At 46.0% G+C, this 72,089-nt stretch overlaps 1 protein-coding gene across 1 annotated transcript; it reads right to left on the bottom strand.

Moving 5' to 3' along the window:
- Positions 1–14,326: 14,326 nt before the first annotated feature.
- Positions 14,327–43,325, bottom strand: C1QL4 (complement C1q like 4). Its single transcript, XM_033142534.1, has 2 exons — positions 42,386–43,325; positions 14,327–14,692 (listed from the first exon to the last, which is right to left on the bottom strand). Exons 1-2 carry the CDS (start codon positions 42,947–42,949, stop codon positions 14,513–14,515), a joined length of 744 nt encoding a protein of 247 aa, XP_032998425.1. The 5' UTR covers positions 42,950–43,325; the 3' UTR covers positions 14,327–14,512.
- Positions 43,326–72,089: the final 28,764 nt, after the last annotated feature.

Below are 72,089 nucleotides of genomic sequence, written 5' to 3'. Positions count from 1 at the left end.
AAGCACACCCTTTCGGAAATTACCCCCTGGACGGCGATTCCACCTTTTAAATCCTGGTAATGTCCGGGAAAATCAGGACATTATGGCAGCCCTCTTTAGGATTGTGTGCACACAGCAGCCTAAAATGTAGTTAAGTGTCTTCTGGGTTTACAAAGGTCCCCACCTCCTCAGGGGCAAAGGCGTAGCCTCCTACCCCATAAGTCTACTTTCTGGGACAGAGGGGATGCTGCATTTAAAAAATGATGCCTGGCTCCCTTCTATTGCAGCTGTCATGCCCAATGGGTAGTGATGAATGAGGCAGCAGCCTCTGTTCCATTCAGCTACACCCACCTTGTTTCATCTAAGCTAAATGAGAATTAATGACTCTCTTTCTCCTCCTCCCTGTAACCGTTGCAAAGAGATCGAGCTTTTTAACCGCCACCTTCCCACACAGGACTCCAGCTCTTAACTTTCTTCAGCAGAGTGAAGCATCTCTCTCTTGAGGTTCTTCCAAGGTCACTGCTTGGAACCTGGGCAGATACAAGTCAGTGGTTTCCTTAAAAAAAGCTCAACAATTCGAACCTCAGAGCATGGGAAGTCAATCAAAGACTTATAATTTGGCATAAAATTTGCATATTGTAATTTGGAATGTTTTTAATGTGCCTTTTTTAATATAAATAATCTTTATTTCAAAATATTTTTTTAAAAAATACACCCACACACAAATATACAACAAAGAAAAATGCAAATCATACAATACAAACACAATCACAAAAGAAAAAAAAAGTAACCAACCCCGCCAAAACAGCAAAAAAAATAAAAATAAAAATAAAAACAACGACTCCCCGTCATTTGTATATCATTTCCCTCTACGGTTTAACATTTCTTACTTTTCCTCACCATACAATACAACCATCTAGCAAAATGCACCAATCTGTCATATAATATACTATCCATCTATATATTCCCTTATGTATCTCATTCTAGACAAATCACCAATTCCGTTTTTATACCTTATTTAATCAAGCAATCCTCCACATATTTCCACTCGCTTTTGATTTTTAGTTTTGGGACATTTCTAATTGCTGCTGTCATCTTTGCTAAATTCATATATTCTACTAATTCAATCTGCCAATCCTCAATTGTTGGGAGTTCTCTCTCAACAATTCTGGGGTCTTCCTAAAACAACATTCAGGGTTTCCTGGCTTTTACTATGGCAACCCTGCCCCAAGTGACAAGACTGCAAAGCAGGGGTGGGGGTGGGGAACCTGTAGTCTTCCCCATGTTGCTGGATTACAACTCCCATCACCCCTGACCCCCTCAGCCATGATTGCAGGGGCTGATGGGAGTTGGGCTGGTTTTTTGGCCTACCTGGAAATGCAGCATTTGCACTGCCAAATGTTGTAGGGGGCATTTTGCAGGCCTGGCGAGGACACAGGCCTGGCCAGGACGGTCTTCCTGTTATATACTCTGGGCTTCATGAGGAATCTGACCCTCACCTGAGACTACTTCAGGTGAGGCATCACACACCTGCTTCCCAAGCTACCGAGCTCCACCTGGGCTATTTCACTATTCAGGTCAACTTTACAAGGTTTCCTTTCCGAGAGCTCATTTTTTGGCCTACCTGGAAACACGGCATTTGGGAGGATGTTGTGGTATTTTTAGGGATGTGGGGCGGGGCGGTGGGATGCCTGCGGTTTTCCTTTCTTCTTTTGTATTTACCAATTGTGTGTTTTCTCCTTCACTTCCCAGGCTGAGCATGCGCTGGATTCTGGGTTTGGCGTCACGTAAGTACACCAATGTTCTGCCCAGGAAATTGCACTGCCTTTGCTAAGTTTTCACATTTTAAGAGGATGATAGTGAATTAATCTATGCTCGCCATAATGACACACTGCTTTTTGAAAGCACTTTGTGCCTCGAAGCCACTTCCCTCTCTGTTTCCTTTTCATTGCTGTAGCTTTGAATTTTTTTTTTTTTAAAGCAACGCTTAAGACAAAAATGAAAGCCATTGACTTGCCTGATCCACGCTTGAGGTTCGAATTAGTGCAGAAGCGGCAATGTCTGCAAATGTTCCTTTAAAAAAAATTGCTTTAAATATTTAAATGTAAAATGGCCATTGAGTGTACGATGGCAGATGAAATTTGGAGTCTGGGCACAAATATCCATGTCGTAGGGGCATGTAATCTTCAGACACTCTTTGAAGATGAGGTTAGAGACAGTATGCATGAAATAAATGTTGGCTACAGACAGGGAACTTAGCAGCATAATGACTTTATATCTCAGCGAATAGAAGCCACAGCAGGGTTGGTTAACCTAACAATCTACCTTCCAACAGAGGTAGCACCTTTTGCAGGGGGTGAGGAACCTCCAGATGTTGCTTGGTTATGTTTGCTGCAACTACTGGTCCAACTGGTCACATTGTTCAGATGCCTGATTATTATCTTCCAAAGCAAGTACACTATTCAGAACATAAAAATGGAAAGCGTAATGTGGGTGGTCAACGAAAGAGGTTCTAAGACTCTCTCAAGGCAAATCTAAAAAAATTGTAGTATAAACACCGAAAACTGGGAAACACTGGCCTGCAAGCACTCCAGTTGGGGAATAGCCTTGACCAAAGGTGTCATGGACTTTGAAGATGCTTGAACTCAGAACACAAGGGAGAAACGTGCTAAGAGGAAGGCACACTTGGCAAACCCTCACCGTGATCAACTCCCGCCCGGAAACCTATGTCCCCACTGTGGAAGGACATGTGGATTCATAATTGGCATCCACAGTCACAGAATGTGTTCATGGAAGACCATCTTGCTCTGCTATAAGTGATCGCCAAAGACGAAGAATGTGGCTTAGCAACATCCTTGGGACCAAAAGTTCCCCAGATCACATGTGAGCTATGGAAATTCTTTTTTCTTCCTAAGTGCATAGAATTTATGGGGAAATCTGGTACTGTCTAGATGTTGCCGGACTCCAACTTCCATCAACCCTAGGTGGCATGGTGAGCAATGATGGGAGTTGTAGTCTAATAGGGCTGCCAAGAGTCCCGATTTTCCTGGACGTTACTGGGATATCAAAGGTAGAAAGGAATTTCCGAAAGGTGGCGCTCTGTCCTGGATCTTGGGCAAGTCAATTGAAAAATCGCGGTGTTTCAGCTCAACAACTTACAAAAGCTCAGCAACTGGTTTTTACTTTTTGAAAAACGGAACATCCGCCTGACAACATCTGGTGGCACCCCAGGTTCCCCGTCCCTGGCATATGAAAATTTATACCGGTAGCTATAGCTTATGCATGTTTCCCACCACCCTCCTGAAACAAGCTGAGTTCATTGGGATTTATTCCCAGGTTAAAGGGGTACATTGGCAGCCTTAAAATACCACCAAGTTACTTCATGGCCTGTTCTAAACTTTTATTCAGAATTGAAGTGGATTTTGTATCTGTCCCCTTCTAAGGTGTGCATTTAATAGTCTCCTTTTTGTAGGCGCAGGAAGATTAACTTGGGAAAGAGAGACAGCGAGAGTGCTGTATTCTGTCCTTTTATTGCTAATGTACTCCTCAGACCAGACATGTTGGAGTTAAGGCATCTTATCCCGTTACGGCTGTATATTCCTTGACCTTGGCAACTGCCATTAAAAAAAAGGGCGGAGGGAAGCATTTTTATGAGACCGGTCTGTGGTAAGCATGCATGGTGTACAGCGCTTGTTAATATGTTGTAAAACCCCTACAAGCTATTTATCTGTAGGTTATTAGGCTGAAGACAGGCGATTGGAAGGGCATCAGCGATGAACCTGAGACCTTCTGTATTTCCAGTAAAACAAAACTAAAAGGCCCAGAAAACCGTTTGCTATGGAAGGATGGATTGCAGTTTCGTATGATCAATATACGCCCCCCCTCCCCCCGCAGATAGCTGAAAGTGGTATGAATTAGATATTGCTGCTCGTGGCATAAATGTGTGTATTTGTGTGTCCACTCATGTCACTGCTTGTAAACTCATGTCACTGCCAGTGTCATAAGAAAAAAGACCTGCTCCTTTTCCCCAAGAGCCTGTATAGAGTCCTTAAGTAGATTCCCTATCGGTAGGAGAAAATAACAGAGGCCAACCAGAGAATATTGAGAAGCAAAGCGGCTAGTAAGCCTGATCTTTATTAAACTGTTGCGACAGGGTCCCCACTCGCCACACGCAGGAGGGAGGAGAACCCTAAACAGTGGTGCACAAGCCCTTATATAGACTCTTGAAATTGCCCACCCTGTAGCCCAAGACCACCACCCTGAAACATCATACATACATCACAGAAGGAGGCGGTCTACAGCAGAGGAGGCAGTGTACAGCAGAAATCCTGTCTGCCAGGTTACCTGATAATGGTCACTGATTGCATTACCTGGGCAGCCTAGCCATTCTTTTGTGATGGTTAATACTTTCGTTCCTGAATGCAGGTCACAGGCTCACCCTATTCATACACAAATGCGCCCTTAAGACAGGATTTGTAAGCAAAAGACAACGGGAAGGAATTCCCCATTTCCTTTCTCCTTGTAGAGAAATATTTGAGGTCAATTTGGGAGAGTCAAAATGGCTTCGGGATTGCTTTCCTGTACCATTTCAGGACTGTACTATATTGGTTTATATACTTGCATATGTGTTTGCCTTGTACATTTATGAACATTTAATTTATATTTGAGACCTTAGAATTCTTACAACACCAGAATTGCCATATTCCCAAAAGTATAAATCCAGGCAAATCAATTTGTCGAGCTTTTTTGGGGGGAATGTCATCCCTCCTCCCCCTCCCCCGGACTTTTACGGCCAATTCAGCAAAAATCCTCCCAGATGCCATTTTTTGCAGCCCTATTCCCGGAAGTCTGGCAGCCCTAAGTAATTTCTGGCTTCTATCCTATGCCCACTTACCTGAGTTCAATAGGGCCGGTAGTGACATTTTCAATCAGAAGAACCAAAGTCACAGAAGTTCTACTGAGTGTTTGCAGGGCAGGCCTATATATATATTTGCTCAGTAGTAAAGTCGTGTGAGTTCAGTGGAGCTTATTCCCAGGGAAGTGTGTGTAGGGTTGGAGCCTCGACCTGTGAATATTGGAAAAAGTATGGCGCAGGGATCAGCTCCTCTGCTAATGAAGAAATAAATCCCATGCTAATATTTGCAGGGGAACCAAGGTCTCTGGGCGTATACCGTATGTGTGGAGTTTTCCCTTTTCATGCAGTGCATTGTGAATCATGGAACCTCGGTCTACTGAGGTGGTATACCCAGTGCTTATTATTATTATTTTTTAAAGCAAAAAAGATGCCGGTACACACCATGAAGTTGTTACAGTAAGTGTCACATTTTTAACATAAAAAGGTACTGGTGTTGCATACCCTTCAAGTACCCCCAGAAAAAGCACTGTGTATACCTATGAGCAGGGCTTTCAGACCCTCCAAGTGTCCCTATTTTCCAGGGACATCTGCGATTTAGAGAAGTCGTCCTGGTTTGATTTGATCCCGGAATGTCGGGCTATTCCTTAGGACGTCCCTATTTCCATGGGAGAAAAGTCGGAGGGTATGGAGTTATCCGACCCTCGAGCTGTCCGAAGGCAATCCTCTATAGGGAATTTTTTTTTAAAAAAAGTTTAGTGTTCTCTTATGTTCCTCTATAAGAATAGCCAGTGTGGTGTTGTGGTTAAGAGCAGTAGACTCGTAATCTGGTGAATTGGGTTCGTGTCTCCACTCCTCCACATGCAGCTGCTGCGTGACCTGGGGCTAGTCACACTTCTTTGAAGTCTCTCAGCCCCACTCACTTCACAGAGTGTTTGTTGTGGGGGAGGAAGGGAAAGGAGATTGTTAGCCGCTTTGAGACTCCTTTGGGTAGTGATAAAGTGGGATATCAAATCCAAACGAACTCCTCCACCACCTCCTCCTCCTCCTCCTCCTCCTCCTCCTCCTCCTCCTCCTCCTCCTCCTCCTCCTCCTCCTCCTCCTTCTTCTTCTTCTTCTTCTTCTTCTTCTTCTTCTTCTTCTTCTTCTTCTTCTTCTTCTTTATATGTTGGAAGCTGCCAGGAGTGGCTGGGGCAACCCAGTCAGATGTGTAGGGTATAAATAGTAAACTTATCATTATGGAATGGGACGTACCTATTTTCATCGGAAAAATGTTGGGAGGGTATGGGCTTTTTCAGGGGGAACTCACAGGAACTCAGTTCTGGCACCTCTCAAGTACCTCTCAGGTGGGCACCTTTGCCATCCTAAAAGAATGGTGGAGGTGTTCATTTTGACTTCCAGTACCTCTTTTTCTAGAAAAATAGCACTGCCTGTGAGTATTAGAATGGCTTGGTAATTCAAACTACAACTTTTGGTGGGCCAATATTTTCTTGTGGAATAGAGGGTCCCCACCTCTGGTATACATATATTAAGAAAGAAACAATGGGAGTGAAAGAGAACATATAAATATTAAATGTGCAAGAGCCCTGTTTTCTTTTGCATCTGGCTATTTTAACACACACACAGTTTGTGCAACTAAATGTTGAGCATGTGTGCTTATGCACTGCCTTTTGTGCTTGTGTGTTGCCACAGACGCGCATAACCCTTGTTTCCTTTGTTATAAGAATTCTAAGGGCTCAAAAATAAAATAAATTTTCATAAACATACAAGGCAAACACACACATAAGTATATAAACCATGTGTCTGAAATAGTATGGGAGAGCAATCCTGAAGCCATTTTGACTCTCCCTAATTGACCTCAAATATTCCTCTGCAGTAAGGGAGGAAATGGGGAAAGCCTTACCACTGCCTTTTTACTTACAAATCCTGTCTTAAGGGCGTATTTGTGTATGAATAGGGTGAGCCTGTGACCTGGACTCAGGAATGAAAGTATTTGTTGTTGTTGTTCAGTCGTTCAGTCGTGTCCGACTCTTTGTGACCCCATGGACCAGAGCACGCCAGGCACCCCTATCTTTCACTGCCTCCTGCAGTTTGGCCAAACTTATGCCAGTCGCTTCGAGAACACTTTCCAACCATCTCATCCTCTGTCGTCCCCTTCTCCTTGTGCCCTCCATCTTTCCCAACATCAGGGTCTTTCCCAGGGAGTCTTCTCTTCCCATGAGGTGGCCAATGAAAGTATTAGCCATCACAAAAAAATGGCCAGGCTGCCTAGGTAATGCAATCAGTGACCATTATCAGGTATCCTGGCAGGCAGGATTTCTGCTGTACACCGCCTCCTTCTGCAATGTATGTATGGTGTTTTTTTGGGGGGGTGGTCTTGGGCTACAGGGTGGGCGTTTTCAAAAGTCTGTATAAGGGCTTGCGCACCATTGTTGTGGGTTCCTCGTCCCTCCTGCGTGTGGTGAGTGGGGACCCTGTTGCAACAGTTTAATAAAGGTCAGGCTTACTAGCTGCTTTGCTTCTCAATATTCTCTGGTTGGCCTCTGTTATTTTCTCCTACCGATAGGGAACCCACTCAAGGACGCTATAAGGGAAAAGGAGCAGTTGTTTTTTTCTTCAACACCTTTTTCGGTCCTCCATATGACCTGTCCATATAACCTGTGTGCACAAATGCTCCTGAAAGCCCATCTTTCACTTCTTCAGCCTCTTGTCATTTGCAGCTCCCTCTTTTTCGGCTGGTTTGTCTATTGCAAATTCTGGCCATGAGGTGGGAATCAGCTAGTGGGGGGGGGGGGTGGCGGAGGCAAGATGATGTGATGAGTGGGGAGGGGGGTATAGGTCAGGACTGGAGGGAATTCTCTCCTACCTTCCCCCCCTCTTTCCCTCGTATTGATGAGTTCTGCTGAATTATTCGTCCCAGAAGGCACCACATGATTCCCTGGCCCTTGGCTCCTTCTCATCGCTGCCGTTTCACCAATCTGATCCGTCAGGAAGTTTTAAATCCCCAGCTTCCCACCTCAGCAGGGCTGGGGAGCTCATTACGGCAAAAGCGCCTCTCATCAGCTGTCAGCGTGGTGACAGGGGCCAGCGTGGAGCAGCGCCAAAGAGCCATTGGTTGCATCAGATATGGAGCATGGGGGGTGGGTGGGATGCAGGAGCGGGGGGGGGGGGAGAGAGAACGGACTTCGCACAGATGGGTCCAGGGAAGAACCGCATCCGCTGGGCGCAGATGCCTTCCCGCACATGGCTCCAGCCACACGTAGGAAACGGCGCAGCAGTGAGAGCGGAAGGCGTCTCAGCACCATTGCTGCAACATGCGTGCGTGCGCAAGTGCCGGCATGCCACACACAACTGCATGCGCAAAAAAAAAATGTGTTCCGCCCCCAGGTGTGTGAATATCGCCATGTGCATTTGTAGTGCTCTGATGCCAAAAATGTGGGAGCAGACGTTGCTTGGAGCATGCACCTTGATGCGTTGAAATACGCGTGGTCCAGCACATGCGATCCATGCAGAATAAAATGTGTGAGCTCTTACCCCACCCGGCGCAGGTCTTGTGTGTTGCATGTTCAGTCGTCCCGCCGCCTTGGGCGATGGGTGGGACGATACACGCGTTTGTATCGGACCTTCGCACAAAGTCACTCGCATGAATTCCTTTAAGCAATATTGATAGCTTCTGGGCGGGGTGGATGGAGGGTTTTTTTTTTGGGGGGGGAGTGGGAAGCGAAGGGAGAGAGGAGAGCAAGTGTGGATGAAATTCAGGGGAAAGCTCAGGGTATGCACTCTGTCAGGAGAAGATGTGAGCCGAGGATGCTAAGCTTCCCCAGGGGCGTTTGTTAATATAGGGTAGGGTGATGTGATGATATGAGCCAGGAAAGAACTGAGAGAAAGCGGGGTGGGGGGTGGGGGGGCTTTTCCAGGGTATTGACTGCAACCTACATGCTTTCAGCTATTGATTCATACCTTCTCAATGAACACATGCACCTCCATACATAGGGGATCACTTTATGCATCTGACAAAATGGGCACTGGTCTGTTCAAATCCAGACCACATACATTATGTTTCCAAGCCTTTAAGGCCGGGGTGACTAGGGTCGCCATATTTCAAAAAGCAAAAACCACTTCACCCCCGAAGTTGTTGAGCTTTTACAGAAAAAATGCCAAAGAACCGTGATTTTTGCCTAAGATCCAAGACAAAACGCCGCCTTTTGGAAATTCCGCCTGGGTGTCATTTCCGCCTTTGAAATCCCGGACGTATGTCAGCCCTGGAGGTGATCAAACTGTGCTCCTGCAGATGTCGCTGAACTACAGCTTCCATCAGCATGGTCAGTGGTCAGGGATGATGGGAGTTGTAGTTCAGCGACATTTGGAGGGCCATAAGTTAGCCACCCCTGCTTCAATGCAACAACACAGCTGCTCTTCTGGAACCTGAGACTGAGTTTTGTCTTTCCCTTCTACTTGGTGCCCCAAACACTTGAGGCCCCATGTACCTGGCTTAACAAGCAGAAGGAAAGAAAGAGTGCATCTGGGAGAAAGAGGTTTTAAGTGCACCTCTCCGTCACACACAAACACAAACCTCTCGGAGGAGAGGGCTGGGGTAGAGCATGTCTCCCTGCTGTGCCGGGTCCCCCTCCCTGACCCAGGTTTTGTTTAAGAGGGAGTATTAAAACCCCACATTCCTCCACCGCCAGCTACAGTTTGAAGCGGTACAGTCCCCTTCGCCACTTTGTTCTACTTCTTTAGGATCATACCTGAGAGAGGAAGCCCCGGTGTGTGTGGATTGTTGACGAAGGTAATAAGAAATATGTGTACACATCTGCTTTGAAGGGGGGAGAGACTCAAAGGCATTTATTTTATCTTGATATCACTCTTGAAATGCCTAGCAGCAAACTTGTGGGGTGTAGTAGTAGTAGTACAGTAGTAGTAGTTGTTGTTAAGATATCAAGGAACCGAATCCCAAACCCAGTAATAAAATCCTGTGCATTTTCTGAGCTTGTTTTTATTTGAGGGTTCTGTGGTGGTGTAAATAGGCTGAAGAGGTTTATCATAAAGGAGCATTCTGTAGCCTGGAGGAAAAAAACACAAGTGTGTGCAGATATATATATATATATACACACACACACACACACACACACACACACACACGTACTGTATGTGTTTTCTACATAGGGGTTTTTTTTTTTTTTTTTTGCTCCTGTGGATGGGCATCTCCATGCATGCAAATGCTTCTGGGACTGTGTATGTGCATGTAAATGAACGCTTTAGTACTTGCTAAAAGTAAATATTTGCATTCAGCTAATGCGATTGAACGGACACCAGCAAAAGACAAGATGTGCGTCAAAAACCAGAGTATCTTTATTAACAGATAAAACACAGATTCTGATCATTTAAAGACACAGAGTTGAGTGGTCCCAGAGGCATTCACGTTCCCGGCAGCAAAACCATCCTGATGCTGAGTTCACAGCCATGCCCTGGGGCCTCTCTGGCAGGTTTCTGTCTATAGTATGTACGAGGCACTGTCCAGATCCCTCCACGGATTTGAAAAATTGCTAATGAAAGGGCATACATGCAGTGGGGGGGGGGACTGTGCAAAATAGCAAGGCTGCAGACCAGGGGTCCGGCCTGCAGCCACCAGCAACAGAAGCCGAGGATTTCTTTTTCTGTCCCTGGAAGGACAAGGAATGAAAGAGGCAGGGGGGAGTCGGAAGAAGGACGGGGTAAAATAGCCGAGGAGCGGATATGGATTTCAGTAATATAAATGTACAGATAAATCATGCACGGCATGTTTGCGCACTAATACATGCGCACTCACATGTTTGTGTGTGTGTGTATATATATATTCGTAAGTTATAATTTTATATACATTTTAGATGCTATCAATAATAATGTACACAGTTGTGCACAAGTAAATTTGCGCACATGGTTGTTGCTTTCTTTTACCACGTGTATGTTTTGATGTGCAATTTGTGGAGGTTCACATATGGCCTCGGTTTCACAGATTCCCCTCTGTTTCACTACAAGCTTTCCACCGGGAGCTGTGCGCCCTCAAATTGAAATGCGCGCGCGCACACACAAATGCAGACAATGGCATGCAGAGATGGCAGGCATTTGTGAGCGCCAATACATGCAGGCACACCTCTGCGTATTTAATAGGGCTGGAAAAAATATCGGAGAAGCCACTGGTTATTTATTTCAGGGATACAAAATTTAAAGAATAAATACAAGATTCTGGCCTGGCCTGACGTTGGCTCTGAGAATTCTTCTCTCTTTCTGTCTCCTGGCTCCGAAACCCTGCACATGTAAACTTACATCCATTCTGGCATTCACATGGATGTCAATGGCAGGGCTGGGGATGCCAGACACCAGAGCTTGATTTGGCAATCCTAATAGATGTACAGGCCAGCAAATGCATGTAGACATAAGAGGTGAAAAGGCATTGGTGCGCATCTCAATGCCCGAGCACAGTTTCATGTGCAAATGTTCACATACATGGAAAAGAAGTTTGCAGAGCTGCATAAGGTGGGCAGGATGGAAAGGTCCTTCTTTTGTCTTTAGGAGATGGGACCTGTTGCTAAGCAAACCTATAGAGGGAGCTCGTGTCATCTGCCTGCCTGCCTTCCTTCCTCATCTGAACCTGGATGCATGAGAAAGGCAAGACCTTTAAGTGTGATTTGGATGCATATATCTTTATGCAATGATTTTTGTTTTAATCTTCTATCTCCTTTTGTTATATTTGTGTGTGGGTTGTTTTTTTGGGGGGGAAAACATGTTATTTTATGGTTGATTTGAATGGCTACCCTGACTGATGTGTAGGCACCAGAAGGGCAGGAAGTATTTTTTTTTTTTTGTTTAAATTAAAAGTGTGTGTGCAAGTTGAGGGATTAGGCATGCACCAGTGGGCATGTGTTGGAGAAAAGATGTGGGGTGTGTGTGTTTGTGTTTGTGTGAGTGTATTTGTGGGTGTTTGTGTTTTAAACGTTATTTTATGGTTCATTTGAATTGCAATCCTGAGTGGTGTGTAGGCACCAGAAGGGCAGGAAGTAAAAAAAATTTATTAAAAAAAATTAAAAGTGTGTGTGCAAGTTGAGGGATTAGGAATGCACCAGTGGGCATGTGTTGCAGAAAAGATGGTGTGTGTGTATGTGTTTGTGTGTTTGTGTGTGTGTGTATTTCTGTGTGTTTGTGTTTTAAACGTTATTTTATGGTTCATTTGAATTGCAATCCTGAGTGGTGTGTAGGCACCAGAAGGGCAGGAAGTAAATTTATACAGTGGGGTCTTCAGTTTTTGAACGTCTTGGAAGTCGAACGTTTCGGCTTTCGAACGCCGAAAACCCGGAAGTAAATGCTTCCGTTTTCAAATGCTTTTCGGAAGCCAAACATGCCACGTGGCTTCTGTATTGAGTTTTCCAGACGTAATTGCTTCCAGAATTGCGTGCTTTGGTTTTCAAGCGTTTTGGAAGTCGAACGGTGTTCTGGAACAGATTACGTTCGAAAACCGAGGTTCTACTGTATTTTTTTTAAAAAAAACATTTAAAATTGTGTGTGCAAGCCAAGGGATTAGGCATGCACAAGTGGGTATGTTTTGGAGAAAAGATGTGGTTGCATTCATTTTTGATTGGTGGCAATGTTTATTTTTTAATAGATTAAGCTCTGCGGAAGTTAGGTTTTAGAGCTCCCTGAAGGAGAGTCAAAACAGTGGTATTCTCCCACAAACAATATGGATGCCCATTCTTGCACCCATCTCCCTGCACCCCTGACCTTCATGGTGCCAAATGAATCACTCTGCTTATGTGTGGCAGAGCTGGCCCTGTCAGGTTGCATGGCTGTTTGATGCGGCATCTGTTGTGTTCACACCGATGCACTTGGAGCGCGATCCAGAGAGTTTTGAAAGTAGGGCAGAGTCAGGCACCGCAATTTCCCCGCAGCGCTGGCGCACTGTTGGGAGTGTGGGTGAATTTTGTGGGTAAATAGCACACACTCAAAAACCTGATTATGACAATGCATGTTTTAGCGGTGTACAATCTTGCGGGGAGATGTGGTTTTACGTGGCAGGTATTGCAACGGCAGGTCATGAATGGGAAAACGCAATATATTCTGGTCACCTATCTTGCTTGCAGTGGTTTATGCATCTCTGGGTGTCTGCGGTGGTTGGTGTTTTGGCACGCAACAGATCCTGCCACCCATCAAACCCCTTAATAGCCTCTGGTAGCAATGTTGAGCCAGGAACCGTCTCTGGGACATGCTGCCAGTCATTTCAGCATGTCCCCGCGCTGTTGCGGTGTGCATGTGGGAATCATCATTTGCAGCACAAAGTTTTATGATGACACAGACTGTTGCAGTCGCCGCCGTCCCCAGTTCTGGGTAGCTGCGGTGAGATATTTTCATACAAAGGTGCAGAGACCCCCATTTGTCCCAGCTTAAGGTCTATATTAACATGGATAATACCTATATATCTTCATGCAGGTCAACAAAAGATCGTCATATGGGCAGCTGCCCAGACAGACCTGTGGGTTTAATGTACAAAGTTGGGAGGAATCGGGGCTTGACCCCCTCCCCCATTTGTACATCAAGAGTCTTGAGGGCACCTGTTTGATATAGAAGGGGGTTGGAGATTTTATTAGGATGCTTTTGTCTCCCATTTCTTAAACGGAGCAGGCTTAAAAGAGTGAACCTTGCACAACACACACTTAAAAGAAAAAAAGCCTAACCCTTTCTTGCTACTGGCATGCAACATCACCAGAGCAAAAAATGTATCCCCCTCTGTATATATTCATGGTCTTGCTGGCGTGTTGGGGGAACACTGCTATGGAGAACGGGGAAATTAAATCTTAACTGCTCTGCCCCCTGTTCCCGTAGAAGACCTCCCCATTCTTTCTCCCCCCCCCATTGGATACATTATGATTTATACAGATAATGAATCCCACCTCCATAATTGACATTTATATATGTCATATATATATGGGGATGGCATCTTGAGTCAGCAGCGGGTGTAATAAGGTGTTTGGACCAAGATAGGAGAAACCCGGGTTCAAATCCCCACTTGACCACAAAGTTCACTGGGTGGGCCGTGGGACAGGCTCTGGGCCCAGTCCCTCGCAAGGTTGTTGTGAGTGCAAAATGAGGGAAAGGATAATCGTGTGAGCCTGTCCCGAGCTCATTGGAAGAAGGGCGAGAATACAAATGCAATCAATAAAACATTTCCTGTGAAAAGTTGATGAGGGGACCGGAACGCACTAATGAAACCACCCCTCTTCAAATATTTGTACCTTACATCTAAAGGGATGGTAAGGAAATGGACTTACGGAGCCAATCTGCAGCAGGTCTGGGCCTCGTTCCCCATCCGTCGCCTTCCCTTCATACCGGTCCGATCCTGGACGTGGCCACCACTGGCCAGGGCCCACCCACCATGACATTATCTTACTCTGTATCCACCCCCTCCCTGATCTCCCCATGCACCAAAAACCCCTTAATCCTCCCACCCCTTTTCATGTTGTATGAACCCACGGGAGAAGGGCCTCCTCCCCCAAAGTTTCCGTTTCAGTCCTTATTGGCCGGACCTTGCTGGAAGGACCTTCTGGGTCCAGGGAGTTGGTAAAGCCAAGGGGGAATAAAAGCTGACCCAGAGTGGGGAAAGGGTTTGGGTAGGCAAAAAAAAGGAGGAGGGGAAACAGGAGCCGGCGGGGCTCAGTCTGGGTAGATGATGAAGCCAGAGAAGGTGCTGTACTTGTTGGTGTTTCCCCCGTGCACCTTCCCTCCGTCCAGCTTGATGAAAACTTCGTCGCCCACATCCAGGTGTAGAATCACGCTGTTGCTGGCGTAATCATAGTTCTGGTCAGCATCCTGAGCTATGGCACTGGCCCGGACCTGGGAGGGAGAAGAGAGGGGTGAGCAGTGCAGAGCGATATGGTGCTGTCCTCAAATGTTCTGAAATGGTACAAGGTAGCCAGTGCTCGCTTCTTTTGGAGCTTATCTCCTCATCCATACAGGCTCTTAAAAAACAACAACAACACGCACACAACCCAAACATTAAGACAGACACATTTGAGATGCTGAATTCGGTTCCAGGTGTGGTGCGATCACAGACCCATGTAACAAATGCAGCTCTGAGCATACCAAACAGCTATTAAACAAGGAGAAGCAGCGAATAATTGTAGGCTTTCGATGGGTAGCAGCAATTCACCGATACGAGCTGGGGCTAGTTCAGGCATCTGCCTGTACATCCTAAATGGCCATTATTTCAAAACCCTATCCCAGGTACGCAAAAGGCATTCGAGAAATACGGCCCTGAGATCTTTCACCTAATGTCCTTTTGTCTCAGTAGCCTGCAAATCTAAGGAAGCTTTTTTTGTATGTGTGCATCTTCACATCAGTGGAATATGATTGCAGGGGGCCAGATTAACTATTAATTCTGGCCAATGCATGTTCCAATTGGTTTAAGCAAAAACTGAACAACTGCCCAACCGCCTTGCTTCAATGCATGCAAACACCTGTGCATCTAGAAGCCTACTCACCCGAATGGGACTTGCTTCTGAGTTAAGCATCCAAACAATCAAGCTATTTGTGTGTCTGTTAAGGCATCTGCTTCAGGGCTGCTTGTTTTACTATTTTATTTTCTTACGTTTATACCCACTGCTCCTTCCATTGTGGAACCCAGGAATGGCATCCATTCATTTTCCAGGGAGTCACCTATCCAAGCACAGATCAGAGCCAGACCTGCTTAGTTTGAGCAAGGTGATGACCTCACCTACCTTCAAACCATGTCCTGGGGAAGACAGATGAGGCAAGCTTTAAACTCATGGCTTGAAGAATATTGTTTTGGGATCCGTTTTGGGAAGGCATATTTAGCCAAAGCACATCTGGCCAACAGCATCAGGGGCCCGAGGGTTGTTAACTTTCTAACCCTTTCCTAAATCCTCTTTCTGTGCTACCTTAATGTTTAAAAGTGATGCGCTGCCGATTTGCAGCTTTCTTCGCACACACGAAGCCTTCATTCAGCAGCTAGCGGTTGTGAGCAGTTGTCCCCCTGGCTCATGTGAGCTGGCCTGCCAGATTCCGAGAATCAATCTGACTTATAAATAAAGCATGAAGAAAGATTAAAATGACCAGGGCTGTTTACTTAAGTGAAAAGGCAATTAAGAGGAGACTTGTTCAAAGTCCATAAAATTTTGCGCCAGGAAGGAAACGTTGCTTTGAGGCTCCTTATATTCCACAAAAACAGGCAAGAAGGAAGAAACCCAGTGAGGTTTTAACTCTATCCTTCCCAGGCATTGGTTCTTTTACCCTGAATTCCAGGAAAACCTCAGGTGTCTTGTGTTTTTCAGACATGGATGTTATTCTTGTCACTGTTGAGTGAATGCTGAATGAGCAATAGCCTTTTGTATTATGGCTAGGAAGTCATCTCAGTGATAGACCAACCTTACTGTACGCTTGTGAAACATGGACCACTTATAAACACCATCTCCAACCCCTCAAAAGATTCCATCAATGGTGTCTCCGAAAAATTCTAAATATCACTTGGGAAGACAGGCGAACTAATGCCAGTGTACTGGAAGAAGCAAAGATCGTCAGTGTTGAAGCAACGATTCTTCAACATCAACTTCGTTGGACCGGTCATGTTGTGCAGATGCCCGATTATCGTCTTCCAAAGCAACTACTCTATTCCGAACTTAAAAATGGAAAGCGTAATGCTAGTGGTCAGCAAAAGAGGTTTAAAGACTCTCTTAAGGCAAATCTTAAAAAAATGTAGTATAAACACTGACAACTGGGAAACACTGCCCTGCGAACACTCCAGTTGGAGAACAGCCTTTACCAAAGGTGTCATGAGGTTTGAAGACGCTCAAACTCAGGACGAAAGGGAGAAACGTGCTAAGAGGAAGGCACACTTGGCAAACCCTCACCGTGATCAACTCCCACCCGGAAACCTATGTCCCCCACTGTGGAAGGACGTGTGAATCCAGAACTGGCCTCCACAGTCGCTTACGGACTCACTTTTAAAACTGTGTTCATGGAAGACAATCTTACTCAGCTACAAGTGATTGCTGAAGAAGAAGAAGAAGAGATTCCATGCAAAAGGTCCTGGGTTCAATGACTGGCAGGTAGCACTGGGAGACCCCTACCTGAAATTCTGGAGAGCTGGTGTCAATCCTTATTGACCAGGGGTGGGGAACCTTCAAGCCGTAGGCCAATCTTGGCCTTCTAGTTGGTTCCAGTTGGCCTGCAAGGCCACTTCCCTCATACCACACCCACAGTGATACCCATTTATGGACAGTGCAATGGGGTTCAGTTCTGCATTGGCTGCACAGGTCCCCTGCATTAGTTGGCATATGCCGCCAATACAACAGGATCTAACCCCCGCTTAAGAGCTGAGGAGCACCAGGCTAAGTCCTCCTGCATTTGGCAGGGTTCAATGCAAATCTCTTCCTGAAACATGAAAGCGGGGTGGGGGGAATACCTTCATCTCAGCAGCATCTTAATTGCACGAGGTGCTATAAAGCCCTGACCTCAAAATGCCAAATCACATGGTGCCGTTGTGGCACCAGCTGATTGACAAGGAGAGGTTCCCCAACTCTAGTGCAGACAATACAGAGTTAGACTTGGTACCAGGGGAATGCAGAGCAGGGCACAGTTAAGGTGGCATGTGTTTGTGGGTTTGCCAGCTGCCGGCAAAGAAATGGCATGTTGCAGCCTTGAGCTTCAGAAACTGCTTACAGGTTTATATGCACAACAAAGTGGGATATAGTAAAACTTGTTAAATTAAATAGCTGAACGTGTTTCAACAACCTGTTCACGAACTGGTGGCGGGAAATGAAACTCCACCAACTTTGAAAGCAAGATAACGGCTGCAGAATGTTAGACCCTCCAAGTGTCCCTATTTTTCGGGGACAGTCCCGGATTTAAAGAAGCATACCCTCCAACATTTTCCAGGTGAAAATAGGGTTGTTCTAAGGGAAAGCGGGACATTCTGGGATCCAATCAGAAACTGGGACGGCTTCTGTAATTCTGGAACCATCCTTGGAAAATAGGAACAATTGGAGGGTCTGGAGCCCTTAATTCATTCCACAATAAACTTCCACCCAGTGAAGGTTCCTGTTACTTTCCTTTCTGCTGACTTTCTACATACAGCTTAACATTCCCTCCCTCCCACCAGCTTCTCTTTGAAAACTGAACTCGGCTGTTTTCTGGCTGTTTTGCTGGGCTGCTCTCATTTTCTTTTTCAATTTTTTTTGGGTGTGTGTGTTTGGTTTTAATGAGTATTCTTTTTAATTGTATTTTAAGCTTTGCAAAGTTACAAAATCTCAAAACTTTTACACAATTTTGTAAGCTGTTTGGTGCAGTCTCTGCATACCCTCCAACATTTCTCCTATGAAAATAGGGATGCCCCATTCCATAATGATACTTTTACTATTTATACCCCCCCACACACATCTGACTGGGTTGGCCCAGCCACTCTGGGCAGCTTCCAACATATATAAAAACATAACAAAACATAATCAATCCTATACAGGATTGCCTTCAGACAGCTCGGGGGTCGGATAACTCCATACCCTCCAACATATCTCCAATGAAAATAAGGACATCCTAAGGAAAAGTGGGACATTCCGGGATCAAATCAGAAATCAGGACGGCTTCTCTAAATCAGGGACGTCCCTGGAAAATAGGGACACTTGGAGGGTATGGTTTCTGAACAGTGGTATACAAAGTACTTCAAATAAATAATCAAATTAGCAAATAGAGAAGACAATTAGATGGGAACAGCGCAGGAGTGGCAGGAATTGGGGAGGGTTACAAACACCTCGGGTTACAAACACCTCAGGTTACAAACACTTCGGGTTACAGACTCCGCTAACCCGGAAGTAGTACCTCAGGTTAAGAACTTTACCTCAGGGTGAGAACAGAAATCGCGTGCTGGCGGCGTGGCGGCAGCGGGAGGTCCCATTAGCTAAAGTGGTACCTCAGGTTAAGAACAGTTTCAGGTTAAGAACGGACCTCCGGAACGAATTATGTTCTTAACCAGAGGTACCACTGTATGTGCAGAAGTGCTGTGAGGGTGATGCAAGGACATAGCAATACAAGAGTCACGTGGGAAGGAGGACAAAAGTATAAGGTATAGCCATAGAACTGTAGAGTTGAAATGGACCACGAGGATCATCTAGCCCAACCCTCTGCAATGCTGGTATCTTTATGCCCAACGTGGAGCTCGAACCCACAACCCTGGGGGTGGAGGAGAGGATGAATGACCCAAATTCTTTATTGCATAGTTAAACCATGTTAGTCGTACGCAACGTTACGGGCCCGATTCTCTTGACTGTGACCCCTCCACCGTGACACACCTAACAGACTCTCAAAACTGGTTTAATTCAGACAACCAAAGAACAATCTGAAGCTTGTGTTTCCCCTCCCCTCCCACAAAAGGTCAAGAAGATAAACTTGAAGAAATCTGATAGGTCTGGGCGGGAAAATACAGCGCAGGCAGCATCAGCAATTTTTCTTCGTTGAAATGTAATTAACACATGTTGTATTAATTTTGTTTAATTAAATTTGCATTATTAATCAATTCGCTAACAGAGCATATGCTGCTTAACCCCCCTCCCCCCCCCCAATTCAGTTGAATTCTGCTTTGCTAACCAGATACACACAGTGCTGGATTTAAGTATAAGCTAAACAAGCTATAGCTTAGGACCCCACTCTCTTGGGCCCCCCCAAAATTTAAAGGTAAAAAACCCTAGATGTACATTTCCAAAATATAAGATAAAAAACAAATAAAAGAAAACCTACATACAGCAACAGTGTTTTGTGTTGTGTAGGCTCCTATGATGTAAGCAATGGGCCACGCCTGCTAGACTGCTCCCTAAAATATCACTGGTTTGCTCATTTCTCTATTTAGGGTGCCTATATTCTGTATAACGCGGGTGGTGCTGTGGATTAAACCACAGAGCCTAGGGCTTGCTGATCAGAAGGTCGGTGGTTCAAATCCCCACAACGGGATGAGCTCCTGTTGTTCGGTCCCTGCTCCTGCCAACCTAGCAGTTCGAAAGCGCATCAAAGTGCAAGTAGATAAATAGGTACCGCTCCGGCGGGAAGGTAAACGGCATTTCCGTGCGCTGCTCTGGTTCGCCAGAAGCAGCTTAGTCATGCTGACCACATCACACAGAAGCTGTACGCCGGCTCCCTCGGCCAGTAAAGCGAGATGATTGTTGCAACCCCAGAGTCGTCCATGACTGGACCTAACTGTCAGGCATCCCTTTACCTTTACCTTTACTTATATTTTGCATGGACTGGTTGCATGGCAAACATGTGCAAATGGCTTAGATACCTATTAGGTCCATAAATTGCCATATAGCTTATATTCAACACAAAAAAACAGCGACAATTTGTTGTTGACAAAGGACAGCTGGACATATAAAGGGCCCCATTACCTTCAGTAGCTTAGGACTTCATCAAACCTAAATCTAGCCCTCACATCTGCATTCAAGCACAGACCGGGACATGCACAGACCTTGAATGCCCACCCAAATTCTCAGCCTTCTGAGCATATGTGCACATGTGCAGCTACATGCCCCTTATTCCCATCCAGAGCAGTCATCCCCATAAGACAGCAAGAGGATTTATTTCTTATTCACCTGGATATCTCCTTCTTGCTTCCAGCTGATCACCATCAGCCTCCTGTCCTGATCCCACTTGCATACAAACATTGATAGTGCAAATTTGTGAAAGGTCAAACCCATGTTTTTGCTCTGGGGGAAATGATAATACAAGCGAATGGAGGAAGCCAAACCTACCCTTGGTCCCTGAGCACCCACAAAATTCCCCATGAAGGGACCGGGCACCCACAGATTTCAGTGCCAGGGCTATGCGCACTGCATGGCACCCACAGCTCCTGGTATTCACGGTTGCAGGGCCAAGTTGGCACTCCTGACTCTGTAGCAGCTTTTATGCTTTGTGTTATAAGTTTGCAGTGATGTCTAAAAGTCATAATGCTGGCCTCAACCTACACCTGATAGCATTTTTAAAAAACCCAAGGTGGAGGCTGTTGTGGTAGTTTTTAACCTTTCTTTGGGCTTATCCTCATCCAAAAATACAACAACCTTGGGCTGGAGTTCGTTGAAAAATGGAATGGAATAGACAGACACGGAAACGGATTAGTCACCTGTGAAGGGCGGAAAGTAGAATCCAGAGGGGATAGGAATCGCTACATAAATAAAAGAATGAACACGTTGCTCCGTGTGCACGACTGCTAGGATTCTGTTGATCTCCTACTGCATGCCGACATTCGCATCTGTGATCAAGGGCATGTTGGATTGATTTAAATCGAGGTGATTTTAAATCACAATGAAATGAATTTTCCCTGTTGCGTGATCCATGTATTTTCCTGAATTTAGATGTGGATGCAAGGGTGTTGTGTGACAATCAAAACATAACAGGTTTGCAGTAGAGCCTTTATGGAAACTAGGAGCGTAATCCAAAACCTTTGGACAGTAGCCATGCACCTTTTTTTTTGCACTGCACAGTTTTCTGCTTAGAGACAAAGTAGACAGGTGTAAAGGTAAGGAATTTCTGTTTGGTTTTCTGTGTGCTTATGCAAAGGCACTAAACAAGACCATTTAACATTTACTGGCTAAATTCACAGTACCATCCAGAATCAAGAATATTGGGTTAGAATAGTGTTTCTTCAGCAGCTGGTAGAGTAAAACATCAGCCTAATACTTCAACATTGAAGTCAATAGAACATAACATTGCTTAATTTCCAATCCAATTATGCCGGTTTATTCAGAAGTAAGTTCTCTTGATTTCAATACGAGTCACATCCCACTGTGTTTAGGACAGCAGTTGATTATTCCCTAAATGTCTCTGCTGCTCAGATGAGTCATAAATATCCATAATTTGCCAAAACGGCCTATTGTGTGTCTAATTTTTATAACGTTTCACCTCAAAAGTCACCCCCCGCCTTTTACATAGAAACGTATGATTCATTAAATCAATGTTTTCTGGAGGATTATAAATGCAGGGTGGGGTTGTTGTTTTTAAAGTTGCATATAGACTGAAACATGGTGGTTTATATTTTAAGTCAGATTCCATATTAAACCACGCTTTTTAAGGGCACTTAACATAACAACAAACACTTCAGACTTAAATTATATTTTAAAACATAATTTTTAAAACTGTGTTATTTCTGAAATCATTGATTTCCCCCCTTCCACTCCAGCAAAAGAAAAACAGTGGCTTTGATTCCCTAGACACCCAGCATGCCCGCTACTTTAAATCACCACCCCCTTCTCCTCCGGCCCCCAACCCCCGAAGCCCCCATGTCTGATCCCTACTGTTTCCCCTGGAAATGGGGTCACGGTTATTAGAAAACAAAGAAGGTTCTTTTTGTTTGAGGCAGCCACTGAAGTGAGGAAGATGCAAATTGCTTGTGTCCAGAGTTAGCAAGGGCTAATCGGCAGTTTTCATCTATCCGTCCAGCCCAAGGGACAATTAGGCTGGGCAGAGAGAGTCTGGTAGACTGTGTTGACCACCAGATGTAGCATAATATAACTTGGCCACCGGATTATAATATAACATAATATAATTTGCACAAGCCCTACATGCCTGGTTAAACTAGCCTCCTCTTTTTGGCGCGAGATAATCATCTCAACACCAAACAAGCTGCACAATCTGTGTCCCAATCATTTTAGTTCTATATACCACATAGATAATTGTGCTCAAAGTGATTTTCATCACGCAAACGGACATTGTGGGGAAGCTCTTGCAGTGCAAAAAAGTTCCAGATTATTTGGGCAACTGAACCAAGCTTGGCAGGGAAGGAGAAGGCAAATATTGTCAAATCAAGATGCCACTTCTCCTTTCCCAAAATGCATTGGCACCGTACGAAGTCGGGGTGCTTTTCAGAGTACCTTTCACACTTAATGATTCAGGGTGCTGATCCCACGAGTTGATAGATGCTTGTTGTTGTTTAGTCGTGTCCGACTCTTCGTGACCCCATGGACCAGAGCAAGCCAGGCACTCCTGTCTAGGTCTGCATAAACTTGTCAGCTCAGTACAGGAGGCGCTGACCATCTCAAAGCAGCGGTACTTCTCTGAGGTCATTCCTACTGTTTCCAGAACCTGTGTATGTTTCTTTATTTTTAGTTCAATTTATTCATTTAATTTGTATCCTGACCTTCACCCAAAGATCACAGGGCGGTTCGCAACATAAAAATACAAGGACACATTGTAAAAACAAGAACAAACCAATACCTCCCACAAACACATTCATAGGGACACAGACTGTTAATCAGCCAAAGCCAAAGGTCTGGTTAAAGGGAAACAATTTCTCCTGATGCCTAAAGATATGCAAGGAAGGCACCAGGCAAGCCTCCCTGGGGAGAGCATGCCACAAACAGGGAGCCACCACAGAAAAGGCCCATTCTCATGCTGCCAGCCCTGAGACCTCTCTTGAAGAAGGGCCTCAGATGATGACCACAGGGTCCGGGTCAGTTCATATGGGGAGAGGTGGTCCTTTAAGATATTGCAGTCCTGAGCCATTTTAGGCTTTATAAGAAAAAAAACCAGCACTTTGAATTGGGCCCGGAAAGTAATTGGCAACTTCTGTCTTGCCCTGGTGAGCAACCTGGCTGCCAAATTCTGCACCAGCTGATGTTTCTGAACCATCCTCAGAGGCAGCCCTATTTACAGTATAACGCATTGCAGTAATCTAGGGTTGCCATATTTCAAAAAATGAAAATCTGAACACAGAAGTTGCTGAGCTACCATACGTCCAGATTTCCCCAGACATTTCAGCGATTTCCTCCCAGACGCTGTTTACAAGGGTTGAATACCAGCTATGTCCGGAAAATTCCAGATGTATGGCAACCCTAAGTAATCTAACCTAGAGGTTGCCAGAGCATAGACAACAGATGTTAGGCCATCCCTGTCCAGATATGGGCCACCAGCTGAAGCTGATGGAAGGCACTGTGCACCACTAAGGCCACCTGAGCCTCAAGCAACATAAAAGGATCCAGGAAAAAACCCCCAAGTTACATACTCCAAATTATGCAATGAAGAGCAGACAATCTTCTATCCATCTGGTTTAGGGGACCACCAACTCCTGTCATCAGCCTGACTCATCTCTGCCTCCTAGCTTCCCTCGTCTGACTTGCCTGTTTCAGCTTCTGCCTCTGATTCTGGACTTGTCTCTGCCACCAACTCTCCCGGCTCACTAAGACCTGTTCCCTCTTCCCAGAGTGGTCCCTCTGACCACTCATCGCCAGTGAGTCTGTAAGTGACTGTGGAGGCCAGTTCTGGATCCACACGTCCTTCCACACTGGGGAGATAGGTTTCCGGGTGGGAGTTGATCACAGCGAAGGTTTGCTGAGCGTCAGGGGCGGAGGAAGCCGTTTTGCCACCCGGGGCGGCAAACCCAGGGGCAGAGTCACACCATTGCGCGCATGCGCAATGCCGACATTGCGCATGCGTGCTACCGAGCGGAGGCGAGCCAGGGAGGGGCGTCAGTGGCCCAGGAGAAGCCCGCCCCTCCCTTTCGCCTGCTCAGCGCTTTGCTTCCGTTCCTTCCCGCTCGGGCTGCAGGGAGGTGCAGGCTTCTCTTGGGCCGCTGAGGCCCCTCCCTGGCTCGCCTCCGCCTGCAGGGTGCTTGGGCTGCGGGCGGAGATGAGCCAGGGAGGGGCGTCAGCGGCCCAAGAGAAGTCTGCCCCTCCTCTCCGCCTGCAGCCCAAGCACCACGGAAAGGAACGAAGCAAAGTGCAAAGCGGTGTCCGCTCGGCGCTTTGCTTCTGTTCCTTCCTGCTTGGGCTGCGGGCGGAAGGGAAGGGCAGGGCTTGGCGCGCTGCTCACCTCCACCTGCAGCCCAAGCAGCAAAGTGTGCGCCAAGCAGGTTTGCAAGCACTGTGCCGCCGCGAAGCGTGGCTTTTACCCGGCCTCCACGGGGCTTGGCTTGGGTGTCGCACAGGGGGCCCTGCCCAGAGTGTCACCCAGCCTGGAACCCGGAGCGCCCCACACCTTTGCCCCCTTCCTACGCCACTGCCGAGCGTGTTTCTCCCTTTCGTCCTGAGTTCGAGGGTCTTCAAAGCCCATGACACCTTTGGTAAAGGCTGTTCTCCAACTGGAGCGCTCGCAGGCCAGTGTTTCCCAGGTCAGTGTTGATACTACATTTTTTAAAGATTTGCCTTGAAGAGAGTCTTTAAACCTCTTTTGTTGACCACCAGCATTACGCTTTCCATTTTTAAGTTCGGAATAGAGTAGGTGCATTGGAAGATGACAATCAGGCATCTGCACAACATGACCAGTCCAACGAAGTTGATGTTGAATCATTGCTTCGACACTGGTGATCTTTGCTTCTTCCACTACACTGGCATTAGTTCGCCTGTCTTCGCAGGTGATGTGTTGATGGAATCTTTTGAGGAGTTGGAGATGGTATTTATAAGTGGTCCATGTTTCACAAGCATACAGTAAGGTTGGTAGTACAATCAGTCCATAACAGGCAAGTCCTTTAATCCTTCAGTGCTACAGTTTTCAGGGAGAGGCACCTCATGGAGTGTGCGTTTGCGTGTGTGTGTGACAATGTGAGGAATTCACAGGCTACAGGGCCAGGGCCCAGGTAATAAATTTCTTAGATAGACAGATCAAAAGAGGCCAGCATCAGGCCTCTCTAAACAAATCTCTGGCAATAGAGTGAGATCTTACATGGATCAAGCTGTCACCAGGGGAGATGAAATACTGCCCGTATCGCCAAAGAGAGGGATAAACCTGTCATGTGGGGTTTATGCTGGGGCCATAAACATAGGGCACCCGCCATTGGGCAAGGGACAGGATTTAATGGGGAATCTGCTGTGTCCTGAGGTTGCTGGTTCAAATTCTGCTTGGGGAATTTGCTTTCTATTCTGTAGTCTTTACGAAATTGACTAAAAATCCCCAACAACCCTCCAAGGGTAAATCTCTTGTTTATTTTTCTTGATGCTTAAGTGTGTTTAAGACCACAATATAAAAAAGCACCGACACTTTTCTTCCCAGCACTGGGAGAGCAAATGGCTCCTTCAGCCCTCCAGATTAAAAAGCAGTAGAGATTATCTTCTTCTTCTTCTTCTTCTTCTTCTTCTTCTTCTTCTTCTTCTTCTTCTTCTTCTTCTTCTTCTTCTTCTTCTTCTTCTTCTTCTTCTATGATTTGGGATATGGGAGTGGGTGGGTGGTGGTCTAAATCTTTTAACACACAGCCGGGGGATAATAATGTACACAAATCAGTGAGTTTGAGCGATGCAACTTGTTTCTTGCAGTTCAAACCCAGGCATGTTAGTTGGATTAATGGAGTTCACACACCAAGTTGCACGGCTGTCTCACAAACTCAGTCCAGCACAATGGACAGAGACTCTCGCAGAAAAGCAATACATCCACTCTTACAACGGGCAAAAAAAACAAAAAACCTCATGGAATAACCTAGATGTGGAGGGAAAAATTGCATGTACTTCGCTGCACGAGAGATTTGGGCAAGTTAGTGACACAACTGTAAATACTCTAGGTACTGTGTGTAATTGAAATAAGTTCTTGCCTTGTTTGCCCCATCTCCATATCTCTTCCGCTTCTCTGCTGCCTCCCTCAAGTCCCTTTTCAGATTGCAGGCCACTTGGGGGCAGAGACCTGTCACCCTCTTTCCCTTTCTGAATGCCGATGGTGCCATATAAATAAATTAATTAATCATAATAAATGCAGAGCTGCTGTAAGTCTGTACATTCACTAAGAACTGCAACACTACAATGCACACTGCTCCATAACAAGGAGACAAAGGATGCTGTAACAAAGGCGTTCTCCATATCACAAGACACATGCCAGGCAGTGTCGAAACTCCATTCAGCTTCTCTTTCTCCCAATTAGAGGGAATTCCAAAAGAAACTTGAATAAATTAATGCATGCAGTGATTGTGTTAATTATACAGCCAATGGGGAAATGGAATGAATAGGCATGTGGGGATGGTGGAATGGATATTTATGGTCTTCCTGGAATAAGACTTGCATCTTTAGTTCTGCACAAGCTGGTTCCCTTCTTTCTAGAATTTTATTTTCCTCTTAGGAAGTGTGCTTGGATGCTTCCACGTGAAGCTTTGTTGTGGAATCAGAAATTTCATCAAAATGCCGGCCCACGTTTTGTTTAATCTGTACAGTATTTCCTTTTAAAAACTGGTAAGTAAACATAACCCTGTTATACATCCACTGTCACTGCTGGCATGGGAAGCTTGTTAGCTCATTTACGGGTGTGGAGGGTTTGTCAGTGTTGGCCTGGCAATAGGGTTGCCACCTTTCAAAAAGTAAAAACCAGGAGCTTTCTTTAGACAAACCCCAAAGTTGTTGAGCTTTTCGGAAATCCCCCCCCCCCAGATGTCAATATCCTGCCTTTGAAATCCCAGTAATGTCCGGGGAAATCCAGACATATGGAAGCCCTAATTTATTTATCCTGAATCTTCTACTTTTGGGCTTCATTGAATGAAGGAGAGAGAGAAAGAGAGAGTGAGAGGGAGGAGGGGGAGAAGAACAGTTCTCTATCGCCTTCCTTTACGCTGTGCATAAATTTATACAATTCTGTCATGCCCTCCCTGACTTCATTCCCCTCATAAACTGGGGGAAGAGCCAAACCACATGTTTAAAGTCCATCCAGTGCCCATTTGAAACACATGAGTACCCTTAACAAATCACGGCGCCCAGAATTCTTTGAGGAAAGTCATATGCCTTGAATGTGGCTGTGCTTTAAACCAGGCTTCCTCAAACTCTGCCCTCCAGATGTTTTGGGACTACAACTCCCATCATCCCTAGCTAGCAGGACCAGTGGTCGGGGACGATGGGAATTGTAGTTTCAACCATACATTTAAAGTGCATTCGATGCCCATTTGAAACACATGAGTGCCCTTAACAAACCACAGTGCCCAGAATTCTTTGAGGGAAGTCATGGCAGCCCTAAGTGGTGATGTTTCGGTGGGTAGCCCCTAACACTATATTCCCCACTTCAGTTTGCTCCTCACCCAATCACAATCAACCCCACCTGCTGCTGATCAGCCTTCTTGCTCCTGATGAGAACCAGCTGGCTCCAGCTTTCTTAATCAGGGTTTCCAGCCACAGTTCCTGGCCAGACATTGCTGCTTCTTGCTTCTCGTGACCTCGGACCCTCGGCTTTCTGGACCCCTGGATTGTCTGACTACATGGGTACTCCTGACCTTAGGACTGGACTGAATCTTGTATACAAACTCTGTCTCTGGGCAAGTACCCTCCCCCCCCCCGAGACTGGGCTGGTTGGCTGGCTTCTCCCTCCACAGACCTCTGCCACGGCTGGCAGCACAGAACTACGACAACAAAGTATCACAAATACACAATAAAAATAAGATCTGGCAGGGCCATAACCTACTCTCCTAATTAAAAGCTGGCGGAAATTGAAAACATCTTCTGGACCTGCTTCCAAGAGAATAGAGAGGGAGTCAATCTTACATCTTGGCCGAGGGATTTCTGCAGATACGGGGCAACCACTGATAAGGCCCTGTCTTTCAAGCCTGCCATCCTAAGAACATCTTCTGCTGGGGGGGGGGACTGCTATACTGGCCACCTGCTATTGGCCCGCTGCTAACCAGAGCCTACCTGTAGCTGCTCCTATAACTGTTGCCAGCTACTAAACTCTGTTGCATACAAAATAAATATGGTTGACCAATGACCAAATGGTGTCTGTTGATGGAGAACACGCAACCACACCGGAAACCAGTCATCCACAGAATCCTCCCATGTGCTGCGGATCATTTTACCACCTAACCAGAAATCTTGGGGAACGGGGCTATTTCTGCCCCCACCCCATAAGCCATCTGCGTGCCCTTTCCGGCCCCCAGAATGGACTTTTCAGTCTTTGTCATTTGGACAGATCCAAGCTGCAAACAGGATAGAGACAAGTGGGAAATATTGCAGGGTGTCCTCACCCAGGTTTTAGCCAACCAACTAGAAACTCCTCCAGGAAATGGTAAGTGACTCAAACAGGCCATTTCCATTCCTTCCCTCCTGGTGCCGATTTCTTGTTATTGTTTTCCAACTGACACCCTTAGATGGCTATTGAATGGGACGCGGGGTGGCGCTGTGGTCTAAACCACTGAGCCTCTTGGGCTTGCCGATCAGAAGGACGGCGGTTCGAATCCCTTTGACAGGGTGAGCTCCCATTGTTCTGTCCCAGCTTCTGCCAACCTAGCAGTTCGAAAGCACACCAGTGCAAGTAGCTAAATAGGCACTGCTGCGGCGGGAACGTCAACGGCGTTTCTGGTTTCCGTCACTGTGTTCTGTTGCGCCAGAAGGGTTTAGTCCTGCTGGCTACATGACCCAGAAAGCTGTCTGTGGACAAATGCCGGCTCCCTCGGCCTGAAAGCAAGATGAGCGCTGCAAACCCCTAGTCACCTTTGACTGGACTTAACCATCTAGGGGTCCTTTACCTTTACCTACCTATTGAGCATGCTCAGTTCTTGTTGGATTGTTTTAGGTCCCCCTCACTTGTATAAAATGGGGTATTTTTTTGTTTTTTTTTGTATTTTTGCCAATCTCAGGTTGCCCCTCCAGCATGCAGACACCTCCCTAATTTCTCACTCCTTAGGACGTCCCTATTTTCATCAGAGAAATGTCGGAGGGTATGGAGTTATCCAACCCCCCCAAACCGCCTGAAGGCAATCCTGGATAGGGAAGGTTTTTTAAATGTTTGATGTTTTCTTATGTTTTTATATACGTTGGAATCTGCCCAGAGTGGCTGGGGCAACCCAGTCAGATGGGCAGGGTAGAATAGTAAAATTATCATTATGGAATGGGACGTCCCTATTTTCATGGGAAAAATGTCGGAGGGTATGCAACCCCTTCCCCAAGAAAAACAGCCTTATGAGGACTGAGCATGCTACCTGCTAGACACAGAACGTTGACTGATAGTTGGAAAAGGAAAACAGAAAATGGGGGCTGGAATTGAAGAGCGAGGTGGGATGTTCTGCTAGAGGACAGCATGGCTGACTGGCTTGTCACCCTCCTGTCAGCTGAGGTTCACTGCAACGTTTTGTAGGAGGTCCCACTTTCATTGCACATTGTTGCCAGTGCAAATGAAGCATGTCGTGGTTTTGCTCGGCTGATAGGAGTTGGGGCCAGGATGCTTGTGTGTAAGGACATGTTTGCTCTCCCTGAACATTAGAGCTGAACTTGGTGGAGGATCTACTGCCCTTGAGGTGCCACCGTGTCTGCGGTGGGGTATGGGATCACTTCTGAACAATCCAAAGGTGTTAGAGGAGGTAAGGCTTTTACCTGTATATCAGTGTTAGAAACTGAGATACGAAAGCTCAGAGCTATACGGCACCTTAGACCTAGGTTATGGGCGCAGCAACGAAATGTCTAGGCATGCTTTTAAATAACAGGAATACAAAGCTGAAAATGAATGAACTGCAGTGAAACTCTTATGCTCATTTTTCACATGGTCTAATCCTTCCCCAGCCCACCCCTCTAATATTGTTCAGAGGGTCCCATCTTCAGAGAGTAGCTGGAAGTGGGGAGGCAGAAAAACATTCACCTTTCCTTCTACTCTGCAGTTTTAATCTGAAATCTCAGGCGCAGTACTGCACCCAGAGCTCAGAAACCGCTAACACTAATGAAATTCCCTGTCGCATAATGCGCCTAGAACTATGGGAGTTTCGAACACTGTTTTATATGTAAAATTGTCAAGGAGCCCCAGGGAATCAGCCCTAACCCAGGGGCTCTTAGCTGCATGGTATACACCTGGGCTGTGGGAGTGGGCGGCACTGTGGTCTAAACCACTGAGCCTCTTGGGCTTGCTGATGGGAAGGTCGGCGGTTCGAATCCCCGCGATGGAGTGAGCTCCCGTTGCTCTGTCCCAGCTTCTGCCAACCTAGCAGTTCAAAAGCACACCAGTGCAAGTAGATAAATAGGTATCGCTGCAGCGGGAAGGTAAATGGCGTTTCCGTGTGCTCTGGTTTCCGTCACAGTGTCCCATTGAGCCAGAAGCTGCTTAGTCATGCTGGACACATGACTCAGAAAGCTGTCTGTGGGCAAACGCTGGCTCCCTCGGCCTGAAAGCGAGATGAGCACCACAACCCCATAATCGCCTTTGACTGGACTTAACCATCCAGGGGTCCTTTATCTTTTGCCTTTACCTATATACCTGGGCTGCTGGCTACCAACAGGGGATAGCGCCCCCTGCTGATCCACCAGAGTTCTCCTCAGTGGCCTCCTGTCCAACTAGTGAGGCAGCTAAACTCGGATGAGCTGACAGGATCACAGCCTGAGCTGGCAGGGCTTCATTCGATGAGGGTGTTTATGACAGTGTGTCGGAGAGCAGCGCGGTGCCCGGGAATGTAGATGTGTTTTAAAAATGACTCTGGAGAGAAGTCGGAAGGAATTGCTGTCTGTTGATGAACTGACCGTAATTCCTCTAGCGTTTTCTCTCACACACGGAGTGACGGCTGTGGAATTGGGACTGCACCTTGGGGCAGATTTCAATCAGAATTAGACATATATATATATATTGGGGGGGGGGGTATCAAAGGCAGAGGGCAGGGGATGAAAATATAAACATAATAGAAATAGCTAGGGTTGCCATATTTTGAAGAGCAAAAATGAGAGGATGCTATGACGACTCTCATTTGAAATACCCCTACTATATGTAGGCTGTAGAAGCTGTGATATATTGCTGAGGGAGGCAGGAGAAGAGAAGAGGAAAGTTTTCAGCCACCAGTTATGTCTATGTCTCATCCAGAAAATATAGCAAGAGACATTTTGGCAATTTTTAAAAAAATCCACCCGGATGGAAATTTTACCCCTGAAAAAGAGGATGTGTCCTGGAAAAAGAGGACACATGGCAACCCTAGAAATAGCTGTTGTTGCCACCATCTCCTGTCAGGCAAATTGGCATATGGAAGGGACAGGGAATCTGGGGCCCTGCAGATGTTGTTGGGCCACAACCCCTGACCATTGACCATGCTGGCTGGGGCTGATGGGAGTTGTAGTCTAGCAACCTCTGGAGGGCCGCAGGTTCCCCATCCCTGGTTAGGGGTCAGGATGCCTCAACTCCAGCCGTGACCCTGAAAGGGTTCAGTGAGTGAGTTAAGGAAACCGAAATGCATCTTCTCTCGAGAATTAATTAGAAGCCCAAAGGTGAAATGGGTTTGATGGCCACATCTCTGTGGTTGATCTTTAGGAAGCGGTAAGCAGTGCATTTCTGGATGATCCAGAGCTTGCATCTTTAGCTGTGTACACACCATTCAATCAAAAAAGAAAATAATCCTGGGAATTCTAGTTTAAGGGATCTGAGGATTGTAGCTCTGTGCTGGGGTAAACTACAGTTCCCAGGATTCTCTAGGGTGTGTGTGTTCTTTAACTGTGTTTTAACTGTATGGTATGTACAGAGTCCTCGTTTTTACTCTAACATTACAAAGGAAGTAAGGCACAGGGTCACAAAACTGGAGGCGGCAATGAGATATAAAAGGGTGGTTCTGGGCAGCCAAGGAAGAGCAAATCTATTCTTTGCTGTCCTGACAGATAACTGGTAACTATGCAGGCTTCAGTGATTCTCCCCGCTTCTTTTTCCGTACCTCGGTTTCCACAGCTCTGATTTTTTGGTCCACAAAGCAAGGCTGAGGCCCTTTGGGAAGAAGCTCCTAGTATTGCTGAAACATGCCATTATTAACAAGCGCTTTCTGTCCCGTTATTACACACACACATATTGGGGTGTGTGTGTGTGTGTTTGTGTGTGTGTGTGTGTGTGTGTGTGCATCGAGGAGGTGTGTGTCTTCTCTGTGAATGATCCAAAGGCATTTAGGCACCACCAAATATCAGAAGTGGTGTCCCAGAAGAGTAAATTGATAACGGCAGTGTTTAAACTCTTATGTATCATTCCATAACATTCTCTCTGTTGGCAAAAAAATGCCGCCTGACATTGCTATTTGTTTGTGACGATGCTGTCCCCATACCGGAACACCTCTAGTGGCTTGTTCCTGCTTTTTACTCTACTGCACTGTTCCTTATTATTTTTAGGAAGCTTTCCCGTGAACAAAACGCTTTAACGTTCTTCTCCCATGTATCCTAGTAACAACCCTGCAAGGGAATGACTTGCCCAAATACCGGTAAGCTTCACCGAGGGGAGGGATTTGATCCAGCTTTGATTTCCCGTATCCAAACCTACGCCTGTGCCCACTGCACCACGCTGCTCGAGCACATAGAGCTAATAGCTCTGATTATGAAAGATACACCACCAAGATTACGACCTAGAATACTGAGAGATGGTGCAGCAGGGTTGCAGTCAGAGCGCTTGACTTGGATTCCCAGGAGCTGGGTACTCAGCAATGGTGCTCTCCCATCATTGCAGTGCGCAACGGGTGTTCAGTAATGATGCTCTGCACCCCCGTTGTTCAGCCCCGGACACTGAGGTCCAGATCCGAGGGCCTTCTGGCAGTTCCCTCACTGCGAGAAGCGAAGTTACAGAGAACTAGGCGGAAGGCCTTCTCGGTGGTGGCGCCCGCCCTGTGGAACGCCCTCCCACAAGGTGTCAAAAATAAACAACTACAGGTATCTGACTTTTAGAAGACACCTGAAGGGAGCCCTGTTTAGGGAAGTTTTTAATGTTTGGTGTTTTGTTGCATTTTTAATATTCTGTTGGGAGCCGCCCAGAGTGACTGGGGAAACCCAGCCAGATGGGAGGGGTACAAATAATAAATTATTATTGTTATATTATTATTATACTCCTTGGGTGACCTTGGTCATGTCCTGTCTCTCACATGGCAGATGTAAGGATAATATGCAGTGGGGATCCCATCTGAATGTCATCCTGAGCTTACTGGTGAAAGGGTGGGATACAGGGGTTTTGGGGGGGGTTAGACCAGGGGTAGGCAACCTAAGGCCCATGGGCTGGATGCGGCCCAATCGCCTTCTCAGTCTGGCCCCCGGGCGGTCCGGGAATCAGCGTGTTTTTACATGAGTAGAATGTGTCCTTTTATTTAAAATGCATCTCTGGGTTATTTGTGGGGCCTGCCTGGTGTTTTTACATGAGTAGAATGTGTCCTTTTATTTAAAATGCACCTCTGGGTTATTTGTGGGGCATAGGAATTCGTTCATCCCCCCCCCAAATATAGTCTGGCCCTCCACATGGTCTGAGGGACTGTAGACCGGCCCATGGCTGAAAAATGGTCGCTGACCCCTGGGTTAGACAGAATTGCCAGCTTTTCACACCCTATTTCTGACAGGTATCTCTGCCTTCAAGACCACTCATCAAAAAGAAGGCAGAACAGATCAAGCTTTCCCCGGTAGTCTTGGCTTCGCATGTTCCATCACAGCAGAGCTTTCCAAACTTCTCATGTTGGCGACACATTTTTTAGACATGCATCATTTCGTGCGGCCCGGTAATTCAGTTTTACTAGCAAACCGGAGGTTAAACTAACCACTTTCCAGCCCCGGAAGGAGTGTTCGCGTGACACATCGACACACTGCAGCCGACACACTAACGTGTCGCGGCACACGGTTTGGAAAGCTCTGCGTTGCGGTGTTAAAACATTCCAAACGGCACAGAAGCTCGTGGGGCAGGTGGCAACCGTACTTATATACTTCCCTGCTTGTTTGTGAGTTCTTAAACGGCAATGCCTTTGAGGTGCAAAAACAGTCTTCATGGCTTCTTAAAGACATTTTTAAAAATGCTCCCACATCTCCTTGCACAATTTTATTTTGCTACTTTTCTTTAAAAATAAATCCTAGTTGCCAAGTGATTATTGAATTACAGCAGACTCTTCTGCGTTTACCCACACGATTGACACAGCTGGGAGAGCCACCTGCACCCACTCCCCAATTCTATGATTCTGTGACACCCATGAGCCGGGCAGGGGACCTACTCTGAACGGCCCATGGGTGGGTGATTCTCTCCCTGGCCTGTTTAATTTCCATCTTTCCCCTCCGCTTGCCAATTAGTTCTGTCAGTGTGGGTGTCTGCCAACTGCCATGGGTGGGGATCTCAGAGAACTCTGCTGAGACAAGAAGGGCGTCTCAACCCCGCCCCCCCCCCCATGCACAAGCTTTCTGTGACTCTGGAAGGGAAAGATGTTTCATTTGCTTAACTCGGAGCAACGAAATCTCCCTTGGAAAACTGCATAGAATTGTGGCATTGGAAAGAAGATCCAGGGGTTGAGCCTCTATGTGTCCTTGGAGCCAAGCGAAAGAAGACAGTTTGTCGAGGCATATGCAGAGGGCTCAGACATGTCTCCCTTCCGACCCACACATCTTGAAATAGGAGTAAATATTTGCAGGGCAGAAGTTATAATTTCCAGGCAGGTTTGAGCCTTACACCTGCCCTGATTATTTAAGATTTAAACCACTCCTGACGTCGCCTAATGCCTGCTAAATTTTACGTACTTGAGCCATTCTGGAAGTATTATGTGTAGACTCTGTAAGCGAGTCTTGGCAAAAAGAGCGGAGGGGGGGGGGAGCCTAACAACACACACACAAAGCTCAGGGAAGGATAGAAGCCAAGAACATGTCCCCCTGGTGTGGGATTTGGGACTGACTAAGTGATGGATATTGAGAGCGACTGGCCAGGAAAGGCAAGAACCAGTTTGATCTACTTGGGAACGCTCCAGGGTCTTACTACAAGGCGCCGCTGCCCTGTGTCTCCCAGATCAAACAAGAAGGAATAGCAGACTGGCCCTTTCCAAAATGCTGTGTGTGTGTTTCATTTTTTACACCCTGTCAAGGGCATGGGAATTCCAAATCCTATGCCGCCCCGAAGTCTACTAGTCTCATTTCTGTGCCTCTTATGTCCTAGGGAGCTCCTTTTGGATGTTAGTGTATGGTCCAATGGTTAGTGGGTCCAACTAAGGCCTGGAAGCGCAGGGTTCGAATCTCCACCTGGCCATGAAGCTCACTGGCTGACCTTGGGCCAGTCAATGCCTCTCAGCCTAACATATCTCACAAGGTTGGATGTGGGGATTCAAAGAGGGGCAGAACCTCGAGCTCCTTGGAGAAAAAGATGAGACATAAAAGCAGTCTATGTATGTTTGTACTGAGGAAGAATGAAATGGGCAGTGAGAGTTAGAGGGGTAGGCTGGAAAAAATGCTAGTTTTCAATGACTGCATTATTATTATTTTTAATAGCTAACATGAAAAAGGTAAAAAGAAAAAAAAGGTACAGGACCCCTGGACGGTTACGTCCAGTCAAAGGCGACTATGGGGTGTGGCGCTCATCTCGCTTTCAGGCCGAGGGAGCCAATGTTTGTCCACAGACAGCATTCCAGGTCATGTGGCCAGCATGACTAAACCGCTTCTGGCGCACAGAGGACTGTGACGAGTGCCAGAGCGCACAGAAACGCCGTTGACCTTTCCGCCGCAGTGGTACCTATTTATCTACTTGCACTGGTGTGCTTTCGAACTGCTAGGTTGGCAGGAGCTGGGACAGAGCAACTGGAGCTCCCCCCGTTGTGAGGATTTGAACCGCCAACCTTCCAATCAGCAAGCCTAAGAGGCTCAGTGGTTTAGACCACAGCGCCACCAGCGTCCCTAGCTAACATGAACACGACGCCAGACCATTGGTCCATGTGGCTCAGTATTTTCTTCACTGGCTGGCAGTTCTCAGGTTCTGCTTACGGGCTTCCTCTAAACATCTGGTTTGCCGTTCCCTCTAGCCTTTGAAACTTTGGCCCCCTTGCTCCAGATATTTGTTGTTGTTGTTGTTGTTGTTGTTATTTATACCCCGCCCATGTGGCTGGGTTTCCCCAGCCACTCTGGGAGGCTCCCAACAGAATATTAAAAGCATGATAAAACATCAAACATTAAAAACTTTCCTAAACAGGGCTGCCTTCAGATGTCTTCTAAAAGTCAGATAGTTGTTTATTTCCTAGACATCTGAAGGGAGGGCGTTCCACAGGGCGGGCGCCACTACCGAGAAGGTCTGGCTTCTTTGAGCAGCAGGGAGAAAAAAAACATTGTTGTGCCTATGTTCAAAAGCAGGGGTGTGTGTGTGTGTGTGTGTGCCATTTTTGTATTTACAAGCTATTGCAGGCTCAAGCTGCAACAAATGTTTGGGGACTGAATTAAAACAAACCCTGCTTGGCGTTTAAGCCCTAGTTGGCTTCGCGCTATGAGTGGGATAGAATGCCACTGAACTCGGGGAGCCACACAAGGGAAAAGGCCATTCGAATGTGGTTTGGCTTGGCTTGGCACCTGCGCAAGAACGTTTCGGGTCAGGGGCGGCCAATGTGGGTGCCCTGCGTATGGTGCTGGGTTCCAGCTCCCATCCTCCCCGACGAACCGTTATCATGCTTGGGGCTGATGGGAGATGGAGTCCAAGAACATTTGAAGGGAGCGGTTTGTTGGCCACCCGTCTTTCAGACGGTCAGCTCTCGGATGCTCGGGGTCTTATGCATCTCTCCAGATTACAGCAGTGAAACCCCCTCCCCACTCGTGCTTACGTTGCTGCTAGATTTATTGCCACAGTTATACGTAAATCTCACAGTGATTTTTCTATTTTAATACCCTGGCTTTTTATTTTTAAAAAAGCTACATAAATTTTAGAGAAGAGTAGGAGGAAGGGTAGTGATGGGGAAGGGGGGGAAAAGGCTGTTTTATTAGTCCGGGATCAGAGGTAAAGACAGGGGTATCGCTCGCCCCTGATCTCCATTGACAGGAGGCATTTTGGTATTAAAACTCAAATAAAAAAAAGAGAGGTCCTTGCTGACAAATTGACTGCAAACAGGTCTCCGGGGACGAATTGACTGAACCAATATTACCAGTTGCCGTGTCAGTTTCTATCCTCCCCGCTATTTATTATTTAATAAACAGGCAATTGTTCCTCTTCACCAAGCACAAATTGTGAAGGTGTCGAAATCTATTTAAAACGTCCCTGGGAAAAAAAAACACCACGTATTAACCCTTCCCTGCTCTCGGCGTTTATTTTCTTATTACAGGGTGTTGGTTTTTTGTGATTTTAAGGAGGGAAAATCTTTATTCTAAGCTGGTGGGAGGGAAGGAAGGGGGGTAAAAAAGCCCATGAAGCATAAATCATGCTCATCATTACTTAGGCCTTTAGATGCTTTCTTGTATCACTTGTGGGTGAGGCGGAGGTGGAGATTTGCCTTGATGTAAATTGGCATTCAGATCAATAGAGCCATGCCATTATAATTTTTCCCCCCACACACCAATCAGGGAGAAAAACTCCAAATTTATCCTTAGTGGCACTTTTGGTATCCAAATATTGCTAGAAATTAATTGATTTTTTAATTTTTTAAATTTTTGCAAGGGAGACAGAACTGTGATATTAATGTTGAAATTATCGAAGGCCTGTGTGAAATTGACTGTGCTCTGCATTTTTTTAAAAAAAGAAGTGACTGAAATCAATGAACAGGCTGAGGGCGCGATTGGCACTCTCCCTAATATATTTCTGCGGGGAGGAAAGTGGGGTGAGATTAATTGAGCTGCAGAATCTCCCCAGCCCACCCCACCCCACCCCACCCGCCAAAACTAAAAATAGATCATTTCAATCACTTCTATGAGGAAACTGTCAAATACATGTTAGAGTTGGAAAGTATGTTTTAGTTTAGAAAAGCAACGGAATATGAAACGGTCAGCGCTGGGCTTTCTTAAAAAGTGTGGAGACAACAAACTCATAGTAGGCGCATGGATAAGAGCCTAGCCCCTTGGCACTGGGGCCAATTCTGACTTGCGCTTCGAGGTGCCCTGAGGCTACTCTATACATTACAGCAGTGGTTTTCAACCAGGGTGCTGTGGCACCCTGGGGTGCCTTGAATGATGGTCAGGGGTGCCACGGGCAACACCATCCTCTGTCCCTCTTTCCTTCCCTCCCTCCTCTGAAGCCCTCTCGCGTCTCTGCCTCCCAAAGGCAAGCACAGCTGTTTGTTGCAGCAGCAGCCCTGGCTACAACCTCCCCGGGTGAATGGTGCCTCTGGCACTGGCCAGGGAGTGCTTCCCAGGCCCCTGTGGGGCAGTGTGAGGAGGCGTCTCTCTCTCTCTGGGGCAGCTCAGAGACCAGGGGCAGCAGCTGCAACCGACCAGAGGACTCCCAAGGAGAAGGGAGAGGAGGCCGAGGGAACACTTCACAAAAGAGGGTGTTCAAAAAGCGGTGAGGGGGCTGCCAGCCCTGCAGACAAAGGGTGCCATAACTGGGCTTCTGAGCCCCACAAGGTGCCGCAGAAAGAAGATAGTTGCGTCAAGGGAGCCGCGGATCCCCAAAAGGTTGAAAACCTGTGCATTACAGGCTGAGTGTGTGTGTTCACTGTCTGGTTCAAAGCAACTATGTTTGCCTCACGGGGGGTGATGTTTGCTGCTCCAGAGTCACACTGTGCACACTCCTAACCCAGAATGTGTGAAACAGCCCGCCCACCCCTATTTGTTTGTTTGTTTGTTTGTTTGTTTTTGTTTGTTTGTTTAAAACCAATGCGTTGGGCAGTAAAAACAGACGCTTACTGAGTTTGGCTGGTCCAGAATTTCGAGCAGCAGGGTTATATATCTGGTGATTCAAGGATCTTTTGCCGACGTAAAACGCTCTCTGTGTGTGTGTGTGTGCATGCAATCGATGCGTGTTGCATTCACATTTAACGCTAGTGTCTCCTATAGTCTTTTTTTTTTTTTTTTGAACTCAGCTAGCATATGTAAATACGCCTATTGATTCTGTGGAGATGACAGATCCCCTCTCCTGAGAGGTTGCTTTCATTAGTTCAGGGATGTGGGGGCTTGCTGAAGGAGAACGGGGATGTGTTAAAAAAAAAATTCAGATCAATTGCTTGTTTATCTTCAGTAAATGGAAAGCATTGAAAATGAGACTCGAGTGTAACTTCGCTCATTTAATAATGTGGTGTCTGTCCTAGTTGCGGAGTTGTGTGTGTGTGTGTGTGTTTTACTTTTAATTTTGGGGGGCGAAAGTCCTCTCCTGACAGATGGCTTCTAGATCTTGTCTTTCGGACTCACCAAAGCTCATTCAGTAAACAGATGCACACACCCCTTTAAAAACAACTAAATAAGATGTGCTTCTTGAAAACTTTGCACCTGCCTGCAGCTTCAGAGTGATTGCTAATAAATATAAAGATGTGGCAGAGGTCATGAAAGTGAGCTTATTGGAATCTAGCTGAAGAAGAAAGACGAAAGGGACTTTTGATGGACAGAAAGACATATACTGTAGATGAAGGGAAATGAACTTGAAGTCCTATAACATGTGAGAAGATATTGAAGTGTTATTGGGCTGCATTTGGCTTGGAGTTGGTTTATTTAAGAAATAAATAGCTCTGCTTCTCTTTCAAATTCATATAACCCCATGGTGTAGCAAAATGCTCTCTTTTCATTTGAACATCTTACATGCAGTTCATGTAAAAGCAAATCATTATGTTCACATGGAAATGTAACTGGAATGAAACTGTTACCAAGTGTATGTATGTATGTATGTATGTATGTATGTATGTATATATACATATTATGAGTACAGAAGAATGTGCATGTAGAAGGGATTTGCAAGTATATATAATATGCAGATAACAGGTATATAAAGGTATTAATTGTTGTATGTTATTCACTGCTAAAAGTGAAATTGAAGCTAGATTGTGAGTCACAATTCTGTATGCATAGGATAAAATACAACACACACTCCCTGCAACAATTATACATAACTGAATACATCTTAATTGTAAAGCACAAAATTGATGTATAAATCAATTAGAATTTAATATGTTTATATGTGCTTTTGTATTCAATATAATACTGATTATGTAGTTTAGGTAATAAAATAATATTTAGTGTTTAGCAATACATTTTGGGCACAATTTTCACTATGTTCACACTTGCATGTATGTATCATCTATTAAGTAGCTTAGATAGACAAACACATATTTCCCCATATTTCTTAATAGAGATGCACAGTGGGCAATTTTTAAAGCTGTTTAAGTGCCCTTGCAGTTATACTATGTATCTCGTTTGGTGTAAAATTTATAGATGTAGGCACACAACTTTAGCAAATGTGTGTGTATGTATAAAATAAGCAATTTCTGTAACATTCCATAAACAGGAAGATTATCTTACATCTATTGACTGTCTTACAGACTAATAAGGTCCATTCACGCAATTTTCAAGCGTTCAATAGGCTCCAATTTCTCTCTGATCAATGCAAATCCTATTAAACTTCACTAACTAGACGCACCGTATTTAGGAGAATGCATGTTTGTCTGTGCACTGGATGTGATGTTTGTTGCACAAAGTTTAGATTTCACAATTCTGTGTAAGCTGGCAGGAAATATTTGTTTAGTTATGGCATTTTAAAGTAGTTTCGCACTGTATTGATGTAAGCAGCATTTCTAAAAAGAAAACAGAACCCTGTCCCATATCAGATACCATATATGTGTATATGGAAAATGTGGAAATCACTCTTTTCCTTTAAGTTTGCTCCGATCCTTTATGAAATGAGAACCTCTCCTCGTTTTGGAATCATGAATAAAATTGCTTTCTGTACAGTGTACTGCTTTATATTTTATCACATATTAAACCCTTCCTTTAAAATTTTTAAAAAGCTAAGCACCCCAAAGAATGGAGAGAGGAGAAAACAGGAGGCAGGTTAGACACAAGGTCAGCTTCCAATTTAAGGTGATTTTTAAACTCAACGGACACTTATGCTGGATTGCAAATCCGAATATTGTAGTGTTTTGTGTGGTGTCGTTTGTGGGAAAAGGGACGTCAAGGGAAGCTCAGTGGGATTATGTGCCAGATATTCATTTGTTAAGCCTCTTCCCCTCCCTCCCCGAACTCTTAATATAAATGCCTATTTATAAATACAGGGTTATTTTCAGTAATCTGTAGCACCTCCGATTAAGAAAACGTGTAGAGCTTTGTAAGACCGATATACTTGTGTTGTTTAATTAATAGAAAGCCTGTCTGGGAAGAAGTAAGCACACATCGTTTGCAGCAAAGTAATTTCTTACTAAAAAGTACCCTGGAGTTAAAAAGAATCATCACACACACCCTGCTAACTTTGGGTTCAGGCCAGGTGGGATGTTCTCCTGATCTTTGTGACAAACCCCTTATTCGATCCCCGTAACTGAAACGCGCTGTGTTTTGAGTGTACGGCGAGGTTTCCGCACATAAAGTAAATGCAGGGTTTGACTACATAGCAGATGGTACCTGATCGTGGTCAAGGAGCAGAAGCCACAGGGCAAAAGAACTTTTAAAAGGTGAGTGGGTGGAGTCGGTGTGAAAGATTGGGAGGAGTTAATAGAGTGGGTGTGGTTAGCAGTTGGCCTGGGAGGGGCCAGGTGTGGGAGCAGGTAGCATTGGGAGTGGGCAGGTAGGTGTATTTGGCATGAGGAGGAGGACACACAAGTCAGAGGGGCTACAGGTGAAGTGGAACTGGGATGCTGAGGCTATCAGTGGAGCGGCCATTCTGTTTGCAGTTGGAATGGGAGGATGCAGTAGGCTTTGTTTGTAGGCACAGTGGGGAGAGTCGGAGAGCATGGCACACAGAGAGTGGTAAACGAGACAGAGGGGGCACAGAGGATGACCCAGGAAGGCAAAGGTTCGTAGGGTTGAAGCGTCACCTTACCTGCCCGTTCTTCATCAGGTCTGCCCACATGCTGGTGCCGTCCCCACCCCGCATCAGCACATGGTAGGTGAAGAAATAGATGCCAGGCAGAGGGCAGGTGAACTTGCCACTTGACGGCTCGTAGTAGTTCCCCACATTGGTCACCACGTCATCGAAACGCAGGATCTCGTACCCTTCGTGCGGCTTCCGCAGTCCTGCATAAAAGGCAATCTTAGGGCTGTAGAAAGATGGGATATATCCCCCAGGCCCTGGGCCAGGTGGGCCTGGAGGGCCAGGCCTCCCTGGCTCCCCGGCTGGACCTCTGGGCCCAGGTGGCCCCGGAGGGCCCGGTGGCCCCCGGATCCCCAACTTGCCCTTCCTCCCCGGGTCTCCTTTCCCTCCGGACACGTGCGGAGGTGGCGAGATGACGGCCAACTCCTGGCTTGCCTCCGCCGAGGCCGCCCCATGGGTTTGGGGCGTGTAGGGGTCGCAGACCATGCGGCAGCTGCCCAACATCTCGTAGTGCGAGGTGGTCTTGGAACTGTGGACCAGCAAAGGGATGGCCACCAGGAGGACCAGCACCATGGCCACCCCGATGGCGGCCCCGATGACCCTTTTCTTGCGGCTCAGCCTGGAGGCGGCCAGGGTTAAGAAGTCGTCTTCGCTTTTGGAGGTAATGGTGGAAGTTTCTCTGGAGTCGAGAACCACCCGGACGGAAGTCCCCACTTTAGCGTCCTTGGAGTGAGGAGGGGGAGGAGGACGGCGGTGCTCCACTTCGACGGCCTCCCTTTCCAAAAGGAGCACTTGTTGACTGGCAAGGCAAACCCACGTTGCTCGGCTGCGCTGCTTTCCTTCTTGTCTCTTTCCTCCACGAGAGACTTGCTTCCGTTTACAGTAGACTCTTTGGCTCAATCACACTTCATTGGGAACGGCGGCGGCAGCAGCAGCAGGAGGAGATGCGTTAGGGGTGGAGATGGCTAGGGGAAAGCAAGTGTGTTTGTGAGTCTGTGTGTGTGTGTGTGCATGCATGAATATGTATGTATATATATATTTGCCTTCTTTCTCTTCTCCACTTGAGAACTCAGCTGGTGACCGTGTAGCAGCTCCAGGCTCCTGGTGCCAGATCATATGGCCATCAACGGGAAAAACCAGAGGGAGAGAGAGAAAGAGAGGGAAAGAGAGAGCGAGAGAGAGGGAGGGAGGTTTCTCAACCACCAGTTCACCCAGCACCCCTCCCTACCACATGCAAAGCCTTTCCCACAAACTCAAGAAGAGGAGATCAGACTGAGCTGCCCAAGATGCAAGAAGTAGCTTTAAGCCAACCAGAGCGACCTCTGCTGCTTCACAGAGGAGGCGAGGCTCAGCCACTGAGCGAGATCTGCCTGGAGCCTGGAAGTGTCTCATCCCATCCATAGCAGCCTGGGCTTCTGCTCGCATTTGCATGAGCCAGGGGCTGATTGTCAGGAACGTGGGGGGCCGGAGGCCTCGGTCCTCAGGTGCTGCTGGTGGGGATCCATGTGGACAAACATCACTGTCATCTCCCTGTAAGGAACAAAAGGAGCTCTCAGAGAGGTGCACGCACCGTCATTTGCCTTGTTTTGGGGGGCACTTGCATCGCCGTGGAATGACTGATGCTGTGTCCCTCCTCCTCCTCCTCCTCCTCACACCCATTCCATCTCCTGGACCGGGCTCACTGCCTGCATCCCGCAGCCCCGCTGGCATCTAGAGTCATGTTTAAGGATGTGTTTTATATGCCGGGGTTGTATCATTTTCCCCATGCAATTAAGTGCTTTACCTTTGTGCCTCCTTTGCCTCTCTCGGCGGAGATTGATTAACAGCTGACAGATCCAGCAGGAATCTCCTAGAGGGGATGCAAGCCATCACATTCATTAATTAATCAATTATTCCCCCCCCTCTCCCCAAACACCCATCACACACACCAGAGAGAGAGAGAGAGAGAGAGAGAGAGAGAGAGAGAGAGAGATGCCGTTTTCACTAATGATTCAATTTTTGAGAAGGTACAGAGAATAGAATTGGGGGGGGGGGAGAAAGAGGCATATTAGGAACTTATAGGTATATATTGATGGAGACGATATAGACAGGTGTGGAAGGGAGAGAGAGTGTGTGCATCTCTGTGTGTGCGACATTGTTGGTACATGTTTGTGTAAGGTAAAATAGTGCACATTAAGATGTGTACAGAAGAAAGATGTGTGAGTAATTTAAGAAGTGCGCATACAAAAGAGAAGACAGCATTTGTCATGTACATGTGTAAATATATAATGATACATTTTTTTAAAAAAAATTATGCTTTTCAGGTTTATACATTTCACTATTTACAATCATCTTAACATTTCAAAACTTGTCTTCCTTACCCCTCTTTCTGCGGTTTCTTAAATTTATTTTCTTTAATATCTTCTGCATATCCAAATTAACTTAATTTGCTCATTTATTCATCTACATTAAATTTCTGCTCTTATGAAACTGCAGGTTATTACAGTAATCCTGCCAATGTTCTTATCTGTTTACAATTTATCTGTAAATATTCCATAAACCATTTCTATTCTTTTATAAAAAGTTTGTTATCTTGATTTCTTATTCTTCCGGTAAGTTTCGCCATTTCTGAATATTCCATAGGTTTTTGTATCCATTCTTCCTTTGCTAGAACTTTTGCTTCTTTCCACACATATAGGTAATCAGTTGAGAGATACACTTTAAAGCAGGTGAGTTCTGCCTGTATCACGTACAGCTATGTAGGAAAGGTGGAGTTTTATACATGAGCAGAAAACACAGATTTGAATGAGAGAGGAGGATATACTGGTAAGTACAGTGCAGATGCTCACAAACACACACTTGCGTGTGGGAAAACAGAAATGGGTTGTATTTAAGATTACGCGATTGCCCCACCGATTGCAAGAGAGTTTGGATCAGGCTTCCATGGCGGGAGAATGATTGATTGAAGACATATCTTGCGGAAAGGGCCAAATCCATTTCAACTTTCGCCAAGAAGCTGTGCTGAACATCTCTATGATCATGCTCAAAACAAAATTAAAAATAAAAAAATCCTTCCAGTAGCACCTTAGAGACCAACTAAGTTTGTTCTTGGTATGAGCTTGCACACAAAAGCTCATACCAAGAACAAACTTAGTTGGTCTCTAAGGTGCTACTGGAAGGATTTTTTATTACTATTTTGTTTTGACTATGGCAGAACAACACGGCTACCTACTTGTAACTATGATTATGCTGTTATGGATATATGATGCATCCCTTTTTCTCCTTGAAGGTGCTTGCCTGTGAGCCAGGATCTGTGCAAGTTTCTCAGTGCTGATGTGGCCAGTTGCTTAGCTTCCATGGGTGGGGGTGGGGAGAGGCAAAGGACCCCTGGACGGTTAAGTCCAGTCAAACCCCAGACTCTGGGGTTGCGCCGCTCATCTCGCTTTCAGGCCGAAGGAGCTGGCTTTGTCCACAGGCAGCTTTCCAGGTCATGTAGCCAGCACTTCTGGGGCAACAGGACACCGTGACGGAAACCAGAGTGCATGGAAACACTGTTTACCTTCCTGCCACAGCGGTACCTATTTATCTACTTGCACTGGTGTGCTTTCAAACTGCTAGATTGGCAGGAGCTGGGTCAGGGCAACGGGAGCTCACCCCGTCACGGGGATTTGAACTGCCAACCTTCTCATCGGCAAGCCCAAGAGGCTCAGTGGTTTAGACCACAGCGCCACCCACGTCCCTCTATGGGTGAGCACCTGCATGCGAGTCTGCAAACCCATTTCTTTTGCATGCAACATGGTTATCAATGTTTGAATCGGTGCTTGGCTTATACAGTCATACCTTGTGCTGCATTCTGCTCTTGTTACGAACTTTCAGATTACTAACACGGCAAACCCGGAAGTGTTTGCTTCCGGGTTCCCCTCCTGTGCATGCGCAGAAGTGATCTGCACACTTTGCACACACGCAGAAGCACTTGATTGTGCCGCGCACATACACAAAAGAGGCGCTTTAGTTGCAGACTTTTCTGGGTGCAAGCGGCACCCTGAAACGGATTAGGTCTGCAAGTAGAGGTACCACTGTATTCTCTTTGGGATTTTGCCTTTATGTTAGTGTTATGTTAGGGGAAGACCAGTGGCTCAGTGTTAGAGCACCAATGTTCCATATGGAAAGTCCCAGGTTCAAATTCTGGCATCTCCGGGTATGGGTGGGAGAGACTTTCTGCCTGAAACCCTAGACAGGTGCTGCTGGTCAGTGGGGACAATTCTGAGCTAGATGGACTACTGATCTTGACTCACTATAAGCAGCTCATTTTATTTAAGCACTGTGGTGTGGTGGCTAGAGTGTTGGCCTAGGACCTGTAGAACGAGGGTTTGATTCCCCACTCGGCCATGAAGCTCTCTGGGTGACCTTGGGCCAGCGACTGCCTCTTGGCCTAACCTACCTTGCAGGGTGTGGTGGTATTGTAGTAAGGTTAAAGCTAAATGGGAAATGATATACAATGAATTGAAAAGGATGTTCAAAATAACTTTTGTAAAAAACAACAACCCAGAAGCTTTTCTTTTGGGAATTATACGGATGGAACTACCTAAATTGTATAGAAATTTATTCATGTATGCTACTACAGCAGCAAGAATGCTACTTGCCCTAAAGTGGAAAGAAGCAGAAGTCCCAGCAAAGGAAGAATGGATACAAAAACTCATGGAATATGCAGAAATGGCGAAACTTACCGGAAGAATAAGAAATCAAGGTAACAAACTTTTTGATAAAAGAATGGAAATATTGAATATTTACAGCTAACACGCAAACAGATAAAAAACATTGACAGGCTTATTGTAATAACCTGCACTTTCATAAGAGTATATGTTTAGATAATTAAATGAGCAAATTAAATGAATTTGGATATGCAGAAGATATTACAGAAAATAAATTTAAGGAACTGCAGAAGAAAGAGGGGGAAGGAAGTCAAACTCTGAAATGTTTAATTGATTGTAAAACTAATGAAATGTATAAACTTGAAAAGTATAAATAAAAACTTTAAAAAAATAAAAATAACCTACTTCGCAGGGTTGTTGTGGGGATTCAATGAAGAGGGGGAGAACCATGTATTGTTGTGTGGAGCCCCTTGGAGACAAAGGTGTGATATGACTGCAATAACCTTTTTTTTTGGAAAAAACACTGGTCATCTCTTTATTCCATTTGCACCCCACTGTTCCTTATGAAGGTGCTCAAGACAGCAATGTTATTTTCGGGATCCTCTGTGCTCATGTGTTTTCATTCTTATACACACATTGTATCTGTCTATATATTGGGGTCCACGTATGTCTCTGTGCACAACTTTATTAAACACCCGATTTGTTCCTGCTTTGTGACAAAACGGAGCCGTCTTAGAAGTCCCCTTTGCTGCCCGTTATGCCCAGAAGCTAACAACCCGAAGAGTCCAATATATCTCAATAGCAACACGTCTCAGCCCCCCCCCCAGCAACTGTCATTTACTTTCCCACTTTCTTCTGCGCTGAAGAGCAAGAAGAGCCATTTGATTTATGGGCTGCTATTTTGCAAACTTTACTGGGAGGGGTGTTTTTGTTTGTTTGTTTGTGTTTTTGTTTTGGTGTGTGTGTCTGTGTGTGTTTTAAAAAAAGAGAATTTCACAGAATAATGCTCCTTTATGCAAAATTTAACTTTTGCCCCCAGAGTTCACAGGAGTCTGGATTTCCTTCAGAAGGGATTAAAATCTGCATTTTCTGAGCAATTGAAAAAAAGAAGAAGACGACGAACAAGCAGGAAAATGCAAGTCTGTGTTCTGCCTCGCCAACCTTCCCCTCAAAATTGTTGTTCGGATGAGTCGTTCAGGCTGGTTTGGGGGTGGGAAAAGGGATATTTTCCTCTCTCTCTCTCTCTCTCATTTGCCATAAATTCCGTCGCTCTGGATGTTTACTGAAATGAAAGATGTACCTGCATCTCACACTAAACTCCTTGTAAGTGTGCTTCGTATGCTCACGTGCCATTTCTGCCTGTGTGGGGAAACAGCTGTGCAACTTTTCCCTGGCGGAACCTTTGCATGTGCAGGTCAGTGCGCGTATGAATTGTGCCTTTTAGCCCATGTGCGTTATTTGTGTGCATGTGTTAACTTATGTAGGCTGCTCATTGTCCATCAAACTGTGTGTTACCTTTTAGTGCATAAGATCCATTTTTGCATGCATTAACCAGGGTCCTCTTGCGAATTAACGTATTTTCTATCTGCATTCATCACTTTCTCTTCTATTTCTCATATGTTTCTTGCCCAGCATACATTTCTGTGCCTGCCCTTTCCTAATGTCTCTGTGATGACTTTCTGTGGGGAAATGTAAGGGAAAATTAACTTGTATGGTAACTCTATTTGGGGGGATGCAAATCTGTGTCTAAGGCCATTATGCCTTCCCTCCGCCTGCCCTTTTCCCTAGATGTGTGCATATTACCTGTCCTGTTTGCACCTGTTTGCAATAACATTATATTACATATCTTCTTTTGCATGCTGTACTGAGGCACAATGTTCTGTTGGGCTGCAGTTACACTGCCTTTTTGCACATCTTTTCCCAGAGGCGCTCTGGTTGCATCCATGCACGCGTGTCAAATTGATCCCCGGTTTTGGGGAACCCATCATGCGCTCGAGTTCCCCTGCCCCTGTTTGCATGCCGCCGCCCCCCAACACACATACACCTTTGCGATGCTGTGTGTAATTTACCAATATCATTTTCGAAATTTGCAGTCCTGGACCAGAGTCCTTTCAAAGGGCAATAATCAATCAAGCCGGGATATTAGATGGATTTATGGGAGCTTTATGCACTGGGATCAATGCAATTCTTAAAAGAGGCGGTCGGAGGGGGGGGGGCGACACGGCCCAGCAATGTTTGTGCAGCAAATTACACTTGCCCCCCTCCCTTTCCTCCACACAACAACTGAGCAGAATATATTCTGGGGGATTGTCACAGGATCGATTCCCTGATCTTCAGCTCCACCTTGGCTAAAGACGATTGCTATTCCCCACTCCTCCTCCCCCCCACCTGGTCTGATGCTGCACTTGGGGGTGGCGGACAGGGGTTTAGGCCTGTTTGACCAGCCGCTACAGTCTTTGCCTTCTTAGCCCAGGGGCCACCCAAAGAGCTGCATCCCAAGTAACCTCTGCAGGCTGATCCTAATGAGCAGCAACAGCAAATTAATTAGAGGGAAAGAAACAAAGGCGGCGGCAGGGGAAGGGGGAGGTTAAGGCCTCCATGTTAATTAGCAGGAAGGGCCTGGGGGTTGTAGGGATATGTGGCAAGCACCCAGAGGCCCCAAAGGAAAGGGCAGAGCCAGCTCAGCCTCCCAGAGGAATCTTTCCCTTTGAGGCAGCGGATGAGGATGGGCTTTTCTGAGAATGTTTTCATTTCCCCACAAACATGGGGTGCAGTTCTCAGCATCCTCTGCCCGTGTCCAAGGCTCACAGCTTGCAGCGTGCACAGTGGATGGGTCATATAGTCCCATATCGCAGGTGGGAGACTGACGCACAACCAGAGCATACGGAGTTAACCGCAAATCTGATTGGATCCCATGCAGAGTTGGGCATGCAGTAAATGTGATAAATGCAAGCACCACGCAAACATTCATAGGACCACATTCACTGCCAGATTCTTATCCCACTTTCTTAATGCTCTAATTTAGTTACGTATTTCCTTTTTTTTCCTTTATCATTTTGCAAGCTGCATGATTTGAACTGCGGGAAAGCAGCATACAAATAAACGTATGTATGCGTGTTTGGTAGGGACGCGGGTGGTGCTGCGGTCTAAATCACCGAGCCTCTTGGGCTTGCCGATTGGACAGTCGGCGGTTCGAATACCCACGGTGGAGTGAGCTCCTGTTGCTCTGTCCCATTTCCTGCAGCTCGAAAGCACGCCAGTGCAAGTAGATAAATAGGTACCGCTGCGGCGGGAATGTAAACAGTGTTTCTGTGTCGAAACAAAATAGGAAACAAAATAGGAAATTCTTTCCAGTAGCACCTTAGAGACCAACTGAGTTTGTTCTTGGTATGAGCTTTCGTGTGCATGCACACTTCTTCAGATACCCACCTGTAACTGGCATTTCTGTGTGCTATGGTTTCTGTCACGGTGTCCCGTTGCACCAGAAGCGGTTTACTCATGCTGGCCACATGACCCGGAAAGCTGTCTGTGGACAAACGCCGGCTCCCTTGGCCTGAAAGCGAGATGTGCACCGCAACCCCATAGTCACCTTTGACTGGACTTAACCGTCCAGGGGTCCTTTACCCTTACCTGCATGTTCGGTATATATGCTCTGAAAAGCAGAAATCTGTGCTGGATTTTAATACAATTAACTGGATTGCTTAGTTACTCAGTGGGGAATGACCATAGCTGAGCTCAGTGTTAGGGTATATGCAGGGCATGTGGAAGAAAGGGGCCCCCAAGGTTCAGTCCTTGCCCTTTCCAATTAACAAGGGTCTCGGGTAGGAGGTGATGGGAAAGCCATTGAGGGGCCACCCTTGCTAGTTAGAGCAGAACTACTGGGCTAGCCTGAAATGCAACCTGACTCTCTCTAAGGCAGCGTCATATGCTCAATAATTCCCACTCCCAACATCCCTCCCCTGTGCCCTCTGGTATCTTCTCTTTGTGCATGTTAATAATAGTTAGCCTCACTAGTATATGTGGATTAAAATACTTCTCCACGCTGCTGCTGCTGCAGGAGGGGAAACTGCAGAAGGGCAGCTTTAACCTTTATAAAGACACTGGCAAAATGCCCATCATTATGATGGATAGCATGGTTGTCCGTGTTTTGTAGAGAAAGAGCAGGTACATTGCAAGGATCCTGAAGTGTGCAGGGCATCACTCTGAACATGGAGGCATGTTGCTCCCCTCCATGATGTTCCCTGCACTGAGGGTGGGCGGGTGACCTTACCCCAATACAGTCTTTCACACACAAGCCCCCAAAGTACATTTTTTTTAATGGGCTTGAATGGGACCACAGCATTGCCTTTTTAGTTATGTTGTGAGTAAGGTTGAAATATTTCAAAAAGTGAAGATCGGGACAGAAGAAGAAGAAGAAGAAGAAGAAGAAGAAGAAGAAGAAGAGTTTGGATTTGATATCCCGCTTTTCACTACCCGAAGGAGTCTCAAAGCGGCTAACATTCTCCTTTCCCTTCCTCCCCCACAACAAACACTCTGTGAGGTGAGTGGGGCTGAGAGACTTCAGAGAAGTGTGACTAGCCCAGGGTCACCCAGCAGCTGCATGTGGAGGAGCGGAGACGCAAACTCGGTTCCCCAGATTACGAGTCTGCACTCTTAACCACTACACCACACTGGCTCTCTAATTTGAAACAGTCTAGCTTGGATTTTTGTCAATGCTGCTTCCAGTTCTGCAGTAGCCCCAGCTATTAAGCAATGTGCGTTAAAACAAATGGAAATTAAACAACACAAAGGCAAAATGTCTCCACTAGAGAGGTGGTAAGCTGCTGCTGTGCATATATTGAGAGTTCATCTTCCTTTCTCTCCTTGACCCACCGTATCCCCTGTTTTGGTCCCTGCTTAAATCTGAATTCTTATCAGCACTACAGAGAACCAGAATCCTAGGTTGTTCTTTAATTCATGACTTTGTGATTTGTAATTCATGACTTCATTATTTTGATATTTAAGCCACTAGGATTTCAGACAAATGGTATATTTTACAGGGCTGCTCATTAAACGCCCAAAATCGCAAACAATAAACGGTCCGCTTGCCAATTACAAAATGACCTACAACTGTAATGGTAAACTGTTTGGCTTTGTGCTGACATCACTCTGGCAGGCAGGACACCTGGGTCCACTCCTGCTATGATGCACAGCACTGCAGTCCTCTGGTAGATATTTCTACCCCAAATTTGACCAGTTAGAATCGTGGCCAATGTAGCTAGCTCATGGGGGTTGAGATGATCCAAACCTTAATGAGCCAAATCCTGGAACCAGGAGAAAGATGTACTGGTGGTATTTGACTCCTAGTAAACTAGCAAAAATGTATAGAACAAGTAGAAAAATCTGCTGGAAAGGTAAAGAAAAAGAAGGTACCTTCTAGCATATGTGGTGGCTGTGTAAGGTAATAAAGGCTTTCTGGGAAATGATATACAATGAACTGAAAAAATGTTTAAAAAAACTTTTGTAAAAAACAACAACCCAGAAGCCTTCTTAGTAGGAATTGTAGGCACCAGCATCCCAAAGGAGCAGAAAAGACTCTTTATGTATGTGACCACAGCAGCACGGATGCTATTAGCCCAGAGATGGAAAGAAGAAAGAGTCCCTACCAGAGAGGAATGGCCAACTAAGCTGATGGACTACACCGAAATGGCAAAACTGACTGGAAAGCTCAGAAACAAAGAAGACAAAAACTTCAAGAAATAATGGGGGGATATAATTTACTTAGGAGACCACTATAAACAGATGAAAAAATTAGCAGGATTTTAATCCCACTTGTAATGTAACAAATACTATGGAAAATATGGATAGATACAAAATATAGACTATGAAATAATATGCAGTTGAAAACATCGTCAATAGTACCCATGGAGGGGATGGGGGGGGGGGAAGTCTTGAGATTCAGAGAAATCTCTCTGTATGGATATGACTATGTATTTGGTTTTGTTATAAATTTATATTTGTCAAATCAAATAAAAACGATTAAACACACGCACACACACACAAATAAACACACACACCTGCAAGTGGTGGCCAGCTTTCTCCAACAGCACAGCATTCTGTGTCTGCTTCCGGCGTTGCTTTAGGTTTTAAAAAAAGGTAAAGGACCCCTGGATGGTTATGTCCAGTCAAAGGTGACTATGGGGTTGTGGCGCTCATTTCACTTTCAGGCCAAGGGAGCTGGCGTTTGTCCACAGACAGCTTTCCACGTCATGTGGCCAGCATCACTAAACCACTTCTGGTGCAACAGGACAGTGGCAAGTGCCAGAGCGCACAGAAACGCCGCTTACCTTCCCTCCACAGCAGTTCCTATTTATCTACTTGCACTGGTGTGCTTTTGAACTGCTAGGTTGACAGGAGCTGGGGCAGAGCAATGGGAGCTCACCCCGCCGCACGAATTTGAACCGCCGGCCTTCCGATTGGCAAGCCCAAGAGGCTCAGTGGTTTAGACCGCAGCGCCACCCGCGTCTCTTGTTTCTTTGTGTCTGTAGGAGAGAAGCATCCCAGTAAGGAGGCGGTGGTGAGGTTGTTGCTGTGTTCGTCTAGATTCATAAACAACAAATGCCTTTATTTTCTCTGTCTTTCAGTGCACTGAATTCAGCACACTTAAAAAAAATAAAATCTGCCACACTTCAGGAGCCAGATTCATCCCCTGGGTCCCGGAGCACCGTGCATGTTTCTACAAGAGTCAGTTTGGGGTGGGGAGTAGAGTGGGAAATGCCTCTCCTGGCCGCCCGTCCTCCTCCTCCCTTCCCTTACCTCACAGACTGTGCTAAAATCCATCTCTCAGCCATGACAAGAAAAGACAGCAAAACCCAGCTGGGGTCATTGTAAGCCCAATGCATGAGCAAAAATGAACACATCTTGAAAGAGCATGCCAAGAAGGAGGAAAGAACTCTAAAGGTTCAGGAAAGTAGTTTTCTCAGTTCCGGCCTCCTTGGATTTCGTTTGCTGGGCAACAAGACCCTGTGCACAGAGCAAACACCCCCCCCACACACACACACATACACCTTTTAACCCATTATGGTCAAGGACATGATTTAAGACATCCGTTCTGTGTGTCAGAGAATGGCTGGACACTGAGGAATTGTGGCTGGATACTGATGTGTGGGCACTCGGAGCGGGGGGGGGGGGCTACAGAGTGACTTGGAATAAGAGATCAGTGATTGGGGAGGGGGGGCTGTAACAGCCAGGAGGTGAGAGGCTTCTTCTTCTTTGGCGATCACCCGTAGATGAATAAGATTGTCTTCCATGAACACGGTTTTAAAAGTGAGTCCGTAAGTGACTGTGGTGGCCAATTCTGGATCCACACGTCCTTCCACAGTGGGGACATAGGTTTCCAAGCGGGAGTTGATCACGGTGAGGGTTTGTCAAGTGTGCCTTCCTCTTAGCACGTTTCTCCCTTTCGTCCTGAGTGTCTTCAGAGTCCATGATGCCTTTGGTAAAGGCTGTTCTCCAGCTGGATCACTCGCAGACCGGTGTTTCCCAGTTGTTGGTGTTTATACAACTTTATTTAGATTTGCCTTGAGAGAGTCTTTAAACCTCTTTTGTTGACCACCAGCATTACGCTTTCCATTTTTAAGTTCGGAATAGAGTAGTTGCTTTGGAAGATGATAATCAGGCATCTGCACAACGTGACGAGTCCAACGTTGTTGAAGAATCGTTGCTTCGACACTGGCGATCTTTGCTGCAACTACCTCATTGGGTACACACCTAGGAGTAGCTGAGAGATGTGGGACTGATGGACTTGCCTTTCCTAACTCGTAAGTGTAGTTTGGACAGTAAAGACTCAATTCCTTTCTCTGGACTTTCCTAGTCCGACAGCGCCATGGCAAATTTCCAGAACAACCTCATAGGGTCAGTTCATCAGTCCATCTTAGTTGTCCTAGCTGCCATCAGTGAGCCAGGGATCAAAGATCAAGTGTGGAACTGATTTTAATCTCACTTGTAATGTAACAAATACTATGGACAACATGAATAGATACAAAATATAGACTATGAAATAATATGCAGCTGAAAACGTTGACAATAAGACCCATGGAACTGAACTCACCACCAGTAGGGATGGGGGAAGAAATGTGATTCAGTTCACATTTAAAAGTGAATTTACCTAATTCGCACTTTCCGATGCAATATTTGAACCGATGAAGAAGTGTGCATGCTCATACCAAGAACAAACTTAGTTGGTCTCTAAGGTGCTACTGGAAGGATTTTTTGATTTTAGATTTTGTTTTGACTATGGCAGACCAACACGGCTACCTACCTGTAACCCAACCAGAGATTCACACTTCTCTGAATTTTGCAAAGGAGTTCTCCAGCCAAGCAATGTGCATATGTTAGGATTAAATAGGCACATAAGTGCCTAAATTAGTGAAAATAACATACAAAAACTCGTTGAATTATGAAAACTGCTTTGCAAAAATGTGTATATTAGAAGAGATTCACGCTTAGATACTGATAAATTTTCACGAGGACTCATAAACTTGGGTTTCAGAGCATGTTAAGAGTTCCATGCAGGACTTTTTGAAAGAGCACAGGTGCATTTTTGGACTCCCGATTTAGATGCTTCATAGAAGCACAGAATTGAGGGTAAAGACTCACATTTTTCTGGTGAATTTTGAGACCAGTAAAAGCTGCCGTCTTAATGGAGGTGGATTGAGACCAATGGCAAGGGGGAGACTCTCTCTCTGTTGTAAGTGGCCTCGATATCCAGTTATAAATTTATTTAGAGGTTAACTACACCTCCTTAATGGTTGTAGATTTGCATTACATAAGAACTAGTTCAGGCCAGTTGGCTATTGTGAAAACAGGATTACACTGAGAATGTATGTTCAGGAATAAAATCAACATTTACAGGGAACCAGGCAGAGGGCCTTCTCGGTAGTGGCACCCACCCTGTGGAATGCCCTCCCATCAGATGTCAAGGAAATAAACAACTATCTGACTTTTTGAAGACCCCTGAAGGCAGCCCTGTTTAGGGAAGTTTTTAATGTTTGATGTTTTATCGTGTTTTTAATATTCTGTTGGGAGCTGCCCAGAGTGGCTGGGCAAACCCAGCCAGATGGGTGGGGTATTATTACTACTACTACTACTAATAATAATAATAAGGATGTGGTGGCGCTGTGGTCTAAACCACAGAGCCTAGGGCTTGCTGATCTGAAGGTCGGCGGTTCGAATCCCTGCGACGGGGTGAGCTCCCGTTGTTCAGTCCCAGCTCCTGCCCACCTAGCAGTTTGAAAGCATATCAAAGTGCAAGTAAATAAATAGGTACCGCTCCGGCGGGAAGGTAAACAGCATTTCCGTGTGCTGCTCTGGTTCACCATAAGCAGTTTAGTCATGCTGGCCACATGACCCAGAAGCTGTCTGTGGACAAACCAGCTCTCTTGGCCTGTAGAGCGAGATGAGCACCTCAACTCCAGAGTCGTCCACGACTGGACCTAATGGTCAGGGGTACCTTTACCTTTAATAATAATAATAATAATAATAATAATAATCTATTGAAGCATTGGGCTCCATCAGTTGCACTGCAATACAGTACCTGGTTCCTCTGCTTGCTGGCCTTACCAGAGGAGAGCAAGTTGTCAGACAGACTTGAATTGGTACATGTTCTGCCCCTGCTTACAGATTAATATTCCCTCTCCAAAACACCTTTTTTTGCTGGACCCCCATTTTCTGCCTTCCATTTTGGGGGGAGTCGTGTTGATTGAGCGGCAACTAGACAGCTTCAAGCACACCTGCATGTTGTCAGTTTCTTGAACTTGTTCCACCTTGGCTTGTAACCCAAAATATGGCACAGAGACAGTGCAAGTGGCCATGACTGATGTTGTGTGTGTGTTCCTGTCCATCCCCGTCCCCCCGCTGCCCCTGCACAGAGATCAATAGAGGAAATTGTACCTTATTGATCCTATTAGATCTCGCTGTGGCCTTTGATACTGTTGGCCATGCGGTTTTGGCATTATAACTGCAAGGCCAGGTGTGTGTTTATGGGTGGCTTTGCTGAGTTCTGGCAGGGAAATTCCAGAGGATGGTGATGACAAACGATTCATGCTGGACTCCCGTCTTATTTTCCGTTCTGCTTAAGAGGCGTAAGGAGCCTCCGGCATTCCCATTTGTTTTCATTTCTTTCACAAAGGAACGACTCTACCATTAGGCATGTTGAGGCAGGCAGTTCAGACAGTGGATGCTGTCGGGTTGAGAGGGGAAGTAGGAGTAATGTCAGGAGCTGGAATCAGGAGCAACTCAGCAGTGTGTCAGTGAAGTTAACTCTGTATTCAAAGGAACCTAAAACAGCTGAGTGATCACAGCAACACTTCCCAGTAGGTCTTGCCCCAATGAAGCAGTTGCGAGGACTTCCCAGCACTCTCTAAGACTCCCCCCCAGCAACCTGAGGCTGCTTTGTCTTGTCTCTCTTTGCTCCACCATCTTCAGTTCTCTCTGTGTTCTGGGAGATCAGGGGAGAGGGAAACAGGTCATAGGCCAAGATGGAGACTCCCTGTCTTCTTCAGCAACTTGCCTCCACACTGCCTCCTGGCCCCTCTCCTCTCCAGCCTCTGCCTCTGATTCTGGACTGCTCTCTGCCACAGCCTCTTGCTGCTCACTAAACCCTGTAACCTTTTCAGTTTCTGACACCTCCTTCTCCCAGTCTTCTCCCTCTTTGTCATCCCACCACCAATCCCCTGGCTCTGAGCCTTCTTCCCCTGGCGGTTCCCTGGCTGGTGCCTCCCACCGCTCCTTGGTACCCGGCGAGTCCATGACAAGAGAGGTGCTGGAGTTGTGTGTGCCGTCTAGCCCTAAACTAGCCAACTGTTGCCCTCAACTGCAGCGGAGGATGCCAAAGTAAATTTACACTGCCAGGCTAGACAACTTTCTGTACTTGGAATGAAAGTGGGCACCATCTTGTCCTTTGCCTTGGGCAGCAAAAAATTATTGGTGTCAGGCATCAGAGGATCCAACCCCCCCCCCCCATGGTAGGTTGCCAGGAATGGATACGACAAGGAAAGTTCTTACCAATATTGTTTATTCAATATTCACAGAGAATGGCTTAAAAGTGCAGCTTCTTTTAATAAAAATTATTATTATATGTATATAAAAAACGCAGCCTTTTGGAGTAATGGTGTTGCTCCGAGTAAATCTCCAAACCACCCCCCCTTCTCTCCTCCTTCCTCATTCGTCAACAGCACCACCCACCTTACGGTTGCCGCTTAGGGCCATCTGTCTCTGAGCCCTTTTCTCTCCTACTTTCAATGCTCGCTGGGTCCTGGGAGATGGTGGGTCTGGAATGCTTTCTAGTGATAACGTGTTGGCCAGCTGCCCCAGCTCTGCCTCCCCCTCCCCCATTATTTCCCGACTTTCCCCCTCATCTGCCTCTGAGCTTTGACCTCCTGCAAACCCCTGTTGTAAATCTATACTGTCTTCCTCTTCTCTGGAAGGGACAGGCTGGGGAGGTAGTCTCCACCATTCCTCCTCTGTCCAGTCTCTGACAATTGGACTGGCCCTGTTTTGTCCTGTCGTTTGCCCGTGGCTTGGCTTGTTGAATGAGCGATACGTTAAAATTGCCTCTGCTCTCCATCTGCCCTTGGTCACTAACAGCTAACAACAGTTTTAAAATTATACATCTCGTCTGAAAGATGCTGAGGCTCCATTTACATCTTGAGGCAGGTGGATTGGCTGTCATTGAGATCTCTTGCTGTGAGTGCTTGCCAGATGGAAACCCAGCCAGATGGACGGGGTATAAATAATTTATTATTATTATTATTATTATTATTATTATTATTATTATTATTATTATTTTATTATTATTATTGCCAGGGGGTGATCCACTTGTGTGAGCAGGCACGTGTGGAGCTTCCATCCCAATTAGAATTGCATCTGGGGATCCCTCCACTTCTTCCACTGTTTCCTCCTCAAGCCTTAGTTTCAACTGGCCTGAACCATGTGGGCGTCTTTTCCATGCAAGTGTTTTCAATGGGATTGCAGCCAGCATAACAGGTGGTCTGCACTGAAGCTGGGTATCCAGAGGGAAGGCTTTGTACCGCATCAGATAACACCTTTTGGTGCACTCTTGGTGCCGTCATGAGATCCTGCTGAGGAAATTCAAAGTTGATCTTGGTGCTTGTGATGTGACGGAGATTGTCAGGTGTGCAGGGGTGGATGCAGGCCAGTTAGGGCTTTGGGATGGCTGTCCTCAATAGTAACAGCAGTAACAACAACAACAATTTATTTATACCCCGCCCATCTGGCAGGGCCTCCCCAGCCACTCTGGGCTGCTCCCAACAGAATATTAAAAACACGATAAAGCATCAAACATTAAAAACTTCCCTAAACAGGGCTGCCTTCAGATGTGTTCAAAAAGTCAGATAGTTGTTTATTTCCTTGACACCTGGTAGGAGGGCGTTCCACAGGGTGGGCGCCACCACCGTGGAGGCCCTCTGCCTGGTTTCCTATAACCTCACTTCTCGCAGAAGGCCCTCGGAGCTGGATCTCAGTGTCTGGGCTGAACGATGTGGGGTGGAGATGCTCCTTCAGGTATACTGGACCGAGGCCATTAAGGGCTTTAAAGGTCATTGTCAACACTTTGAATTGTGCTTGGAAATGTATTGTGAGCCAATGTAGGTCTTTCAGGACCGGTGTTATATGGTCTCGGCGGCCACTCTCAGTCACCAGTCTAGCTGCCGCATTCTGGATTAGTTGTAGTTTCCAGGTCACCTTCAAAGGTAGCCCCACATAGAGCGCATTGCAGTAGTCCAAGTGGGAAATAACCAGAGCATGCACCACTCTGGCGAGACAGTCTGCGGGCAGGTAGGGTCTCAGCCTGCATACCAGATGGAGCTGGTAGACAGCTGCCCTGGACACAGAATTGACCTGCGCCTCCATGGACAGCTGTGAGTCCAAAAGGACTCCTAGACTGCTCACCTGTCTTTCAGGGACACAGTTCCCCCGTTCAGGACCTGGGAGTCCTCCACACCTGCCCACCCCCTGTCCCCTTGATCCATCTAACTCAGTGTCATCCACACTGACTGGCAGCAGCTCTCCAAGGTTTGAGATGGGGGTATGTGTTTCTCTTTCTTCCAAATCTACCTGGAGATGCCCGAGATTGAACCTCAGACCTTCTGCATAAAGGCCACTGAGCTATGGCCTTACCCCAAATGGATGCAAAGTGCTCCAGCCTCCCCATCTTAAGAAGGCAGAGCGCACCATTTTGCTCAGACTTCCAAGCAGCCCCACACAGTGCATGTTGACATTTTCTAGCCTCAAAGGTATAAAGGTGTAAATTACAGTTGTGCTGAGAGAAGCAGCCATAAGAGACTTGCCTGGGGAGTCGTGTTTCTTTGTGTTTCTTACATTCTTGCCTTCTGTCTTTGGAACGGCACAGCAAAACCCGTGTTTACTATTAGTACTAGATCAATAAATTATTCTCTGATTTCCACCTCTTCTGTCTGAATGAGATCGCTGCTTGCAAAATTAAAAGGACGCGTTATTGCTGCTTTCCTCTAATTGCAGGGCATTTAGTAGTACCTTGCAATAAATCACTTTTAATCTAAGACATATTCTCCTCTATCCAGTAACAAATATAAGCAAAAGTTTGTTCAATTAATCAAGCCACCCAGAGCGGTTGGGGGCAACCCAGTCAGATGGGCAGCATATAAATAATAAAATTATTATTATTATAATTATAATTATTATTATTAATTAATTAGCTAAGATGTTGGTTGCTTAAAAGAGGTACGATTTCATATATTTATATTTTTTGCTGAACTAGAAATTGATTAATGAAATATTCTGTATGTTAGCAGTTTATCTCAATTTCTCATTTGTGCTTTTGCCCTTCTGCAGTTGGGGGTCTCATATCCCAACAGTAGCTGTACTCTCTCCCTCTCTCCGTGTGTGTGTGTGTGTGTGTGTGTGCATGCGCAATTGCGCATATATACACACACTCACAAAATAAGACCCTTGTGTTCCTTCCAGGATGCCGGTGGGGGGCGGGCGGAAGGAAGCGGTAATATGCGAGTTTGGTGAATTCTTATTCCACAGAGCTGAGTTTGGGCAGGCAGCAGGCCATGAATAAATTCATAGACTTTCCCCTCTGCCGCACCAGCCCTCCCCTTCCCAGACGTGGACCTTACTGTCACAAGCCCATCTTACGACTGGCAATTCCCACATCTCTGGATGGGGGCGAAGCGGGGGGGGGGGGAGAGGGCTCTTCTTTTCAGAAGCCGAGACGGGAAGGCCCAGTGGGCTTGGGAATTTAGATGAGCGGGGCATGCAAAAAAGGGAATGGCTTAGTGACGCCACCTTTTGCACCTGTGCCTCTGATCCATCCATCATGGGCACCCCAGAGGCAGCTGGCCGGCAATTAGGCATTCGCCACCAAGCCTCACCCTGCCCTAAGAAAGACTGGTAGTGGCAAAGACCTTGAATTAAATTTGTATTTATGGTGTGAGGACCACCCCCCCCCATCCATGCTACCGGCCAAGTGCCGTTGTCACTCTTCCTTTGCCAATGTCCTTGTATGGATGGTGGCTGCCTGCCTCCGACACACACACACACTTTTGGGTTTATTATTTGAAATCATTTGTTCGCAGTGGTATAAGAAGTCCATCTGTCTTTCTGAGGTTAGGATGAGGCCTGTGATTAAAGAGGGATGCAGAGAATGAATGAGTGCTTTGTCGCAGCCTGTTCGTCAGCTTGCTTTAAGGACCTACCCTTGGCCCAAATGACTGCTGGAATATGAATCTAAACACTGGTCACATTGCATCTGATTGAATAGTCATGGGGAAACGACCAATGGAGGGGAGGACATGATAATACAACAGCAGTTTTCCCCTTGCTGACTGAGATTTGCAGACGTGGAAAATGGAAGTTGTAAGTCCAGTCAAAGGCAACTATGGGGTTGTGGCGCTCATCTGGCATTCAGGCCGAGGAAGCCAGCGTTTGCCCACAGACAGCTTTCTGAGTCATGAGGCCAGCATGACTAAACCGCTTCTGGCGCAACAGAACGCCATGACGGAAACCAGAGAGCACAGAAACACTGTTTACATTCCCACCGCAGCGGTACCTATTTATCTACTTGCACTGGTGTGCTTTCGAACTGCTAGATTGGCAGGAGCTGGGACAGAGCAACGGGAGCTCACCCCGTCACAGGGATTCAAACCGCCGACCTTCTGATTGGCAAGCCCAAGAGGCTCAGTGGTTTAGACCACAGCGCCACCCGCATCCTCATTTGAGGAATAAAGAGCCTCACATCCTATCTAGAGGTGCAAACAGAGACCAAGGGTTATGATTTCCCATTCTGCACAGCCAGTGCAGCAGTGAATTCCAGGGTCAGATAATTTAGAAAACTCTCTGGAGCAATGCTCATAACATGGCATGCTGACAATAGCTTCTAATGCCAAATTGGAATCCGGAGCCTCTGAGTTTTTAATAGGAGCTTGTGTCTAGACTTCAGTCACGATTGCAGAGGGGTATAAGTGGCATCTGCTCAATCCTTCCAGGAGTTGCCAACATGGAACCCTCCTGATGTCACTGTGCTCCAAAATCCCACCGTTCCCAGCTGGCATGCCCAATGGTTGGGGATGAAAGGAGTTCTTGTCCAAAACAACTGGAAGGAACCACAGTGGCTGCCGATATTTTAAATGCTGGGGGTTCAAATGGGAGTCCCAGGGCTTAAGCAGAGTGCTGGCATTTGCTCATCAAAGGTTGTCATAATCCTCAACATTTAATATTTGTAAAAGGCTCTAATATGTGCCAGGCATTGTACAAAAATGGAGACAAAAGTAAAGGGCAATTGAAGGGAAAGTAGAAAGTTCCCATTCCTTCTCCTTCCCTTTTCATGTCAGGGGCCTGTCTCCACTCACTTCCTGCACCCGCTTCGTCTTTTATGGTTTCTGAACCACAGTCCTTCTCAGACCGCATCCGGTTTTTAAATTAACATTTTGCATAATAATTCTAAACATAATTGTGCAACTCGGATGAAAATGCAGACTAAAATATGAGCTCTTAAGTACGGGGACAGAGTGTAGGAACTGGAGCGGGGCACAGATCTTTGTGTGGCCAATAGCTAACGAGCATCAATGCTTGCCTTTTCTTCTCAGTCCTTCCCTTCTTTAAAATGGGAAGATTAATTCATTGGCCCAGAGTTGTTACGAGGATGGCCAAGAAAAGGACTGTAAGACATTTAGCATGCTGAAAGTGCTATAGGAATGATTAATAGGAATAATGAATGTATGCAAATGTAGCCATTTGCATAATGTACTCTAAAAATGGCAAATTAGCATAATTTTATTTGCTGGTCATGAGATTTTAAAAACTTTTAGTACGGAATCTTGGGCGTGCTAGCCAAGGTCATCCCAAGCGTGGTGATTATTCTAGCTATCTATCCTGGCCTAGTGTTACTCAGCGTACATCAGAGTTGAGCAGGGATTTGAACCTGGGGCTCTCCAGTCCTGTCAGTGACACTGCAGAAATATACAGCAATGGATTAAACACCGTTCATTGACATCTTGGACCTTTCCAGGCAATCCAATCTTAATTCAATACATATCAATTTATTTATCCCTCATTTGTTGCAAGCAAGTCAGGTATCTTCCTTCCAATTAGTGCTTCTATAGCAGAGATCACATTCCTTTGCATTCAGGTGACAATATTTTCTTACTAGAAAACTGTCATTCTCCAGGCCTTCCCATGTAACGTACATCCCAGATCATATTCTCCCTCCCCTCACCGCATGCAACAATACATACTTTCCCCTCTCTTTTAACTCCTTGTCTAAATTTCACCTCAGTTTGACAATCTATTTCAAGTACAGTGGTACCTCAGTCTTCGAACGTATTCCGTTCCGGCAGGCCGTTCGAGTTCTGGAATGTTTTTTTTATAAGAATTTATTAAATTTTAATAATACAACAAACACAAAATACAACAAAACACTACAGAAATTACAAAGAAAAACAAAAATACAAATACAAAGATACAAAAAGAAGCAAAACTAAAAATCTCAACAAACACCCAAACACTTATTTAATTATCCTTATAATATTACTAACATTATTAGGGGACCTCCTCACATCCTCTCTTTCTGCGTTCATTGCAAATCCTCTTTAGTAATTTCATAACATTGTATAATCCACATTCTCTTCTAATCTTATTCCTTATCTAAATAAATTACTATTACCAAATTCTTATCTCCTATCTTAAACTAAGTAATTTCATAACTGTAACCTTATATGTCCTCTGATTTCATTCTCAAATAACAATCTTTTCACGCTGTTTCAAATAGTCTTTAAATTTCTTCCAATCGAGTTCTGGAATGTTTGAAAACCGAAAACTCAATACGGAAAACTCGAAACGGAAGCCGTGTGGCATGTTCGACTTCCAATGAGTGTTCAAAAACCATAGCATTTACTTCTGCGTTTTCGGCGTTCGAAAACTGAAACGTTTTTCAACGGAGACGTTCGAAAACCGAGGCCCCACTGTATCTATATCAGTACTGTAAACTCCTTAGGTCAGGGATATGTCTTTCGCTTGTGTTACTTTGTGTGGCTGTGTACACACTATACCTTTAATGTACATTCAAAGGACATTTCCCACCCCCTTCAAAAAATTCTGGGCCACTGTAGTTTGTTAAGGTTTGCTGGGAATTGTAACTTGGCGAGGGGTAAACTACAGCGCCCAGAATTCATTGAGTGAAAGAATGTGGTTTTTAAAGGCACAACCTTGCTATGTACACTGATGGTGCTTTCCCACTAAAATAAGGTGGTGAGTACTGACAGGACTGGAGCCACACACAAAAAAAGAGCCAATGAGAATCAAGAGCGAAGCATCTGTATCCTTGAGACAACTGTGAGGTTGCATAAATACCCCCAAAAGAGCATCCATTCCCTGAAGCAGCCTAAAGAGGACCGTGCATGTTCAGTAACTGCAGAATCAGTCTCAGTTGGAAAATAAAAACAGGAAAAAAATTGGAGGGGGGGGAGCGGAATGCCCATCTTGAGCTTATTACAATCCATAGTCGGAAAGCCTGGCTGGCTGGAGTCCTGAGCATTGACACAGATAGCGCAATGCGTTCATTTGCCACCTGCTAAATGTAATGTGTGAACTTCCCTCCCCTCCCCTGCCTCACCGTGTACAGCCTTGCATTTTTATGACAGGTGGATGTTGCTCTGGGACACTGTCTAAATGAAGGGTCAGGCTGATTTCTGGACCCTGCCAGGCTCTTGTGTGTTGGTGCCTGAGGCTCCACTTCTCAGTGACCCCTGCAGCTATTTGCCTCCTCTCTCTTCCCCTTGAAACACTCACTACAAAGTTTGGGGCGGTGACATGCTACATACTTCTGAGAAGGAGGGCTGGAGTGTTGGCGGGGACGGTGGCTGGCTCCTCGTTATCTTGCCGGGATTATTGCTTGGGATCATAACACCTATACGTTTAGTCTGCCGGGAGTCTCCCCGTTGCCTTTCCCTTTTAAAAAGAACCGGGTGCTTTTAAATCAGTCCAGCGGGGGATTCGACAGACTCTCGTAGCTCTGTGTATTTTGAGTGGATGATAAGCAAAGAGACGCAGTTAGAAGAATGCAATCATATATATATATATTAACTGAACATTCAGGTATCAAGTTACGATGGCTGCATAGCCACAATGAGGCTAATGAGAAGCAAGAGTGGGCTGTCAGCATTCTGGGGGGAAACCTAAGGTTCTTAGAAATATATGCTTAAAATTTTGGGGGGGAGAGGGAAATGCCTAATAACAGGGCAAAGAAAACAGCTCAATGGGTGTTGAGCATGCTAAATAATAATAATAATAATAATAATAATAATAATAATAATAATATTTATACCCTGCCCATCTGATTGGGTTTCCCCAGGCACTCTGGGAGGCTCCCAACAGAATACAGTCATGCCTTGGTTCTTGAACGGAATCAGTTCCAGAAGTCCGTTTGACTTCCGAAACCATTTGAAAACCAAGGCACGGCTTCTGATTGGCTGCAGGAGCTTCCTGCACTCAATCAGAAGCTGCGGAAGCTGCATCGGACATTTGGCTTCCAAAAAACATTTGCAGACTGGCTCATTTCCGGATTTGCAGCATTCGGAAGCCAAAATGTTCAAATCGCAAGGCGTTCCAGAACCAAGGTGCGACTGCATTAGAAACACGATAAAACATCAAACATTAAAAAAAACTTCCCTAAACAATGGCCCGAGAATGTTGAGTGTCTGGGGGAAGGGGTTGAAATTGGGAGAGGATGTCCGCTAAGGGGAATGGGATGGCGTATTCATAATCATTTATTTATACCCTGCCCATCTGGCTGGGTTTCTCCAGCCACTCTGGGCAGCTCCCAACAGAATATTAAAAACACAATAAAACCTCCCCAAACAGAGGTAAAACCCATCAGAAGCTTCCTTATATACTCCTCTGACTAGTTGTTGTTGTTTAGTCGTTTAGTCGTGTCCGACTCTTCGTGACCCCATGGACCAGAGCACGCCAGGCACTCCTGTCTTCCACTGCCTCCCGCAGTTTGGTCAGACTCATGTTGGTAGCTTCGAGAACACTGTCCAACCATCTTGTCCTCTGTCATCCCCTTCTCCTTGTGCCCTCCGTCTTTCCCAACATCAGGGTCATTTCCAGGAAGTCTTCTCTTCTCATGAGGTGGCCTGAGTCTTGGAGCCTCAGCTTCAGGATCTGTCCTTCCAGTGAGCACTCAGGGCTGATTTCCTTCAGAATGGATAGGTTTGATCTTCTTGCAGTCCATGGGACTCTCAAGAGTCTCCTCCAGCACCATAATTCAAAAGCATCACTTCTTCGGCGATCAGCCTTCTTTATGGTCCAGCTCTCACTTCCATACATCACTACTGGGAAAACCATAGCTTTAACTATACAGGTACGGACCTTTAGTTTAGTTTAGCTCTGACTAGTAGCTACTTTCAAAAGTCTCAAGCAGAGGTTTTTCAGATCACCACATGCTTTTAACAGGAAATTGAACCTTCGACCTTCTGCGATGTGGAGCGTGTGTTGTATTCCTCTGGAGCTACACTCCTTCCCTTAAACAGATTGGGGAATCGGCATTCCTGGACTGCATCTTGAGCTCTCGGTGGTCAGCTGTTTCAGCATGCGTAAGTGACATGTAGTTGCCATCTAACACTTTCTCTGGCCGCTTGCGTGTGCTTGGGGCAAGAAAGGGAATGTTCCCTCTCTTAGAGCTCATGTTCAGGAAGGTCAAATGCTGGACAGTTCCCTTATGAGAAACAACTGCCAGAAGAAATGGAGCATGGAACCATTTTAAAGGATATTTTGCTGTCGTTCTACCTTAAACTTTAGTTGACAAATGAACAAACAAATCTCCTGCCCAAAAGGTCACTGTAACGCAGGTTACCAAATGCTAATGGACAGGCAACGGAGGAGACCTGTTGTCTTCATGCCACCTACTCATCGCCAGGAGCCCATTTCGGCTGCACAAGGCGGGCTCCCCACCCCCTGAGCTAACAAGGCAACTGGGTTTCTGTTTGTTGGAAAATCTGCATTCAAAATGACAAGAGAAACACCCCCTGCCGCCACCTGACCTTGGCTCATGTGGAGAAAACAGCTTGTGATGGAGCCACTGTGAAGCTGTCGGGGGGGGGGGGGAGATGCTCAGGGTGTGGCATTCAAGCCACAAAACACTTCCCGAGTTTAACATCATGTCCTCAAAACCTCATGGGTAGATTCATCCCTAGGCAGGAATGGGAATGTAAACATCCCAGGTCCCAGCCTTTTTCACAGCTGTGACTGGCTCCATAGGGTGGGATTTGCTGGGCTCCTGACAAGCAAAGTCCCTTGGATCAGTCCCGAAGACAGTTCTTTGTTTTCCCCTGCCATTGGAGCTCAATGACAATGTACAGGGCCTTCTGCGTGGTGGTGCCAGTGCCAGCTTCATAACTCACCCCAGGGACACTAGCCTGGCATCTAGCAGCGCTCTCTTTCTCTCTCTGCACTAAGTGAAACCCTTTTTATTTCCCTATGCTGTTTAAATCTATTGACTTGTGCTGTACTCCAATAAATTATGCTGTTTGTTGTGTTTTAATACTTTGTGTTGTTGTTTTCGCTTATTGATTTCAATGTGATAGTTTTGATCTTTATTGTGTGCTGTCAGTGCTTTCCTTCTAGGAAAAAAAAAGCGCTGGTACTCATCATGAAGTTGTCACAGTGCTGCACTTTTAACCAGTGCTTATCTTCTAGAAAAAAAAGGTGTCGGCCTGTGTACCCTTGAATAACCCCAGAAATAAGCACCCAGTGAATTCCTGAATTGAATTTGCAGGGCCTTCCTTGCTCCTGCAGTGCTGTCATTTCTCACTTTCCACTGAGCCCCAAATAAACATGTGAAAGAGCTGGCGTGAGAATTATATTTACATGATGTCCCAGATCTCTGATGTTAAGGGATGCACTGAGGTTGCCCTCACCGAGAGTCCTGAAATCCCAAAGCTTGGAAAGTCTCTACAGTCTCTTAGCTTTCAGGAAGGCGTGCTTCAGAATTTACATTGGTTTTTGTGTGTGCTAGATTCCCAAGGTCCACTAAGTAGAGTAGAAAAGGTAAGGTAAAGGACCCCTGGATGGTTAAGTCCAGTCAAAGGCAATTATGGGGTGTGGCACTCATTTCTCTTTCAGGTGGAGGGGGCCGGCGTTTGTCCACAGACAGCTTTCCAGGTCATGTGGCCAGCATGACTAAACCGCTTGTGGTGCAACGGGACACTGTGATGGTAGCCAGAGCGCATGGAAACACCGCTTACCTTCCCGCCACAGCGGTACCTGTTTATCTACTTACACTGGTGTGCTTTCGAACCGTTAGGTTGGCAGGAGCTGGGACAGAGCAACGGGAGCTCACCCCACCGCGGGGATTCAAACCGCCGACCTTCCAATCAGCAAGCCCAAGAGGCTCAGTGGTTTAGACCACAGCGCCACCCACCCACGTTCTGTGTAGTGTTTCCACAGTGGCTCAGTGGGGCCAACAGTCACTAAGAATTACGGAAGGGTAGATAGCATTTCTGAGTATATGTTCAGCCCAGGAATTTTGATTTCATTACCAGAACTGAGCTCTCAGATCTTTCACACAAAATTCCACTCCTGGTTTCTAAGTTTTCTTCATTTTAGGAGAGGGTGTGTGTGTGTGGAAGAGTGGAAGATTTGTTGCTATACTTAATAAGCTTGTTAAGCATACCTACTTCAAATAATCCAGACCAGAGATCTAGCAGTATATCCTGATCTAGCTTTCCCCCACCCATATTAGACTGCTAAGACCCTATTGCTCCCTCAGAACTCCGAACAGATGCCGTGCTTTCCAATTTTGCTCCCACTGCACTCCATTTCTCTTTTAGGAATGAAAACAGAAGCTAGGAATCTCTCTGGCTCCCTGAGTAAGAGATGCACACTAAGCTCTTCTTTCATCTGCTTCTTTGTGAATGTGAGTTAGTCAGGGCTGAGAGATCAGGTCCTGCCATCCCTTCTCCACCCCCCACCCCCTCCAAACGCTATGGGGGGTGGGGGAGAGAATACAAATGGGCTAAGAAACCTCTTGGATATTATTAATAATGGGGAGGAAAAACCCACAGCCCGCTTTGCCATTGTTGGCCTTTGATTTCTGATCCCTCACTCTCCTCTCAAGAGACAGATGGTATAAAAATATTGAAGCTGGGAGTCTAATTTGTCACAAAACACAGGAAAACTACAACTCGCCTTTTATCAAGCCGTTTCAATTCTGTTTTGAGGTCTGTATACTGCAATCACACCCTCTGGTTAGTGCAGAATTGAGAGCTCTTGACTGGGATGCAAAGAGGACTGAGTTGCATATTTTGCTTTTCTCTAATTAACCTGCAGATTAAATTACGTTATATTACAGTATTTCAATAAAGATGGTGATCATTGATTAAATGAAATGGACAGTTTCTCATACACTATCCATACTGGTCCCTTACACATAGTGTAAGACAATAAAAAGTCAGGTACTTGAATATATTTCGGCTATGAAACACAAAGAAGCTAGATTTCAAGGTGCCGTCTCTTTGAAGAGTTCTGTGTAGGCTGAAAGCTTGCTTCAGGCATTTTGAACGCTAGCTGTTCCAATAAAGGCATTGCTTCCGTTGCAGACAAATCCTTCGCTGCTGGGGGAAACATCGCCTTAAAACATTATTGCTTGGATCAAGAGTGGCACACAGTTTGTTTACACCCGAAACCCTCTCACAGGAAAGGCCGATTCCACATTTTGCATGTGTACATGATCAATGAGCAATTGGATTATTTGTACAGTGGCGTCCATGTCCACAAAACCCTCTGCAGAGTTTCATAAGCAAAAGAAACAGGAAAAAAAAGAAAGAAAGATTGTTGCTTGCCTCCCAAGGAACAGTGGAGAAAACAACAGACATTGGGAAAGGGAGAGAAGGAAAGCAAGGGATGAATATGCAATCATAGGTAGGTTACACCTAATTTGGGCTTACCGTGTTTCTCCTAAAATAAGACACCGTCTTATATTTTTTTTCGCTCAACAAAACACAGTATGGCTTATTTTCAGGGGATGTCTTATTTTAACCGTGTCGCATCGGTACACTGCATAGCCACGCCTCTCCAGGCTGTTTTAATGGGAGGTACCACGTCACTATGGCTTATTTTCGGGGTATGGCTTATTTTTGGGGAACGGCTTATATTTCGCAAATGCATAGAAATCCTGCTATGGCTTATTTTATGGCTATGTCTTATTTTAGGAGAAACAGGGTAGTTGCAGTTGGGGATGAGGATTAAGGGGTTCAATCAAAGCTTCTGGGAAAAGGTGAGCTTCTGAGAAGGAATCTGAAGGTAAGCATTGAAGGATGGAGCCCCAGGCATAAGGGACAGAAAGGAAGAATGGGTAGAAGTCACTTAAAAGAGCACAAGTCCTTTGAGCAGTTGAGGGTTGCAAAGCTGCATGGGTGAAGGTCACAGGCAAGGACGTCCATCCAGCTGGTGCTTTTAGCCATAGCGGTACAAAGACAGAATCTTGGACCAGGATACGAATCCAGTTCCCTTCTCAGTCACTGTTTGGGTCCCTGCAACTTTCTTCTCGTGCGGCTTCTGTTAAATGTGACCCTAGATGGGCTCTTTGCCATACACGCACGCCATCCCTCCATCCAGCCCATGTCAGTCAAGGTTCTGGTTTCTAAGGGGCATGGTCAGGATCTGTCTGACATCCTGTGCAACTGCACTGCTGTCTCTGAGAGCAGAAAGAGAGAGGCATAGGAGGATGCTTTTGCTAAGGATGGACCAATAACAGGGCCTGGACCTGGCTCCTCCAGCAGCAGGCAAAAGGTAAAAAAAAAAGGTAAAGGACCCCTGGATGGTTAAGTCCAGTCAAAGGTAACTATGAGGTTGCGGTGCTTATCTCGCTTTTCAGGCCGGCGTTTGTCCACAGACAGCTTTCCGGGTCATGTGACTAAACTGCTTCTGGTGCAACGGGACACTGTGACGGAAACAAGAGTGCATGGAAACGCCGCTTACCTTCCCACCACAGTGGTACCTATTTATCTATTTGCACTGGTGTGCTTTCAAACTGCTAGGTTGGCAGGAGCTGGGATGGAGCAATAGGAACTCACTCCGTTGCAGGGATTCCAACCGCCCACCTTCCAGTTGGCAAGCCCAAGAGGCTCAGTGGCTTAGACCAGCAGCAGGCACCCTGAGACTGCTCCAGAACTCACATTATATAATAACAGAATCATAGAACTGTAGAGTTGGAAGGGACCCTGAGGGTCATCTAGTCCAACCCCTTGCAATACAGGAATCTTTTGGCCAATGTGGGGGCTCGAACCCACGACCCTGAGATTAAGAGTCTCATAAGTTTAAGGCATACTAGGTATTATAGGTACAGACATTGAAAAACAGGACATTAAGCTGTTCCAATACGCAGTGACTGCAGCTAGGATTTTGCTAGCACAAAGGTGGAAACAAGAAGAAATACCGACAAAAGAAGACTGGACAGTGAAATTGATGGAATATGCAGAACTGGATAAAATGACGGGAAGAATCCGGGAACAGTGGGACCAGAAATTCATCAAAGACTGGTTAAA

This window comes from Lacerta agilis, chromosome 2 (assembly GCF_009819535.1).
Source record: "Lacerta agilis isolate rLacAgi1 chromosome 2, rLacAgi1.pri, whole genome shotgun sequence".
In the NCBI taxonomy this organism is placed as follows: domain Eukaryota; kingdom Metazoa; phylum Chordata; class Lepidosauria; order Squamata; family Lacertidae; genus Lacerta; species Lacerta agilis.
Note: the sequence above shows the minus strand (reverse complement) of the source record. Positions and strands in the feature narration are given on the sequence as shown.

Bases quoted from the DNA above. Each gene is read 5' to 3' on its own strand.
- C1QL4 (XM_033142534.1), bottom strand. From the start codon at position 42,949: ATGGTGCTGGTCCTCCTGGTGGCCATCCCTTTGCTGGTCCACAGTTCC. The intron at 14,693-42,385 runs GTAAGGTGACGC...TCTCCCTCCCAG, and splicing joins ACCTGATGAAGAACGGGCAG to GTCCGGGCCAGTGCCATAGC.